Source organism: Populus trichocarpa, chromosome 1 (genome assembly GCF_000002775.5).
Source record: "Populus trichocarpa isolate Nisqually-1 chromosome 1, P.trichocarpa_v4.1, whole genome shotgun sequence".
Classification (NCBI taxonomy): Eukaryota; Viridiplantae; Streptophyta; class Magnoliopsida; order Malpighiales; family Salicaceae; genus Populus; species Populus trichocarpa.
In genome coordinates, this window is record NC_037285.2 from 33,626,266 (window position 1) to 33,698,354 (window position 72,089).

The following is a 72,089-nucleotide window of genomic DNA, read 5'->3' on the forward strand; positions in this document are numbered from 1 at the left end:
CTCTCGGGATGTAATTGCAAATTTTTATCTTTTATTACATACGAGGGAGCAGGGAAATGATCTTTAACGGCAAGAATGAACTCGAAGGAGCAAAAGGGCATGCATGCTAAATTTATAGAAATGATACTCTCACTGCATGCAACTTGGCACTTTCCTTTCATGTAAGATACCAACCCCGCTGGACATTATTGTGAACGCTTCCTGATATGGCTATTTTCTGAGTCTGCTTTCTGCTTCACCAGGTTTTGTTGAGTCATCGATCCTCTTTAGCTAAATATGGCGGCAATCATCATGAATGTTTTAAACACAGATCGGCATGTATTCCCGTCAGCCAAGGAAAAGGGTTAGGTTCTGCCTAGTCAATTTTCATGGAATTTCTCAAGGCTGTTATTCGGACATACAATAACGATATAAAAGAGATCAACATTAGGGATGGTTATTGAAATAATAAATAAGACACCGAGTGCTGAAGATGATGTCTTGTGTGCCAATGCATAAAAGAAAGTAGTTGAATTCATGTTTTGACAACAAGGAATGGTGTCTAATGCTTTCTCAATTACATTGAGCTTAAATTGTCTCCGACTTGCATTACAAATAAATTCTCAACTTCATTTGATTGCAACCTGAAAATGAGAGCGAAATGACAGACAAATACAGCAACGTAGATGCTTCACATGGAATGTTTAAAGATGAAACTTTTAATGACAGCTCTTTGAATAAAAAATTTACTTCAAATGACGATCCAAAGGAAGTATCTCTGGTTTTTCATTTGACACAATTGAATTTACCAGTGAGCTAATTCTGCTGGGCTTATCGTGTAGGGATTTCTTGAATCTCTGAGTAAAAGAAAGATGCTGCAGAGTTTGATGAGACTAGGGCTAAATGGGTGGGAGGTCCTGCTGAGTGTTAAATCAAATAGCTCGTGGCATCCGGGGTCAATCTCTTGGAAAAAACACATGTACATACTATCACTGAACAGTAGAGTTACCAAGCAAATAGACAAGACAGTAATTGCAGAAATTGAAATAGGAGCAGAAAGAGACCATAGAGAAGAACAGATGTGGAAAGAGAATCGATTGCCAACCACAGGAATGACTGAGAGGACGAAGTCAATAATAAATACTACGCTGCCTTAAATATCAGTCTCAGATTTGAAATTTCAAAACACAAAAAAACTTCTAGCCCACTCGGTACGCAAGCCTCAATAACATTAAAATGAGAGACAATATGTACAAAAACATCTACTTCATGTGACGCATTTCACTATATGGTTAATGCACTTCTCTCCCACCAAGTCTTTTAAATTCTAAAATTCATATTTTCATCCTATAAAATTGTTGTCAGGTTCCTTTCCAGTAAAATTGGTGATTTGAACACCATTTACACCTAGGAAAGCTACAATTCTCCGCAAACAGCAAACTGTTGCGTTAGGGACTCATCTTGCTATGTTTGCAGTAATTCTTCACGCTAGAAAACTACAGTAAAAGATTATCAAAACTATAGGTGAAAAAGGCACAGATTAAAATAATTATGAACAGCAGGGACTTCTAGATTATCTACTGCATACACAGTAATGGTCATAAATTCCTTAGATAACAGATATACTAAAACCAGGTGAAGGATGTAGATAACCTTCACAATATGAGGAACGGTCCAGTACCACAAGAAATAACAGGAGATTGTGATAAATAAGCTGAAAGCAGAACACTGATCACAAAGAGATGATTTTCACAAATTAAACTAATTCATATGCAGGTTCAACCATTGTAGAAGGTAACAGATGTACACATTTCATCTGTCCATCCTCAAGTGCTGACACTTATTTAACTATATGAAACTTTCTGATGACAGTCTAAAATCCAAGTTTATTAACATGGAGAAAACTGCTTCAAACTTTGCCAATGCTTAAATACATGACACTATCAAGGAGTGTTGACACCATACATAAATAAACCTCAACCAGAACTCAGCGAACTCTATGCCTACATGAACTAAAAACACGAGCTCCTAGAAGCATAACGGTGTGAAATCTTGAAACTTGAGAAACCAATATTCACTAGAATTTATATCATGAAAACGAAGCCTGCAAAATCATAGTTTCAAGGCATCGATAAGGTGGCACACACAGCTTTCGTAACTCTGTCTACATTAAAATCTTCTGATTTCTGAGATGTTCTCTTACCCGGAAAAGGATGGCTTACATGGGTTAGAGGTGTTGGAAAATGAAGGGTTAATTAACAGATGAAGTGAGGACTTCCTTCATTGCATCGTTGCAAGAATCGTGGCCAAATTGGCCATCCTATTAAAGGGTGGTTGTTCATACTGACAGTTTGACTGTGACAGTGATAACAACTTGCTAGAATTTCTAAACTTACAGTCAGAGCTATAAATTTGAGTTATAGTGAACAGATAAAAAAAGGGTCAAAACAGCGTAAGAGGATCGGATTCTTTTTACAAACGTAACCAGATGTTGATCACAAATTTAGGTGATTCCCTATGCTTGAAGAAGATAGTTAAAATAGGATCCCGAAATGCATCAACTTCAGAGAATTTCAATACTTATTGGGACTACTATAGTCTCAGGTGTACAGCACAGAAAATAAGAAAAAACTGGTGTGCCATGATCAGATACACACAATTAATGTAATCTCCTGGTAATGAAGAAGATTATTAAAACAGAATGCTGGGATGGAAATTTCAAGAAACAAAGAGAGACATAAATGGCTCTTTAGGAACAAATTTCTAGCTAGAAAAAGCAGAAAGCTTTTGTATAATTAAGATGATGACTAGATATTATTTCATACAGACACAAAACAGCAAGTCAAATGCATGTAGCAGACAGCCAAATGTGAAAAATTAATAGCTTCACCTCTGCAAAGCATGATACAAAGTGAAATCAGACAAAAGTATGACTATGAAACTCTATGTTTCATATCACAAACAAACTGATCAAATTCAACCACTTCATCCAGACCTACAGAAGAACAAAATAATTAAAGATGCCTTACACTATAATCAACACACCTCTGAATCAAATAAGAAGTTAAGCCCAAAACCAAGCTATTTGGCTGTGCACAATCCCATCTGCACATTCCACATCAAAGCAAAATCATTAAAATGGGTCAATAACCACCTCAATAATTTACACCAAAAAGAAAATCTAATATCAATCAAGAGAAAAACGCACCTGTATATGAAAACCTGAGTGAGGCAGTGGAGAAGAAGTGAATGGCAAACCAAATCCAGTCCCTATTGAATTCTCCCAAAGTATCTCTCTTTTTTTTTGCTCGCATTTTTTTTTTCTGTTTATCAATTATACAACACAAAAAACCATTAACGAAAATCACTCAGCCTCTCTTTCAACATCAACAAAATGCCTATTTCCTTCAACTACTAATCACTGGCCTGATCCTTGTGAATCATCTTTAGAAGGATTTTGTTGCTGATGCTGCTGCTGGTGCACTCTAGCATGCCCCATCTGCTGATAAATCTGATTCAAAGCTTGTGGACTCAAAACCCCAATATGCCCGTCCTGTGACAACCCAAGTTCCAATCCTGGTAACTGCTGGGTACCCCCACCTAAAATTGAAGTAAAACTCATAGGCCCCATGTTGTTACCCGGCAAGTCAAACCCTGGAAACCCGAGTTTTTGCAAATAACTAGAACCACCAGCAGCAGCAGCTTCAGTCCCTATATTTGTTGTTGATGGACCAGTGGAATTAGATGATGACTGGAACCCATAACCTCCAACTGGGGGCCATAATCCTGCAGTAGTAACATGATGGGGTCTCCCTAAATTGCCACCTAACATTGCCCAACTGGCCCTACTACTACTGGACCCACCTAAATCATCAATCTTTTGATGCAAACCAGCAGAAAGAGAAGCTCCTTGTTGTGAAATTGCACCGCCAGCAGCTGCTAAAGCTGATGCAGGTATAGTACCAGTCCCAGTTGCTGCAATTATAGATGGTTCAGCTTGTTGTAGAAGCCACTGTATTGTCTCTCCATCAGATTTGTGACCCAATTCTCTTGTCAATTGAAAGATTCTCGCTGCACAAAGAGCTGGCATCCTTATCCTTCTACCTCTACCTTCAACTTTTGTGTGTCTGTCTTTGTTTGAGCTTCTCTTTGGTGCTAACTGTTTCTTTTGCTCTTCTTTGTCAGCTACTACAATCTGAAAGTCTTTGATTTCTGCTGGTTTGTTGTCTCCCATGTTGGGTTGTTGTTGGTTTTGGCTATGGAGTTGTTGTGGTTGTTGAAGATGAGGTTGTGGAGGAGGATGAGGAGGAGAAGGGTGGGTGTGGGTCAAGAAAGTGGGTAACTCATGTGGGTTTTTTGAGTTAGAGCCCTTGGGATCCATGAACAGGAAAGATAGAAAGTGGACGAAGAGATGCAAAATAAGCTTTAAAAAAAAAAAGGAGGAGGAAGATGGGTCCTCTACTCCTCTTTGATTGAAGAAGATGACCTGAAAAGTCCTAAACTTTCATGAGTTTCACTGTTTTTGGCAACAAAGACACAGACAAAAACACACAACTCAATCCCTATAATACTTATATAATGTTTTTTTTAAAAATAAAATAAAATCCTAATAATGTATGTGCTTTCTCTCATGGTCAAAACTCTTTTTTTTTTTTTTTTAACTCCTGTCCTCTGGGCTCTGAGTTTACTTATCTTCTTACCAACATGTAATTGTCTACTCTCTCTTCTTCTTTTTTTTACCTTCCCTGTCTCTCTGTAAGATACAAAACATGGGTGCATGTGTTTACTTTTCTTGCCTCTTTTTTGACTGTAGTGGTCAGTGGGGGGTTGTGTTTTGACTAAGATCTTAGGTATGATGACAACTTGAACAGCCATTCCAATTTCACGATTAGAGACAAACAACAACACATGCAAGAAATACAACATCCATTTGCATATTCCATGGATGGATTCTCCATTTCTTTCTTGCTCTCTCTTTTCCTGTTTATTATTTCTCTTGCATGCTATAATGGTAACAGCAACACATATGATGCCAATTGCCATGGCATCTCTTGTAAGGAACTCAAGTGCTCATGTGGGTTCTTGAGGTGTCAACACTTGGTTGCCCGTGAAAGGCTTGGTGGGGTTGCTTCGAACTCACTCTATAGGCCCATCCTTTGGACAGAGTCTACATAAAGGGAACAAAATTAAAACTTGCTATTAACTCTTTGAGGTTCCATGAAATGATTGCTTTCAGCGCCCAAGATGCTTGTAATTGCAAGTTCAGGGCTTTCAGTAATGCTATTGTATCAAAGTGATAGCTTGCTAAAACTGTGGTATCAGCTGCAACCTGGACCAGAGGGGGGGCTGGTGGTGGTGGTGGTGTATGTATGTTTGCAGGTAAGACATAAAAAAGGAGGGGAGGTTTTCAATTTGATTTGTTTTATGTTTGTCTGGAGATAGTATCCTTGTGGGTCCGTAGCAAAGAGTTTCTGACATGGCGCACTTTGGCCATCAACAAGATCTTAATTCTCAGCATGAGTTTGTCATGTATGTGTCCCCTTCCCTTGAGATTCATTCACAAACCCCGCATATTTCCAGCCTTAAATTATTACTCATCTTCTTCGTAAAAGTTGCCAAATTACTTTACAGGATTGTCTTATTATTAATTTATCAATAAAATTATTTATAAAAAAAAAACAAGCCTTCACCAAATAAAACTTTAAATTTCATTTCTTTCATTTCCAAGTCCCAAACAATTCAAAGTCAATACACAAAACTTTAAAACTATTATCTTATTTGTTTTTGGATATTTTTAAAAAAATTAAAAAAATTTATTTTTTAATTTTAAATTAACTTTTTTATGTTTTGAGGTTGTTTTAACGTTTTAATATTAAAAATAATTTCTTTTTAAAAAATTAATATTAATTCTAATACAATTCCAAATAAATTATAGTTTGAAAGCAACCTTCATATTAGATATATCTCCAAGTCATTCTTCAGACCGTAGACGTCGCTATAACTTCATCAATGTTAATTACCTATCAAATGACAATTATAATAATTATTTTTTTTCCTACAATAAGAGTACTGTTGTGCAAAGACATATAACTTTGTTAAGTCTAACACTTCACAACCAACAACCACAACGTTATTTATTTCACTTTTAGATCCCGAACAATTTGATTCGGAGTCAATGTACAAGCACTTGGAATTATTTCTTCAAGTTGTTCTCCTCTTTTAATCCATGGCCTTCATAGTAGCTTTACCAGTTTTAAAACACATGTTCAGGAACACTATTAGATATATTTCAAGAATTATAGCTTGGAATATATAGTTTTCATCATATTTTCAAAAAATAAATAAATGAGTTTTCTTAATCCGATAATAAAATATAATTCGGATCAACTTGAACATGGATGGAGATTAAGTTTTTTTCTCCAATAATTTTAAAAACATATTAATTGGTGATTTTAAAGTTTGGGTTTAATAAATTAAGAAATTAATCCAATTTCTTAAAATCTAAGTGGTAATTTTCTGTACAAGAATGAGCCAAGAGCTCCTAAGTTTCCTGAGAGGGAAGGCACAAGATGCTTTCCCTTTTCATGTCAAGGGAAATTAATTACATCACTAACGTACACTTGATAATACGAGCGGGTGCCTAAAACCAGCGAAAGAAATGACAGGGAGTTCCTTGATTTTCTCCTATGACAAAGATGCCTAATTTCTCAAGGGCAAACCCAATGTTCAGAGGAGAACGATGATCGATGGGGCTGGCCACACTTGTGTGAATATATACTGCATGTGATTTATACGATTAATTAGCTTGGTAAATGTTTTTGGCCACCAAAAGTATACTCGTATAAGGAAGTCCTCCCTGCCTGGAAAGATAGAACATTAGAACGTACCTACCCAAATGCTAGTCCAATATTATAGGCAGTAGGCTGTTGTTGATTCTTACAAGAAACGTCACCTGCCTGAGGTGGGAAAATGGAAGAGTTTCACCAGTGGTGACAAATTGCCTTTTCACCCATGGCAAGCAAAATAGTTTGTTGTCACAGGCATGACAATATGACTCCACTGTTTTTTCTCTTCCTCAATGATTGAGTGTAATTTTAGAGTTTACTGACTTTAAGTGATTTTTTAGCAATCCATGTGATGTTGTAGGTAATGCATGGATGCTTATTTAATCGGGATACAAGAGAGACAGGTACAGTTATCTCTCTATTTCTTTTGTTTTTAAAAATTATTTTATAGATGAATTAAAATAATTATGATTCCCTTATTAGTGCTATATAACAAGGAAATAATTAATTAAATTATGATGTGAATAATTAAGATAAGTTTTTACACGGCAAGATAAAAACTCTTAATTTACAGCTTCTAACTTGAGATTTGTATATATAATTCAGGGATTAATTTGTCAAATTTCGATAGACCATTTCTTCTTCTAATTAATTTGGTTGGAGGCAGATGGATTGTGCTTGTCCAATATCTACTTTCTTTACATCCTGCAGCCTGCAATTCAGCATTTAAGTAAGCATATCAGGATTCTCAACTCCCAAATTTGATGCAGCAACTACTCCACAATGTTCAACCAACCTCTATAAATGATATTGTGGATCAAGAGATCTTCCTCCATTTTCCTTTTGATATTGCTGAAAGAAGGACACCAGCATTATTATTTAAAAAAAAAACATTGAAAGATGTTAATTTCTCTAAAATCTTTTGCATCGGAGATCTCCTAAAAGACCACTTTTTAAAAAAAAATGTTCTTGACAAATACTGCTAATCAAATAATTAGAGAAAGAAGCCTGTGTTTATGTTCAGATGAATCTCAGGATAGGCTGATATGGCAAGTGATGAGAGTTTAGAGATCAATGAGTCCTCGAGAAACAAAATTGAGTGTTTTGATCATCAGTAATCACTTGATGATCAGTACATTTAAAGGATTTCTTTTGTAGAACCCTGCAAGCTTGATTTTTACTTATTTTTAAATTCTTTGTTTATTTTATTTTATATGTTTCAGCTTTCTATACAAATCCATCAAATTAAGTTAAAGTTAATCACATCATGTGAAGCCTTCTATCTATGACATGTATAGAATTTGTTTAATGGTAGATCCAATAAGATGTACTGCTAGCTAGCTTTTAATTAACTGGTAATTAAGATCAACACGTTGGTGATGAGCTGTATGTGTTTTGATTTTTGATCAAACCATATTGTCTTACAGGAGATAGAAGGAATGGTTGAGGAAGAAGAAGGGCTAATTTCCTTTGTGCAGCTCAAAATCCTCTAAGTAAACAAATAATGATAAAGGGAAAATCAAGATAAATCCATTATAACTGTGAAAGGTACATATGTAAGAATATTGTAGTCTAGCTGATCTCATAAGAATGAAATAGTGATTAGGGTAATTAATAGGTCCAAAGTAGCTTTTATTTTCAAAATCTTAAAGTTGTAGGGTGCTATGATTATTGATTCCCCTTTTACTATTACAGAACCAGATCAAGATTTTTAAGGAAGGAGATGGAAGTGATTCTTACAAGTCATATAATTAATCAGCGAGAATCACTCCCCATGATAAGGACACCAAAATTCCATACTATACATCTTAAGATCAAACGAGAGCTGAAGTAATCTAGTCCTTTGACTTGTATTCCATGAAGATCCCATGTAGTTCTTGGTCACCATAGTGGGTGTCCTTGAAATAAATTTTCTTTTAATATCTTCCACTTTTCTTGTATCATTCTCTCCCACTTGATCTCCAAGCAAGCTTTAGGGTTTTTGTATGATTCACACAAGGGGTGAGAGGATGGCTTTTTCTTCTCCTTCTTCTTCTTTTTAATTTTTCTTTAAGTTTACAACTTTGCTTTGATGTGGAGAAGACCAATACCTTTGTTGAGTGATGATAATTATGGCGGGAGTGGCTAAGTGTGTGTTGGTGATTGCATTGCTAGTCATATGTGCCTCCCATCATGGAGACAAAGGAGGACCCCCTTTGAAAGCAAATCTGTTGAAATATCATGCTCAATACCACATGAATTCAACGCTTGAATGGGAAAAAGATCTTTCTTTATATCAGTTTTTCAAGACTTGCTCCCTACTATAAGAGATAAGTTTGGATCAATATGTATGTTTGTCTAAGTCATTTACGCTTCCAACTCCCATCTTTTTCAATCAACACAGTGAGTTCTAGTCATTTCGAATCAATCCACTGAGCTGGCGGAGCAATTACTTGATCCTTAAAATGTATTATTTTCTTGTGGAGAACTTCTTGAAGCAATGGCCTATGAGAATATTTCTGGTTCAGTTTTAATCCGATAAAATTTGTAAAAGCTGAACACATTACATGGACGAGTATCAAAGAGAGAAAGAAAAACGCAGAGGCACGCATGTATATTTTTTCATCCAAGACGGATATATCTTCCCATTTATCTAGGAGGGGCGATTACTATGTCTGTTGACCAAACCATTGAAGCTGTACGTACATGATATAAATGCCCTTCTCTCGAGTGTCGTGTAACTCGTAACTCAGTCATTTATTTTAATCCGTACAGTACAGCTTTGTCCTAATAATATCAATAGAGCCTTGACCTCTCAGCTTTCTGTGAAGTCTGAGCAGTGAGCTCAGGTAATTTAAGCAATATCATGCACAGTTCAAAAATCGAAACCGTTGATTAGACGGAAGGAGCCGACATCATTAGGGAAAATGGGACAAGAAGCAGTGGACAGAATTTAGTTGGAGGGATGCATTTATTCTGGCACAAAAAGTCGTAAACTCATAATTCATTGGCTTTGATCATCTTTCATATCTTACAATTTTCAATACGATACATTTGCTTATGATCATGTTTGCTTCGAGGTATACTTGACTTGCAGGTCCAAGCAAACCACTTGAATTGACATCAATATGCCTTCTTTTCTTCTTTTCTTGTGATAATATAATTAGAATTCGTTTTTATATTTTACAAGTGTATTTTTTATAAAAAAAAATTATTTGTTTTGCTTTAATTTTTTTTGTGTTTTTAGATTGTTTTAATATATTAATATTAAAAATAAAATTTAAAAAATAAAATAATATTATTTAAATGCATTTTCTAACAAAAAAAAACATTTTAAAAAATAATTAATATCATAATACCGTTCTTAATCATGCTAGCAAGTAGATTAGATTCATGTGTATTATCATTTAGAATTCAAATCCTTAATTAATGATATTTTGACAAGTTGGAAAGATAATATTTTATAAGATAAAAATTATTAGATATCCCTTAATTTTTTAATTATTAGATATCCCTTTACTTTTTTAGTTATAAGATGAAAAATATTTTTATTTCTCTTTTACATGGTTTTACGGTCTTTATAACAACCCTTCTAGTAAACATATACAAGTTGCTACTTAATCCTCGGCGGTGGAGGTAGGATTAGCAGTTAAAAATGACAAAATTAAAAATGCTATTTTGATAAATATTTGATGATATTTCAAAATTAAATATATTTCAGAATGAGTATTTTTTAGTATTTGGATAAAGAGTGATCACGTGTTCATGTTAATGTTCTATTTTTTAGAGTTCAAGAAGTTAATGGTTAGTGATAGAAGATTAGACACTAACAAAATAATCTTTTATGGGATTTTAGGAGTCTCTGATGATAAAAATCAGTAATTTTTAATAAGAAATTACAATAAATAAGAGAATGAACTTTAGATTCTTAAGAAAGAGGAATGTTTGTTCTTAGTCATGTATAATAAATGCAATGTAAAAATAAAAGTATAAATAGATAATAATAAGAAGAAAAATATGTATCTTCTTACCAAGATTATTCAGGGGGTATTTATAACTCTTGAATATTATTTTTTTTCACTAGAAAGGGTGGAGTGTCATTTCCTCCTAAAAGCATTAATGATAGAGAAAATATCTCCTACATAATATTAATGTTGATAGGAATATCTCTTACACGATATTAATATTGATAGGAATATCTCTTACACGATATTAATGTGATAGGCTTTTAAGAGATCTTTATATATTATCCATTACATCAACATTAATGTTAATGAAAAAATGGTCGGTCTTTGGAAACCTTTACACACCTAGAGGCGTGAGGGAATGAGTATCATTGACCTTAGCATTTTTAGGTTAAGGGTCATAAAAATAATCAAACAAAGTCTTGTGGTCTAATATAGGGCCTAAAAAAATCATCAGGTCTTTATCCATTTAGGCTTGTCATGATGTTAAACCCAATAATGTTGGGTCTGACAACTCGTCAGACCATATGTATTTGGGTTCAGTGCGTAGTTAAACCCAATAATATTAGGTTTGACAGTTCGTCAGACCTACATACACTCAAGGTCAGTGTGTAGTTGAATCCAATAATATTGAGTATGAAAGCAAGCTAGGCCCATCTAATCTGGGCTTGGTATTATGCCAAATCGAGATATATTGAGCTATCACTCTACCTTTGCTTCTTTTAAACATGGACTTGAAAAAAATATAACACACACACACTGATCTATCCATCAGTATTATTATTTTACTTTATAATGTAATGTTAGATTAAAAAAGAAATGAACGGTAAAATGAAAAATAATATATTTAAATGATAATTGAATTATAATTATTGAAATTAAAGTACTCTTTAGTAGATATGTCATGGAGTGATGGATCAAAAAGCATGAGAGGCAAATTTCTAGGAAGAAAAGGGAGCAAATTCAAAATTCTAAAACTATTAAGGACTAATATGAATTTTAAGAAAATGTAAAGGGGAAATTGTCCCATTCTCATGTATGTAATTCCGTCCTTGTTGAACCCTCCATCTAACTCAGTTAAGCGAGTCCCATAGTTTAACTAAATTGCCATTAGTTGACTCAAAGAGTATCTAGATCATGCCATATTGTCTATGATTTATAATAAATAAAAATAAAAATACATTAAATTAAATTATTATAAATTAATGAAAAATAATTTGGTTAATGATAAAAATAAAATAAATTTTAAATAATGAAAAGAAAAAAAGAAGAAGATTGGAATCTCATATCCTAATCCTAGAAAAAACAATTCTTTGAATTTTTTATTAAAAAACAGAATTATTTTTTTCCCAAGATTGGTAGGTAATCTTCAATTTTAAGAAAATATCATTTTTTTTATTTAATATTTACAACTAACCAAATTATTTTAATTTAGTTTTTATTAAATTTAAGAATTTAATGTATTTTTATTCATTATAGATTGAACAAGTGGGATGGTTTAGATTCTTTATCTGAAACAACCGACGATAATTAATTAAACTGATGAGAGCTTGTTTAATGGGATCGATCGGATTGAGGAATCAACAAGTACAAGCCTATGCAGTAAAAGGATTGAAATAAATCAAAATCATATAGAGGGATGAATGTGAAAAAGGATTAAAAGTAAAAGGTTCTGGTGATTAATTTTTGAAAAGAAAAATGGAGCTTTTGCCGAAGGTAGGTTAAATGCTGGGTCCACGTTAGCTGGGGTGGGAGCTGGAATTACCCTAGTTTTGCTTTGAGCAAGAGGCAGGGCTGTGGGACAAAGACACCCCATGCAATGCATTAATTTGTCATTTTCACTGCAAAGGGCTGCACCAGCGATCTTACCATGGAAAGTTTTCGAGTGAAAAGCTGAGAGAGTAACATGAAAAAACTTACACAGCACAAAATATATGTGATGTCCTTGTCTACCTTATATACCTTACATTATTGTGATATTCCTCGACGAAATGGACCGACTGTAGGGATTAGGAGGAATGAAAATGGGAAGAAAAGGTCGCTCCACCGCATTGAATAGGAGCCACATCCACCAGTCGCTGAGCTCCAATAAAGCCAGAATCTCTAACTGAAATGGCTCCTTTTGATGATAAGATGGACCTCACCATTATCCTTGTGTCACATCTACCGCACCCATGAGTTATCCCTTTCTGTTGGCTCTGTGCATCGATGAATTTGCTCGAAAATAAAATTGTTTTTTCCCTTTATTCTGTGTTTGCCATGTATTATTGACTCCATCCTTGTTTACTTCCCTGCTTTTTGTTGGATTTTCACGGCCAATAAAAGAAAACAACTGAAAATGCTGGGGAGATTAACTAGACTAGATTAGGTTAATTTCAGGGCAAAAGTGGTGCAATAATTTAGAGATAACAGAGAAATGATTGGTTTAGAATCACCCATGTATCGAGCGATTTTTATGGATAGATTCCATTAGATTTGGAGGCTGATAAGCCCACCATAAGAGGTCGCAATCCTCGCCATGTGCTTGACGTGCATACGTTTTTAGTGTGATGTCTTGAGAATTAGATTTCTCTTTCACTCTGAGAATCTATTTTGTGTAACAGTTCAAAAGCACTGAATTCTCAATCAGTGCAAAAAACAAGAATGGCTGTACTTTTCATCCATCTTCTTCTTGCCACATGTCTCTGTTCAGTACGTCTTGCAAGAAACCCAACCCTCCTCCATCCCTAACCCACCTAAACTGATCCTGTTTTTCCCCCCTCTGGTTCTCTCTGGAAAAAAGATGCACGAGTTTTTTTAAGCATGGAAAAGCTCGCCTAGGGCTAGGATATTCATTCTGGTGAAGGAAATGATAATTAATTATATAAAAGTACACAAGGAGAGAGAAGAGCGACGTGTTTGGTGTCGAAAGGAGGGGATGGATCCAGAAAGGATATAAAAGCCATGAATTTTAAGAAATAAAAAAGAAATATGATCCCCATATAAGCGAAAAGCACTTCTAAATCCATTGATACGAGTAAATTTATTTCTAAATAATTTGGAGGTGGATTCTTATAACTTGAAGACAGGGAAAGGGTATTCCATCAACATCCATTATCCAAGTTCTATCTGTCTCGTGACAACAATGTCAACTTAAGAGACTATAAGACGAGCGAGTTTCTTTGAATATTTTTTCCCTTCCTCCAAAGGACCTCAGCAGTACTCATGATATCAGCAAAAGCTGGATGTATTTCTGTAAATCGAAGGGATGATCGGTGCAAGCAATCAATCTTTTTTAAAAATAAAAAGAAAAAAGAAAAGTAAATTAAAGAAAAGAGAGCAGATAGAGTGTATCATTATTGTGCTCAATGATGTCTCATGGGGTAATAAAGTATTCAAAACAAGTAGCCTTCTTGAGTATTCAGATATGCTTTACCAAAAGCAGCAAAAAATATTTAAAGGCATAAAACAAGTGTTTGGTTGGCAATTACCAAACTTGAAAGAAAACATCCAATGTTGACGGCTACAATTGTTCCGCTGATTAGACGAAGAAAACCCAGAGGCTGCTGCTAGCAAGCATCAATCTCGACAAGTGGCTCAGTCATTTTCGGAAACTTGTTTTTAAGCATGTGGTGATGGCAGCATCTTTTCTTTTCACTTGGACTTTTCATTGCCAGTTCACAGCTCTCGCTAGCTTTTTGTCCCGCCCTTCGCGGTAGGGCGGATTTTCTTTCTTTCTTTCTTTCAACTTTGAAAAGAAAATTATTAGGATGTTAAAAATTTAATGTACGATGATGGTTGGAGTGTCTTTGAAATACTTAGATTAGATGCTGATATATTTTATAATATATTTTTAAAAAAAATATTAAAACAACCGTATATTTGATCATTACAGCCACCAATGATTAATTAATCTATGAAACTTGTATATGAGGTATGAGATCGTGATAAATATATGTAATTAATATTAAAATAAATTAAAAAACTCAATTATAATGAGTCAAATAACAAAGGCTGAAAATAAAAAAAAAATTAATTTAAGAAAACAAATGACCTAAAAAAGCTTATATTATTGGCTGGTGCAATATTGTGGGCCAAACTAAATTTTTCTGAATATAAGGAATAAATTCAAGGTGATACTAGGATTTATAAAGAAATAAAAGAAATTCTCGACTCGAGTTATTGAGTTAACTGGGTTTAATAAATTCGGTTAATTTAATAACATATAAAAGACAACCCTAATTTAATAACATTAAAAACCAAGCAAACCCCAGCAAATCTTCTAAACCCAGATTTATCTTTCAAAATCATAACCCGTGAAATCTCATACTGGGGCCCAATCAAGAAGCCTAATTCCCAACTAATTTAATATTAAAGGATAAAATCAAGAAAAAAACACAATCTAAAAAACTTGTCAAAGCAACAAAAAAAAAGCAATATAAAGAATGAGGATCAAACCCGATAAAAAAAAATGGAGGATGAAATCACAAAAAAAATCAATTTTATATATCTTCTCAGATAAAAAAAATAACAATAAAAAGATCAGGGACCAAATCTAAGAGATGAAAAAATTGGAGGGTGAAATTGCAAATAAATTCTAATTTGAAATAATTGTTTCAAATAAAAAAAATTGCAATTAAAAGAATATAGACTAAATTTAAAGAGAAAATAAATTAAAGGGTTGTTGTGAATTTTTTAAGGGGCGTCACGCAAATCTTAGTGGAGAAAAGAAGTGAAGGGAAAAAAAAACCAAACCAGTGCTAAACTGGATGGAATCACAATACACGTGCCGTCTAGAAAGGAAAAGGATGCCAAGACAAATCAAATAATACGGTGAAGAACGGTTTTGACCATCGAAGAAAAGATGACAGAGCGGCTGACTTTTGCGTTACACTTGTCGAGAACTTTTTTGTTTTATTTCATTTATTATACTATCACATTGCCTCTAGGATCAAATAATTATTATCTAAAAAACCTTTAAGCAATTACATAAAAACCCCTTAAGCCAAGCTAGAGAATTTTGATTCTAATGGGAATTGGGTCATTATATTCTTCTTTAAAAAGTAAAAATCAAAATATGTCTTTAAGCCATTGTATTTTTTTTCTTCCAAGGGTATTCAATTAATTTTATTGTGTAAGAAAATTATAAAAAGACCAGGATAACCTTTAATAATTCTATAATGACAAACGAACTACGTGAAAAAACTATTTAATCCCAAAGGTCAGTTAAAACCATTTTTTTAAGGACAAAAACATAATTCCACTATTATAATCCTAAATCAAACCTTTGCTACTGCACTTCTACCACACCTTTTAGTTTTCTTTTTTTATTCCCTCGAAGAGTATATAAAGCCAACCCCAAAACTGGTCACAAACATGTTAACTTGCGGGGGAGGAAAGATGCTCGACCCCTGCAACATTTGTTATTGTTCAAAGACTAATTTGTTGCCGAAAAAATTATTTAGTCCTTGAGAAAACAGGGAATTTAATCAGAACCTTGTTTTCATCCATTTTTTAAGTGAGGCAAACACATCTCACATGAAAATCAGATTTTTCATCATTTATTTTTTTATTTTTTTATCTCAAGCCATGCCCGATTACTTGAACCATCAAATATAACATACAGATTTACAGAATGAAATAAAGTATTTCAGTTCAAAGAAGGTATAGCTACAATACATACAACACAGGCAGAGGTTTCCCTGCTCACCCACTCAAAGAAGGCCCAAAGTACATGCAGATGGGCGGGTTGATCCTAAAAATAGCGAGAATTGCTGATGGTATTGTCCAAATCCCGTCACCGCATATCAAACCAGAAGCGACTGCCCCAGAATAATCCTCAGCGTCCTTCCTATTTATTCGCTCCCATACAAACAATATCACTGTCCCAACAAACATGTCAATTGCAAAGTAAGCTCCGATGTAAAATGGGACTGCCATGGCCATTGGAATAGGAATGAACTGCGAGATCTTCTTGGGAGTCACATCCCTTAGAAGGTTGATAACTAGAGCAGCTACAAAGAATCCGCAACATAATGCCAGGCAATGTTCGGGTAACTCTGAGAAGCCCTCAATACCTAAGATAGCCATTTCCCTGAATATCACGGCATATGGAGCTTTGTAAGGACCATCGGGGTCTCCGATATCAAAAGCACTCCAAAACAACCAGAAAGTCAGTGGAGCAATGACACAACCCATGGCTGTTCCTACCAACTGGCTCACAAACATAGACTTGGCTGATGATAGAGTGAGGTAACCAGTCTTGAAATCCTGCATTAGATCAGCGGCGGTGGAGACAATGGACATCATCACCCCAGAAGCTGCTAGCCCAGCTACAACTCCTCCATCGGAACCAACCAGTGAAGCAATGATAAAAAGACCGATCTTTCCATAGGTTGATGTCAAGTTCCAGTCTGTCAGTCCAGTTCCATAGGAGTTGCAGAAGGCAAGAGCAGGGGCAATAATGTATGAACAGAGAACCAAATACCACTTCAGTGGTGGAAAGATGACTGGAATCACTGCTGTTGATATTGCAGCCAGACCGACATATCCAGCAGCCACCAACCAGGTGGGTATCCTATCTTTCAGAAATACCTCATCTCTTTTTCTTTGCTCCAGTAGCAATTTGGAAGTCTCACTATCTGCCAAGTGGCACATAAAAACAATTATTCCCGAACACAAAACAACTATATTCAAACAAGAACGAGGGCATGCAACTAAAAGTTAACATGTTGAAGATGATACTAACTATACGCAACTGTTGATGAAGGAAAATGCCGACGATGCATAAATATTATCATTTGAAAATGGCAGTCTCAGTAATTGCTACATGAAATAAGTGTGTGATGAAGATTAAGCTTTAGTAGGGCCAGAGAAATAAAAAGCATCGCTGATAGATTTAGATACGAAAGTACTGTTCAATGCAGGTAAAATCAGATGTCTCAAAATCATTTTGTAACAGAACTCAGGAAACAATATAAGAATCCAATAAGTTATTGTTTATTAGGTAACATTTAGGGACAGATCTTGTTTTGTTTTGGTCACATAGGGACCAATCTTTTAGTCTGCCTGCGGTTCCCAAAAATCAACAGCACATGTTTCTCAACAAGTATATCGATCAAAATAATTGAACATTGTTAAATACAGCATCACTATTTAACAAAATATCAATGCAATGACACAGAGAGTAATTATAATTCATCTCTTGAACTTAATAACCTCAGGATATGCTTGTGCTACAAAAAAATCATGCATGATGTTCAGCACAGACACAAAACTTGAAGGATGTTAATGACAATAATTGGTGCAGAAGACAAGAGATTCTTCCGGAAGGAGAAACTACACTCCTACAACTCGAGCAGTTTCTTGAACTAGCCAATTTTTCTCAAAACAAATTTGGGAGAAAAAGAATTGTTCAGATAGCAGTTCAACATTATGTTAATAGTTCGAACATGAGCACACTTGATAAATGCCAGACACATTTGAGAAACATGGCAGATGAGACAAGATCTTTCAGTTTTTTAATTTTTACCAAGGGGCCACGACCAGCCTACCACTAAGCCAAAGGCCTATTGGTAACAAGATCACGTGATTACATTTCACAAATGGAGACTGTATGAATTATTACCTTGAACCTCACTGACAATTGGAAGGTTCTGCATGGTGCTTTTGTTGCACATTTCCTTGATAGTTATGATAATTATCTTGATCAAATTATAAAGACCATCCCCAAGGATAAGGGCAATTGCTATGAAAACCTGCAAACAGTGTGAAAGGAAACTCATTCAGACAACATCCCCAAGGCACAGCCATGCAAGCAAAATTCAATAACAGACTATTCATCAACAAGCCCAATACTAGTGATGAACAGTGGATGGACCAGGTCTATGTGAGGACTGAGGAGCCACAATGGGGGAAGGACTGAAGAGTGAATATACAATACAAGGTGGAGTCACAGTCATTGTCATTAATTGGACCAAGTCCAATAATTTCAGCATGCTAAATAAATACTCGTGAAAGTTGAAGTTTATAAACTTCAGGAACTTGTATGTTGCTCCGGCAGTAGTACTAATCCATATATAGCATGCAAAAAATTAATGTGGTGGCTTACATCCTCTTAAGGCAAAACCTCAAGATGCCAAGCCATGCAAAGTCAAAACCCTTTTACAGTTAAGTCATTTTGTTGAAACTTGTGGATGTGTTTCAGAATAAAAATGGTTATTCTCCATACCTTGTATCCATAAAGACCCTTAAAATCATTGCTACTGAGGTCAGCTGGATACCAAGCCCCAGCATGTTGGGAAATGAAGGGCCAGAGGAAACCCCATGAGATGATGGCCCCAAGAAGAACTGAGCAGTTGACTATGTGAGGACAAATAAGGCCACATCCAACATAAGTTGGACTGAAATCAAAGAAAAACCTGCATAAAGAGAGTCGTGTGAGAAACAAGTAACATCACTGATAAACCATTGATACAGGAATGCCGAACTTCAATTTTATATCCAGGGAAAAGGAAGAAGAAGAAGAAAATAGTATGTGTAGGCCCTCTCTCAGAGTTCCTCAACAAAGAAACCCAACCAAAATGTAATTCACTGTCCAAACAACATGCATGTCATTAAAAGCTTACGTGCTCTTGAATAGCGTCAAACCAAGGCTGGGAAAATTATCAAACCCACATGAATCCCCAATACCACTGAAGAACCACTTAAAGCAGCTCCAAACCAAACTTATGCTTAAATACTTTCCAAGACAACTGACTTGCTTCCTGTTAAAAATCATTAAAAATAAATATAAATTAGGAAACTCACTTTTTGTCAATTCAGCTATTCTGACTACCAAACCACTCAACAAACTGTAGCAGCCAAAAAAGGAAAAAAAAAAACATAAACTTTAGAGAGAAAAAATCATGATTATTAGATTTACTTAGTATGCGGCAGTACCACTCATGTTCTTTGATAATCCTACAGACAAACAAATCTCGTTCTTTATACATTTTCTCCAGAATTGTTTAAAATTTCTTCACTGATTTTGATATTTTCTAATAACATCTTCCAGCAACTTTAAATCAAGAGACACCATATAAGACCTACAAAATAATGACGAACTTGACACATCCAGCACTCACCCAGCAAGTTCTGCTCCTGTGTTTGTGTGAAAGCTATTTATCAACATTGCTGTGGCTGTACCACTGGGATATGTAAGCTTATAATCCATGACCATAACCTATCATTTCATCACAAAATATAACGAGAATATGAGAATCAATTAGACTTATAATCATGGTTCCCACTAACACGCCACAAGAGTAATAGTATGCGTGGAACAGTTCGAGCACAAGTAAGCCTTTTTCAGATTTTATGCGGTCATAACCACCAAAATCTGTTGCAAATGTCAAGAAACTACTCAATATGTATCCAAGAATAGATGCAAGTAGCCGTTTAATTGAAACAACATCGAACAAAAACAAACGGATACAAGATGATTCTCAGTAACATATCGCCATTTTAACATACTAGCAGCAGCATATTCTTTAAAAATCTCAAAAAGAATGATGTTTAAAGCTACCTTACGAAGCGGAGCAAGACTAAAAAGCCCGAGGAAACTAACAACAAACAAAAATCCAATCATCCACCCCAATCCCGGATTCTTAACATCTTCGGCTCGGTTCCCAGGGTAATCTGTACCGATCAATTTATATGTTTTCTCGTCCAAAGCAATCAAATACGAACCGAATCCTCCTGTCACCATTAAAATCAAGTACAGTTTAAAAAAAATGTAATTCTAACAAAATTAACTATCCTAATCTCCTCTTTCCTCTTCAAAGAATGGATTAACAAACTAATAATCAATTATCAATAAATTACAACAATAAAATTAATTAGCTAACCTGATCTAAAATTATTAACAAAAATGAAATAATTATCAACCTCTATGTACACTAATAATTGTATCTATATATCAAAGTAACGGCGGTTACCGCTAAAGGCGAGGCCATAGCAAGCGACGACGCAAGTTTGGATAACGGTATTCTCCTGTTTGGTAAAAGGAGAAACAGAAAAACCTAACCTGGATAACAATCCAGTCCATGATTTAACAAAGAAGAAACCAAGCAAACCAGCTGCTACATTCAACGACGGGATAATCCCCACCGTTAAATTCAGCTTGTGAGTGATGATACAAAATAGTACTCCTAATACAGCGCTCACTACTAGCCCTCTGATCGTGATCTGATCCTTCCATTCTGGAATGATTTCAGTAGAGTCAACGGTGTTTATTGTGTCCTTGGAGTCGACTAGTAACGGCTCTGTTATTTCGGTTCCCATGATTTGGATTCGTTGGGTTTCTTAGATCAAAATGGGGGATTTAGGGATTTTAAAGGGTTTTTTTTTTTTTTTTTTGTTGAAGCTTTACGTGATTAGATTGGGTGTAGCGTGTAGGTGATGAGGTGGTAGAGTCAGAAGAAAGAGGATAAGGTGTATAAAATTATCAATGATATTTTTAATTCCTGTACTATGTTAGTTCTATCATATTAAGCCTTCAACTATTAATTATTTGCAATTAAGCTCCTTATTTCTTAAACTTATTTTAATGCATTTGTCTATTAAGTTTTAATTCAAGTCCATATGACTTGAGTACAAACTTCTAAGAAATTACAGAGAGAATTGTTCATCTTCAAAAAAGTATAATGTATTATTGTTTTTGTAATATTTATTAAAGGTTATTTTAATTATCTTGGATATTTTAGTGATTTATCATTTATCTTGTAACTTATAAAACCTTATATATATTGCATGTTATCATGATTTTTTTTTCTATAATTTTTTTAACAGGAGATTGGAATTATATAATCTCATGATTTCTTACATTTAAATCTAAATTAAGTGTACTAGAGAAAATAAAATATTTTACTCCTTAGGACTAATTAATAATGAATCACAATGTGAGAGTTTAAAATTAAGCATTTATTTAGTACATGATAATTAATAGTAAAATTGGCTGGAATTTGATAAAAGGATATACTTGTCAAAAACTTAAAGTTAAGGACTTGGTTGCATATTCTGATAGTGCAGGGGCTAATGTGACAGAATAGTACAATACAATGACTATTAACAGTATTAAATCGGAGACAAAGGAAAGAGTTGAAAGTTCGTTGCAAGATTTGGCCAGTGAAAATCAACATAACCTATCTGGAGTGGGAAAAGTATTGTATAATAGGCATGGATTATAATTTTGAAATTATATTTTCATCCCTTAAAAAACCCATTTGCACTGGACTATTGGGGTAGATTTGTATTTTTATAGAATTTATTTGTCCTTTTATAATTCTTGAGGGGGTATTTCTATCCTTTTATGAACTTTTTATACAGTAAATTTATTTTAGTATCCTTAAAAGCGAATTTCCATTTAACTATGACTATATCATTCTTGAAATGAAAATTCTCAAAGCATCTTTCTAGGGGTGAATTCGTTATTTCTAGTTGGTTTTTTTAGCAATAATTATTTGTTCATGGGTTGATATTGTCTTTTGATACATAAAAATAAAAATAAAAAAATAAAATTAACAGAATTTATTTCGCGTGGGAAAAGCATTGTATAGTAGGCATGATTCACTGTGGATTATAATAGTAGAATTATATTTTCGCCCCTAAGAAAACCATTTGAATTGGCCTGCACGGGTAGGTTTGTATTTTCACATGGTTCACAGTTTCCCGACAGAATTCCAACGTGCTGGTAATTATTGCATTTCTGACTAACTGTTTACTATAATACCGACAGAATTACAGACAAAATTAAAAAATCTGGAAGGGTTTTGTGAAATTTTTAGTGTGAATCAAAAATTTCAAAGAGACTTTATAAATAAAATCACCAATAAAATATTTAAAAATAATAATATTTAATTACCTGTCAGTAATTGCATTCATAAAACCTAATATAAAAGCACAACACACCTTTATTTTTTTTCTCTCAGCTTAAAATCATATAGTTTTCTTTGTGATTCTCTCCTCATTAATTTGCCTTTCTATTCCATCTCTCAAACATCAAGGCTAAAAATCAAGCTTTTTTCCTCTTAACACAATCAAATGTGTTTTTTAGGTAGAATTTTTAAAGTATTTTCTTTTTATTTTTCTTCTTTTCTAAGGTTTTTAACAATATATTTTTGTTTTTTTTTTATCACACCTATTTCAACTCCGAAATTAAGCACGTCATTAAGGTAAGAATTTTTCATTCATTGTTCATTATTTGTTTTTGTATTATTTTTTCTTTTTTTTTCTCTATTTTTGTTCAATTATTTGTTTTTTATAATTTTATGAAGTAATAGTTGTGTTGAATTTTAGTTGTTATTGCAATAATTTTTCATTATTTTGTGTTATTTCCTTTTTTAATTTTGTTGTTAATATTTAATTAAACGTGCAGGATTAGTTTTAATTATTATATTGTATGTATTCCATTTAAAATAAATTCTTGTCAATTTAGGATAAAAAATATTATCACGTAGAAAATGAGAATTTTATACGAAATTGAATTATTCAAAATTGTTGGTAGAAATATAATAAAATCAACTGGTTTGTGGCATATATGTTATCTATTTGCAGGATTAAAAATTTTAGGTAGGCTACCGTACATGGGAGGTGCTGCCGAATTTTTATTAAAAAAAATGAAATTGTTAAATTTTTTTGTCAATTTATATAGATGCCTAAAAGAAAATCAATTGCTCGTTGTGAGTGCAGGATCCCTGCTAGTTCTTCTAGTAGTGATAATGACAACCACTAGTCCTTAGGTGTCGACCAAAAAGAGGCTCCTGAAGCACATGCATCGACTCACGACGCTGCCTCTTCAAGTGCGATGTTGCAACGTAGAGAGGGGATCCCTTCACAGTGGGATCCATTCACCCGCAAATACGAGGCGTAGTGAAAGGACGACTTTTCAATGTAACTTTGTTTTGCTTTGAATTGGTTTATGTTTAACAATTTATTATTTCATTAAATTTATCCAATTTTAGATTCACAAACATTAAAGTTACCCAAATAATAACATCGGCATTTTAATTGTCGATGAAAATTCTATTGTTTCAATGGAATCAGGTTTTCAAACATCCTGAATGGAAACCGCAGGTTGATGGATGGTTTTTAAGATTTAAGGTTAGTATTAACTTAAAATTTTACTATTTATTATGTTAATTCGTTTACTTTATTGAAATTACTGAAATTTTTATTTTTATAATTTTTTTACTGCAAGGCTAAATTTGAGTGGGATAAGGCAAATGATAATGTTGCGAAGAGGGTTTGGGAGAATCACGCTACAATTAGGTAACATCAAAATCAGGATAATTTTTCTATTCCAAATATTATAATTTCATTTGTCATTTACTCATAGATAATTTGTTTGTACCATATAAGTTGCGTGATTTTTTTTGTATGAGGCGCAAAAAAAATCTAAAAAATATGCTAAAGAAAGTGCTCTACAAGGCTGGAATGACGTGGCAATTTGGAAGGATTTCAGGCAGTTATACAACCCGAAGACTATATGGGTGAAATACATTCAGCACGTTACATCCGAGCGTTTCACATGACGATCACAATCCAATGCGGGAAACCAAAGCCAGTAAATTCATGATTTTGTTACCATGCACACCGGCGACTCCGTTCAATTCATTTCCCATGCAAAAACAGATGGCAAAATTTATTTGAATTACATCTATTTTTTTAATTTGTTGTTATTTATAAATATATTTAACTAACAACATTTTTATCTTGCAAGCTATGACTCTTGGACGTGAGTCAAGCCCAATGAAGCTTTTGTGGAAACACACGTGTGGAGTGATGACCGCTAAAAAGGGGTGCAACAGTTCATCGACAATCAAGCTCAACACTTTGTTTTACGTTGGTTTTCAACCATTGTTTTTCTTAAGTTATTATTTATTTGAATTTGATGGTTTTATTTTTTATTTTCAGGAGATATATAACAGCCGATTGAATGAGAGATACGAGGATAATCCTTCGACCCATCCAGATTTCAATTTGGATTTGTAGTTGGAGGCAGGATTATCTGGTGGACCCGATAGAAATCGAGTGTATGGACTCTCTAACACTACGACCGAGAACTTGTGGATGACTCGTAGTGTTTCAACCGTTGAATGCTCGCAATCGGTCTCGAGCACTCAATCTCTAGAGTTCGCGGCCTTGTTAGATCGAGGAGTGCAATGACGTACGACTTATCTCAATGAAAAATATGAACGACTCTCTGTGGATTATGAAGAGCTCCGCTGAATGGTCATGGATATGAGATCACAGATGGGTGGTACATGTGTACCCTCTTATGGCCCCACGGTCCCGAGGATGACCAACATCTTCCTCCTCCTCTTGTGTCACTTTTATTCTAGTTTCATTATATTTGAACGTATAAATTTGTAATAAATATTTGATTGTTATATTAAGATAATTGATTTTTAAATACTTGAATTTTATATAAATTTAATTTTTTAATTATTTTCTATTTCTGTCCAATAATTTTTTTAAAATTATTACTGACAGGGTTACTGACAGAATAATTTTGTTGGTATATTCTAGAGAGTTGGAAAAGATTTACAACAAATGCCCCTACAACTGTTAAATCACCTACGGAATTATTCTATCGGTATATTCCAGAGAGCTGGAAAAGAATTACTGCAAATGTCACTGCAACTCATCGATAGAATTACCCACAATTATCTTGTCGACACCTAAGGACTTGTGGTTGTCATTATCACTCCTAGAAGAACTAGCAGGGATCCTGCACTCACAACGAGCAATTGATTTTCTTTTAGGCATTTACATAAATTGACAAATAAAAAATTAACAATTTCATTTTTTAGGCATCATTTTCCAAGGAAGGCGTACGTGCATACCAAGAGGTTGAAGCTTAGACTAAGAAGCCCCATGAGAGGGAAACTTCACGTGATTTCAAGGGTGAGTAAAACAATTAAAAAACTGATTAAATTGAAAAAAATAATTAAAAAAATCGAATCGTGAAAAAAAACCGATTAAAATTTTGAAAAAATCGACTGGTTCGGTTCGGTTTTATAAACCTAAAACAAAAAAAACCGAACTGAACCGAAACCGAAAAAACAGAAAAAAACCGAGCCAAACCGGAAAAAACTGAGTCAAACTAAAAACCAAGCCAAATCGGTTTGAACCGATTTTTGTCCTAAAAAACCGAACCGAACCGAAACCGGTCGGTTTGAACCGGTTTCGGTTTTTTTTTATTTTAAAAATTTTAGTTTAGTTATTTTTTTTTATAAAATTAAAACGAATAAAAAATGATCACCACTATATAAATCCCATGTGATGGCCACGTGTGCCACCTCTGGCCTGGTGGCGTTGGCCATCCTTGTAAATTTAAATGCAAGTGTCTTCTATTTCCAGCTTCTAGCAAAGATAAAGTAGCAGAAAGAGACTTAATTGACAGAGAGAGAAGTATCTCAGTTTTGTCCACCGATTAATGAAAAAAATTATAAGAAAACAACCTGAGCAAATGTTGTCTTCCACGTTTGTACGTACCTCATTAGCATCTTCTACGTGAAGGATAGATTCTTATGACTTCTTCAAGTTCTTCAACTCTTTATGAGAGCTAACAAAGGGCTAGGTCTAAAGCCAGTACTGATTAGCCTTCAAAATTCCCAGGTCCAGATCATCATCGAAAACCCCTACTTGTTCTTTTCACTCATGCTAATCAGTACAAATCTCTGAAGGTGGGAATGGGGACCAAAAATTATTTAGCTGCAGTCTCTTCTGCAGTAGAAGGGGTCCTCTCATGATATGATTATAAATACATATAAATAAATCAATACATGTTTAAGGATTTGAAAGCGTGTGCCAATGAGAAGGCATAAACCATCAAGATTGCACGTGGGATTCACATGGTCGCAATCTAATGGCTTCATCCATGCATGGATTCTCTCTCTCTATTTCTTCGATATTTCACTCACATCACCCCACTTGCTGTGCCGACTCGCAAGCTTGAAGGGTTTTGTGTTTGTTTTGGTTTTTGCGACTTGAGAGTAGAGTAGAATATAGGAGTTTGTCTAGGGATGAGGGTCCTCCAAAAGTGGCAAGCTCCTACGTTTTGTAGTTTCTCGTTGGGTAGCTAAAATAGGATCCCTCGAGCCCTACCTCACCCCCTACTTGCCCCCCCCCCCCCCCCCTTTTTTTTTATTTATGTAAATGGGCAAAGCATATCTCGCCTTTGATTATTATATGTTTTGATGGATGGTTAATTTGCAATAATGCAGTTTTTATATACAAATACGCGGCTGCCTTTATATATATATATCCTTTCCTTTGTGCATTAGATATCCCATAGCACCCGACCACCATGAATTTTGTTAACGTTATCAAAATATCATGCCACTACCTAGTTACGCACGTGTTCTAATAAAATATATAATATATTTAAAAAGACAATAGTTATTACTTTTCAAAATAATTCATTTAAAAATACTACAATTTTTTTTAAAAAATTTCAATTTTGACATAATAATATAAAAACACTAAAAAATTAAATTTTAATAAAAACAAGTTGAAAACACTCCATAAATAGAAGTATTCCCTTAAAGTGAGGTTGGTCGATTCACAAAGATGTGACAAAATATACTTTGTTAGCAACATCAAGGAACCATTTTAACCTAAAGCTTAAGCTGTTAGGTAAAGTCCAAGATATAATTTGCACAGATCCACGTTACTTTGTGCTTAATTTTTATCAAATAAATGATGATAGTGAGATTCGAACTCGTGACCGCTTGGTCATTAAAGCTCTGATACCATATCAAGAAACCATCTTAACCTAAAAGTTTAAACTGTTAGATAAAATCCAAAATATATTTTATATTATTTTTTAATAAACCAAACAGAGAAATCTAGGGTATAGTTTTGATCATGCGTGTGCATCAAACGGGCAAAAATAGTAGACAACACCGACATATCATGTGTCATGATCGTTATTGATCGTGACGCTCCATTAGGAACAACATCGATCTAAATTTATAGCATTTGTCACCGTGCCGGGCTTCTTATGTTAGAATTGCAACTATTATAATCAACAGAAACAAATGAAAAATTTAGACATATTGTAAGAAAAACAGTGCATTTTGTTTACACTTTTTTCACTCTCGTCAACATCTTTCACTGTCAAATCCACTGATGGAATTAGGGCATCCAGGATTGAAGACTGTTGCGTGGCATTTGTCAGCAAGCTTACAACAGCTTCCTCGCTTTTATGATTGTGGGACACGCTAACAAATTGACGCCACCAACCCTGACTAGATGGGCATCTTCTCATTTAACGGTGTGCAATCGAGGCATTTGAGAAGCCAAATGCCAATCACTGAAAGTATTGAAATCATGCCCGAATCATGCTGGCGGTTCCAGTTCAACTACAGTGACAAACCGGTATGGAACGGCAAAGAAAACTCCCAATTTGTCGAAAGAGAAGGTCAGAGTCAAAAATGGAATGCCATTAGATAAGAAGGTAAGAACTTGCTCCTGTCCTGGGTCTCCTTTTACAGAAACTGCGCATCCATGACTTTTAGTCAGAAAAAATATATCACATCAAGGGAACCACAGTAGGATTGCCGTATAGCTAGAATCTTAAATTTACAAAAGGAGGTGTGAGTGTTGCAGAGAAGGATATACAGTGCACGTTTGGAACTGCGTTTTAAAAAAAAAATTAAATTTTTTTTTATTTTAAATTAATATATTTCTAATATTTTCAAATTATTTAAATATACTGATTTCAAAAATAATTTTTAAAAAATAAAAAAAATATTATTAACATACTTTTCTAAGTAAAAAATACTTTAAAAAATAACCACAACCACACTCCTAAACAAGCGATAATGACAACGTTGATATCGATAACAATGGTAATGGTAGCCTCCATAGAGCATAAATGAATAGAAAAAAGCTGGTTCTCAAGATTTAATGGGTGTTTAAAATTGTAGCACTAAATATTTTTAAAAATGTTTTTTTTAAAATAATATATTAAAATAATTTTTTTTCAATTTTTTTTTTATTTTTTACATCAACACTTTAAAATTATAAAAAAAAACAATTTTTTTTTTTAAAAAGCATATAAAAGCAAAACTACCGCAATATTAAGCATGAATGGCCCGGCATAAACTTTTCACTCCCGGAAAAGATATTTCGTATGTCAACCACAGTAGAACTGGTCTGCTAGATGAGTATATTTCAGTTAAGAAGTATCTTACCAGAAGCAATGACTAGCCAAAAAGCTTAAATAATTCAGAGTCCCTTTGGGGTCCATGGCAAGTATATATTTATAATGATTTCCACTCACAATAGTTTTCGTTGGTCCTGCTAGAAATGCCACCATCCTTTAGGCCGAGCACCTTGAAAAATAAATGCAAACATGCAATAACATGAAATGAAATATTAGTATGTAATGGGATTTGATTATGTTAGTGTGTACTCGCTGTAAGTGTCCTTTAGCAAATGATGCACTATTATTTTTTGCATAATATACATAATGCATGCATTTGAAAGAACTATATAAAATGTTTCCATCAATGTCTTATGTCCATGCATTCATTTACCCGTACAACCACATCAAGCATGCATAGCAAATGTTGCACCCCCCAACTTGCAGGTCTCCCAACTCTCCCTGATTCTTTTGCTTGATTTGATCTTGACAAAGAACAGCCAACCAAAACCTTGTATCTATCTAAATGTTTCTCTCTATCCGCATCCATCAGAACCTCCTAGCACCCACTACTTCCAACTAATTAAACAACCATGTTCAAAAGATCCCCATCCCTTTCTTTTTGCTAATCCAAATCTCTTCTTTAATGCTTTGTTCCCCTTGCATATCTAAATATATTCCTACATCTTGCCCCCCTGTGACAATTGAAGCAAAACTAACATTGAATCCCACAGAAGAAGTTCAAGATGAGGGTATGTGCACACTTCCTGAATTTTGAATAGCACACGTATTAATGATTTCAACTCTATCTTTGCATTTCATTGTTGCAGGTACTAGATTGGATGCACCACCGATCCAAAAAATCTAATGTCGAACCATTCAAGGATTTTTTGACAGGTATTCAAACAACCCTTGTTCATTTTCTTCTAAAAAGACCATTAGGTGTGCATCAGACATAGGATATGATCACATAAATAGGCCAAACTCACAAAAGTAATTTAATCTAACACACTCAGCGTCTAGCACCAATCTTAGTAGCTGATTCTCACTTCAAGAAAATGATAAAAAACAGTGGTCCAACCCAAAGATTGATGGTCTCACAAAGATGGTCAATCATGTCAGAAACATCTCAACTTAGAAGATTTTTCACCAATGGATGAGACCACCAATCTTCTTAGGTCTCAGGAACGGCTGATCTCTGTCTGCAATAAAGCTAGACACAACCGTCAATCATCTAGGGTGCTCATGGAAAAAGAAAAGGGTGGAGCCTCAGTGCAGGTATTTCCGGACATCCCACCTCTTAGATTTTCCACCACTGGCCAAGGCCTTTTATGGCCACTCGGCAAATGGATCTCTCTCCCAAGGGATAAGGTTCAAAGTGGGCATATTGGCATAAATATTGCAGCCACTTCGTGATACAAATAACAAGTAGTATTGCTAGGTTGTTACATAAACCAATGACCCTTCAAACCACTATCCTCACAAATCTGAAGATTGTTCAGTCACTAGTTGGCCCATGCAAAATGTGATAAAAGGGATAAGTAATATGCCCTGCTTAAAAACTCACATAAAGTATCCTTTTTCTTTTTCCATGTTTCAGGGAGCTATTGTACTTGCCTTTCCGCACAGTCACCCATTGATGACCATGTTTCCTACACTGGGCCAAGTTTTAACTCCAGATATGGACCCAGGCTCTTAAAACAGCCAAATGAGGAATGTGAGAATACTTTCTCTGAAAATGAAGGAGTGGATGAGAATAATGGAGATGAAACATCTATCATCAGCTCTGATCTTTTTCATGGCTTTCTCACTATTGGAACCCTTGGCTCAGAACCAATTACCAGTGAGCCTGCAACACCAACATTTCCCATGTCTTCGGAGAGCATAACAGAGGAAAACATAGAGGTGACAGAAAATGAATTGAAGATCATGAACAATGAGTTAGAAAAGTTTCTAGAGGCTGAAGCTGAAGAAGAAGGTTGCAATGAATCGTTAGCAAGGAGCAGTTATGTTAGCACTATTACACTCAGTGGCATGCAAATGGAAGCAACTGATGCTGAAGATTATGGAAAGACAGTGGCATGTCCACTCCAAGGATATCTATTTGGGTCATCAGTTGAACTGCCAGAAACAAGAGTTGGAGTAAAGAAGGAAAAGGTATCACTTGGAGAGATGTTTCGTATGACAAAAGTTACAGATGAAATTCCTTCGGAAAAAGAAGTGAAAGGGGAGATGCAAGCCAAGAAAGCACATAAATCTGCCAAATACCTCATCAAGAAGATACTCGGAATGTTTTGCACTACGTCAGGAAATCCTACCCCTTCTACTAGTGACGAAGCCTCAAATTCTGTTTCTACCAAGAAAACACTTAATAAGGTGTGTCTTCCTCCACTATTTTCTATAAGAAATGATTAGGGAAAAGACTGATGATTCTATCCATAAACACACAATCCATATCACTGCATTACAATTACCTCTGGCCAAATAAGTTGAATACTAATTTCATTTTAAAGTGTACTACCATGACATTCGGGATAACAGTAGCCAATCACAAAAATCTTAAGTTGCAAACACCTTATTCTTTTCCTGTTAACAAAACAGATCTGTAGGAAATATCATCTTATAACTTGGATAGAACTTACAGTATAAACTAGCCATATTGTAAGTGTTTTTGAACTTCATTCCACACCATCCGATAACCTAGCATCCGACAAGATCACCCCTTATGACTCAAACTTGGATTCTTGTCAAAAGACTTCGATTATACCTACGTACCTCAAGTTTTTAGATCAAGCTAAGCCATATTGATGACCAACCACTATATTTTCCAGAAAGGTTTCCATTAGACAATACTGGTCAATATCAAAAATATTGGTCACAAAGCATCATATGGAACTCCAGAGGAGTAGGAACCTAACAATACCACTCTAAATAGGTTCAGTGATAGAACTTCCACTGAAATCTTAATTTTTCTCAGTTTTTGGCATGCAGGTCCTAAAAGTGTTCCATAGAAAAGTTCATCCTGAAAACCCATTAGCTGAAAGAGAGTTTACGAAGTCCCATAAAGACAAGACAATGAATACTCTGAATGATGGTGGCTATAATGCAGAATTGACGAACCAGGTTAAAGAGAAAAGAAAGTTTCTTCCTGGATACAAGTCAAGGGAAGGGGTCCAATGCCATAAGAACAGCTTGAAACTGCCCCAACATGATCATATTTGCAGTAATTCAAGTGCAAATGGGGAATACTGGATTAAAACAGATGCGGACTGTAAGTACTAACACATCTTGACCTTTCAAAAACATAGAACATTTAGATTTTGGTTTACTTCAAGTATAGATTGCTGACCATGGCACCATCAATCATTTGTTACAATATGCATAGATGAATAAAATGTCTGACATTTGTAATTCCTTATATGCACATGCACGAAAAAACACCAATTTACAAGCAAAAAAGAGGTTTCAGAAACACAACTGCATTAATGGGATCAAGATATGCTAAAAGCAACAATTATGAAAAAGTCATACTATTATAAACAGAATCATATTAAGAATATCTTAATATGGGAAGTCAAACATTCAATAGCGTATTTTCCATGTACACTGCCACATTGATAGTATTTTTTTTCTCGCTTGAAGAGCTATTTTGACCTCATTGTGACCATCAAGGTGAATTATTAAAATGATTAAGCATATTGATGCACACATCTAACCCTTTTCTAATATTGGTAATGTAGATTTGGTGCTGGAGCTGTAGCAGAGGAGCTCAAGCACACTTACAATGTGTTGTTTGATTGCATCATCTAAGTTTCTAAGTATTTGTGAGTGATTTAAGTGACCATGAACCCAAGGAGATGGAAACAGTAAAAGGTATCCATCTCATCTGTCTGTATAATAATAAAGTTGTGAGCACTGAATGTCATGTAATCATCTTAATTAGTAAACATGATTGATATGTTTGCATGTTCCATTGCAATTATTTAATTATTTTTCACTTCACAAACAAGTAAATATTCATAAAAACTAGTTTCTTCGAACATGAGAAACATAGGAGTATTATGGAAGGAGCTAGTGTTGGGCATTTGATCCCAAATTAAGATTCAGCTGCAAAGAAGGAAAAAAGGAAGTTATTGATATAGCCAAAGGTTTCAAAGTCTTGGTGATTTATAACTGAAACAAAAAAATCAGGCTGATAAAAGAGAACAAAACTTGTACTACCAAGTCAGAATTGTTAACTAAAAGGATAGAAAGGGGAAAGGAGATAGATAGCTGAAACTAAAACAAAAGCCCTCATTTGCTAAGTTTTACAACTCTCACTTAAGTACCACCACCTACTTACTTGGACCTATAATTTCATTAGGCAGTCAACGCTGGTAATGATATTCTAAGCGACTCGCCATTATGGCCAGTTGTGCTCTCTTATACTCCAAATGATAGTAAATGACGATGCTCCCCTCAAACCACTACAATAACTACAATGTCACCCTCCTATGCACTATGTTAAACATATGTGATAGTCTATGGAATGGTAGCATTGAAATGTACTTTAATGTTTGCTAAGGGAGTAAATTGAAATCAAAGTTTGGAGCAAACTTGCAATTAGTCCCTTTTTTTTACATAAAGTGAGCTGGTAGTGTATTAGTAAAACCAAGGCCATGCACCCTATTTACATTAAAAGGCTCCTCAAATCACCCCTTTCCCGTTTAATTTTTATGGTGCCAAGCACCTCAAATTTGTGCTGGAAACGTAACATCTAAGTTCCCATAATTCACCTACCAAAATTCATCTAAGAAAAATCATTAAACTATCTAGTTAGAATCAAATAGGACAGCGAGCAGATGGTTTGAAATGGGTGCATCAAATTCCAAACTGTTGGAAGTAGTGTTAGCAGCACCTAAGGCACACCTAAAGCGCAAGGCACTAAGCTGTGACAGGAAGGGATTTTAAGGGCCAAAGCCAAGCAATTTTAATCAAGCACACATTAGGCGAGAGAAGTGCACGCCTAGGGACTTACAAAGAAGCACAAAAAAGCATGCCTAATTAGAGTTCTTGTCTGTTAGTTTTCTAGCTTGTGTAGTTTGAATTATTAAAAACTGTTTTACTACCCATGTGACTTCTACTTATTTACTTGCAGGGCAAACTTTCACTGATTGTACACGTGACAATCCACAAACTATTTTATGTGAAATTTATTCATTAAAAAAGCTAAACTAATTATGAAAGAAACACAAAGGACAATAAGGAGAGCTATGGTTTATTTGGCCAAAAGAATGTGACTTTTATACAAATAATTTTTTGTTCTTTCAAATTATTATACTATTGTTTTTATCACTTTCTTTTACTATTCGGTCAAATCACTCACTCTCTCTTAGTTCATGACGGTCATATTATATTGACATAATTGATGCTAAGAAGGAAAAAAGAATATTGCTCTCTCTCTCTCTCTCTTCTATTCTTATAGAATCAAAGTTTAAAAGTTAATTCATTTTCTAATTAATCTATTATCAAGATTAGAAACAAACACCAGATGTATTAATATTTTTCTTATTTTTTCAAAAAAAATAACAATTTTCTATATGCTATTAAATGTATATACATATTATAGTAAGTATGCACCTTATTTTGCCTAGATGAGCGCTCGTGCCTTGCACCTAGGCTCCAAGAACCCTTTGTGCCTAAGTGCACCTAACACTTTAAGAACACTGGCTGGAGGTTGACTACATGTCTGGTAACTGTGCCAATTAGTAAGCAATAAGTACTATCAAGGATCCGATTCTCTAAAAAAAAGAAATCACTATCAAGGATTTGGATTTTAGTGGCAAGACATGTTCCTGATATAATTTGTAAGCAATTCCAGCTTTTGGCATAAAAGTACAGAACTAGAACCCACTAGGTCAAACCTCATAGCAAGTAGGCAATAGTCCACTCTAAGGTTACACTGAAAGGAGCTCTTCCATCAGAAATCCACCCATTTCCATCCTCCAGGGATGATCAACTATAGTAGCTAATTCTCTGGAAGAGAAACCCGAAGCTCTATAAGTAAGAGTAGCACCATATACATATAGTGAAAAGAGAAACAATATAAGAGAATACACATTGTGCATCCTAAGATAGGTGAAGGTTCAATAAACTAGTTTGCAGAACCTGTAAATTAAATTAATATTGGATTTGGGAAATCAAGCTTAACTACAGAGCAATAAGAAGAGCTTGCTTGGTTGAGTCCTCTAAGTCTTCTAATGAGATTACCGATGTCTTTGTTTATGAACAACAGGAACTAAAAATACAGTTATTGTAACCCATGCAACTTCTACAATAACATTCATATGCTTCTAAGAAGATTACTTATTTATGAAAACAGGAACTTAAAATACAGTTATTTGAACAGCTAAAATATGATGGCACATAAATGGCATTAGTACAAACCGTACCAAAAAGAAAAACAGCAGATAAAGGAGGGCAATTCAGAAGAAAAGATCCAAAAGGAAAAACTCAAGACAACTATAAACAAACTTACTTGAGATCATGACTGACAACAAGGATGGTCAATTTTTTCTCCAAGCGCTTCAAAAGCTTTATGACATCTGCCCTTGCCTTCCAATCTGATCTCCAAAGCATCATTAATAATAATTAAAACAAACTCACTGCAGCAGAAAAGAATTAACAAATGGAGAAGCTAGGAGGATGTACTGAAAGCTTACCATGGACTTACTCGAGTGTGAAACACTCATCACTTCAAATATCAAGAAATGTTTTTAATAACTGATAAACATGAGGCTAAGCATTGAATTTTAGAATTTTGAGTGCAAATGAGCTGGAATCGAATTTGAAGTTAAATGATCTAAATGAAAACAGTTGGAGTACCCTAACCAGTCTTGCTTTCAGGGGGGAGGCCAAAGGTCCAAATTATTGAAAAGGAGAGGAATGGTGAGGGGAACCCCTGATGTATAGTTTGGTATTACTGATGATAAGAAAGGAAATAAGAGAACATTCAAATCCATAACTCATCATCAATTAGCCGATGTCAAGGCAACAAGCCCAGAGCGGGCCTCCCTTGACTCTTTATCTCTAAAAGTATTCATGCATTTAAAAAGTTGGAGGACACTGCACGGCACTACAGGGATTAGGGGTTCTTAATTATTGATTAACTTCAAAAAAATCATAGTAATCATCAGCTGGGGGTCTAAACAAGAGGGAAGACAAGGAATGGTCTAGGAACTAAAAAGTACTGAGTATGACTCACAGCTAGGCCAACAAGAGGCTCATCCAAAACCAGCATATCAGGGACTTTAAACTGAATATTAAATCGATAACACTCATCACTCGAAGCATGCTACAAGTATAAAGGTTATACAAGTACCTAATCTGTAACTTTAGAATGGAGCATCTCAAGAATTGTAGACTAACATAAAGGTTATTACCAGTTGAATAGCCAAGGCAAGCCGACGTTTATATTCAACACTTAGAGAGTAAGGATCTTTACACAACGAGATCCCATTCAATCCAACCTATAGTTATCAGTTAAATTATAAGTACGGCAATGAAATGTAATATAAAAACGACCGAAAAAAGAAAAAGATAAAACATGCTTAATTTTCTCCCCCTTTTTTTTCTTTTTCTTTTTAAAAATAGTACCCAATTTACAGCTCTTTGCAGATTCAAAGCAAGACCTCCCTTAATCAAATACGCTTTCGCCTGGGCCACCAAAATGTAAGTTCAGCAACAATAGTGTCAGCCACAAAGTAGCTAGCTTGTAGCAAAACAACATTCTTCATCGAAGTTCAACTCTTTATAATAAACCTAAAGCAATATATAGAAACCACATAGCATTTTCTTCCTGCCTTCCTATATTTTTTAATATAAAGATGATGGCAACCCATAATATCACTTCGTTTATTAAGAAATTACTAGACGATCAAAAATTAAAAGCAACAAAAATGCATAAACAGAATCAGAACAGTTAATTGATTGATTGATTAAAAAAAATTAATTACGTTTTCTCTGGAAGTGAAAAGGTAACTTTATTTAAAAGATTAAGCTTAGTTCCTGGAGGTCTATAGCTAACATCCTTAACCTACAATTAACACATGATGATAATTATAACAATTAACTATTAAACAAAAGAGACAGAAAATTACTAACTTCAAAGGAACAGTAACCGCTGAAGTTTTTACGATTTTGTGGAATTGAAATGAAATTGAGATTGGCGGTGGCGGTGGCGGTGGCGGTGGCGGTGGAGGTGGTAATCGAAGGCGTTTGCGATTAAGAGAGGACTGGATTGTCGATAAAGTGGAAGTCGCCATCTCAGAGGCGGGAGTTTCATATACAGTGACTCGACTGGGTATAGCTTTGTAATGGATGAAACGTACTGTCGTTTTGTGTCCTAGCCAGCGTCGCTTTATCCTTAGGACCTTTGGTAGATGGTAAGATTTATTTAATTAAATTCCTAATTAACCTGCACTTTCTTTTTTTCTTATGGTATAATTTATAGGGTTTGCTATGATTGCTTTGCCTTAAGTATAGCAAATAACTATATTATTGACCGTGTTATGCTAAAAAATCAATCAGTTTATAGGGTTTGCTATGATGAAATTTATAAAAATTCTAATTAAAAAAAACACAAAAAATAAGTCAAGTCAACCCAGGTTAACTTTTTAAGTACTATTACCGAGTCATGAGGTTAAGATAACCTAATAAAAACAAACAAAAACCAATCATGAAGCCTAATTCTCAATTAAACACAATAGTAAATGATAAAAATAAAAAAAAATTAAATAAATAAAAGTAAAATAACTAAGTCAATTAGGTTAACTTGCTAAATCTGTGACTCGATTCATGAGAAGTGAACAACCAAATAAAAAGCCAATGTGTTTTTTGTATTCATTGATTTTCATATTTCAATTATGAAGTTGTCGGTTAAGTTATTACAATTTCATTTTTTGTTATACAATGATTTGTTCATTTACATGTTAAGTGCTTTATAAACCTGGTAATTTGTTCATTTATATATAAAATGCTTCAAGAACCTGATATTAAATGTAATAATTATCATGCAAAAATAGATTGGACGAGAAAGTCCTCATGATTTGATATTCTGCTTGCCACTGTTATGAGAGATAGATTTTTTAATTTTTGTTGATTTGGACGTGATTGTTTTAATGTGTTGTTGTTGTCTATTACATTGTATTTTAATTAACTTGTTTATGACATGGAAAAAAATTGAATGTACAAAATACTTACCATTTTTTAATTTTTATTGTAATGTTGAGACTTATGTTGTATTGTCTTATATCGATGTCTATTATAGTTGGAATTTTAGGTAAGAATAATAGGTATAAATGTTTGGTAGGAATTGAGCCAACTACTTCACATTTTCAATATCAATGTTCACGTGCAATGACAATTGTTGCTTATATAATTCACACTTGCAGTAAAAGCTCACGCGTCACTTTCAATAGCTTTTGTATACATTATTACTTTCACTATTTCGAGGCATTCCATTTGAGCATTTCGAATTACATGTATTTAAAAGGGTGACCTGTGTAGTAACTCAATTCTGAATTATTCTCTAAAATTTATTTATTTTTAAATAAAAATCAAAAAAATAAAATAAAAGTTGGCAATGTCAAAAAAGCAGGTTAGGGAGAATTTCAAAAAATACATAAAAAAAAACAAGCTGCAATTTTGAAAGAAATTTAAGGCCTAATTGTACCCTATTATGCCTAAAAAAAAAAAAATAGAAATTCAAAGTCAAATTAAATGATTATTGGATGAATTTGCATAAAAATTAAGTCCAATGACATAATTAAATTTTTAATAGGCCAATTTGATTTAATCATGAGCCAAATTAAATTTTAATTATGTTTAAGAATTAATTTAGGTCCAATTAAAGAATATAATTAATTGAAAGGACTTAATTATAATTTAAATGGGTCAAATTAATTTTATTAGGGGCTTAATTTATGAAAAATTAAGTTCGAGAGCCTAATTTGGGCTTACTTAAGAAGATTGAAATTTTAAGAGATCAAATTTAATTTTTACCAAATAATTTTATTGAAATCATATGCAAAATCGCCAGAAAATTAAAGTTTTGGTGTCAATTAGGGGTCAAATTGAAAATTTTTACAGCCAAGAACCAATCTGCAAAAATCATCAAACTATAGGGGCGCAATTGATTAAAACTGGGGGGTGGAATTGAAAAAAATTGAAAGTTTAATGGTCAATTGAGGGTCAAATTGAAACAATCCGAGACCAAGGACTAGAGTAAAAAAGGCGCCTAAATACGAGGACAAAATTGATGTTTTTCAGGGGCTAAATTGCACTAAATCAAAAATTTAGCGTCAATTAACGGTGCAATTGAACAAATTTAAAAGATAGAGGACTCAATTGTACTTTGGCTAAAATCCTTAATTCAAGGCTAAACAACGCTGTTTTGCATGAATGAGAGAGAGAGAGAGAGAGAGAGACCAGACGATGCATCGTCTAGTCACTGTTTATTATTGATTTTTAGCCAAAAAGTTGTCTAGGTGGCTATTTTTAAAGGTGCATTTAATACTTCATTTCTCCACCAAAATTGCACGTAAATGGTCACCTGACATTGCTAAACAACCCTATGTGGTCCGTTCAAGCTGATTGACACTATAGAGGTCGCGATGACGACCTAAAGTGGCCACCTCAAGCAGCCTTGAACTGTTAGATTTGACAATTCATGGTGCCTACTTTGAACCAACGGTTGGGATCCTTCCCAACCAAATCAAGGGCCAAAATGTTTTTCCCAATATAGACAAGATTGCCCTCTTCCACCCCCTATAATTAGGGGTGGATTCCATGGCCTGAGTATGAAGAAAATCGGGTCCAACTCTCCCCCTCTCTCGACTATGGCCTTTGAACACCACCATTCCCACCACCATCTTGTTCATCACCATCTTTACCATGAGCACACGCCTGAACACCTCACATGATGATTGCACCATCTATACTTCTCTTCCCTGCAGGTTTCTCTCTTTCTCTTCTTCTTCCCGCCTCCAACTCTGCCGGGCGCCACCATCTCTTCCACCATCCTCAGCCAGACAAGTGACAACAGCCACAACCCTTGAGCCAGGTAAGCCCCTTATTCCTCTTCTTCTTTCTTCACCCTCTGTTCACAAGCGCAAATAGTAGACGTGAATTATAATTCACATCTTATTGTTCACGCATGAACAGTAGGCGTGAATTATAATTCATGACCACTGTTCATGTAGTGGATGTTGGGTCAGGCCAATTCTGGCCCAACCTAAATAGCTGGGTCAAGTTTGACCCAAAAGGAGAAAATAAAAAAGATCTATTGAGTCAAGATTGGCCCAATCTTCAATAGTCAAGTTGGCCCAATACTTTTGAGTTGAGTTCGGCCTAATTAGGTGGGTTGGGCCCATCCCATAATTTGTATAATATGTTAATATAATTATATATTATTTTAAAAAAAATCCTTTCAAAAAATTTATGATTTTCTCAAATGTTTTCCCACCAATTTTGTATAATATCGAGCTATATATTTACACTGTAAGATACAAACCCGGTATTAAAATACTCGACTTTCTCTGAAATATTTCTAAAAATTTTTTAAAAAAAATCTCAAAACTTTTAAATTAATTTCTCTTTCAAAAAAACAAAACAAAAAAAAATATTTTGTTTCCATGCATACGGCCAAATCCTAAAATTTTCCAATCATATTTTCTTAAAAAAACAAAAATTGCATCTTTCTAATGTTTTTAAAATGCAAAATGGATATTGTAACCAGTTTATGATTATCCATTAGGATTTGACTAAAATGTCAAAAACCCTTTTGCCAATCATTTTTTTTTTATTAGGATTGATTGTATACTTTAATATCTGTGGGTTATAAAATACACGATAGAGTACACCCTCAAATATTAAAGATACAAGGTGTAAAACAAATGCAATGCTAAAATTTGAACTTTAGAATAGAGATTTGCCTTAAACTTTAGAAAAGACTAACGAATAGAAATCCGACCTAGAAAAAAAATCAAACAACAATGCAGCTTACCTTAGATAAGGTGCAATGAAGGTGATGCGTATCCTTCTTGCACAACTAGTCCCTTACCCAGACTCTCGCATACCATTGGTTTCTAGTGACCATAATACTAGGTGGCGACTCCTGAACCTTAATCATAATTTTATGATTAAACCGAAACCTTTTTCCTTCCCAACAACACACAACACCTCCTCAGGAGGCACGATAAAAAGCTCATCATCGCCCCTCGACATCGCGGCGCACCCCGTGACAAGTTGTATTTTTATATTTATGTCTTTTATATAGCCATGGCCTAATTTGAAGCATATTTTTTCATCCTTATTGCATCCCAATGAAATTGCCAAGTAAATATTCCTTTCTCATATTACTACATTGATGTTGAATGGAGGATGAAATGGGTTGTGATATAATGTTCTGTCCTTGTTTACAATACAATTGACATAAAAATGCAAGACGTCCAATTGCATACGAAATAAATGTATGATTGGAATAACAACGTAACACGTCTAATTGCATACTAACATTTTTAAAATTTTGGTATAATTATTTAATATACTATTGTTAAATTAAAAGTCATTTAATTTTATTATAGTACTTCTTTAATTTATTGACATGTGTACAAAAAGGTTGTAATAACTTAATATTTATAACAAATATTAAGTGTTAATTGAAGTAAAATATATCATTTACTTTGTAGATATGGACGTGGATTGATTTAATGGTTTTTTTATGAGGTTATGAAAATATCATGAATAATTTTGTTCAATATGTTTCATATGGTTGTTGTGGTAGAAATAGTGGTAGTGATTTGAGTTATAGTAGCGGTGCTGGTGATGATAGCAATACAAATGATGATGATGACGACGACGACAATGAATTTGATGATGATGAGGAAGGAGATTTGTTTTGGCTGAAAGAGTTTTATCGTCATAAACTAATGTTGTGCACAACTAGAGCACTTGATATGTTTTATAATAATTATATTTATAGAGAACCATGCATAGTTTCTTACAACACGAGAATGCGATGGTTGAATGAAATTCTAAATGAGCATTGGATATGTTGTGTTAATAAATTTAGGATGGATGCATCCATGTTTCAGAATTTATGCTTTGATTTAGAAATGTAATATGGATTAAAACCATCAAGGAGGATGAGTGTTATTGAGAAGGTCAACATGATTCTTTATACATTAGCACTCGATGCTTCAAATAGAAAAGTTGAAGAGAGATTTCAACATTCTAGTGAAATCATGAGTAGATATTCCAATGAAGTTCTCAAGTCTATATGCTCGCTAGCAGTTGAAATAATCAAACCAATTGATCCATAATTTTCAACAACACAACACCAAGAGAAATCACAATGAATCTAAGATATATGCCACATTTCAATATAACATTAATGTTGGTTAATGATTTAATAATTATGTAAGCTACATAACAAAAAATTTATTTCGACTACGTTTGAAATGATTGTTTTCTTACTTAATTTTTTTTATGTAAAATTGTATTGTAGCTATCGATAGAACACATGTGCATGCTTGTTTATCATAAGAAAATCAAATATCATTTATTGACAGAAGAGGTGTACAAAAGCATAATGTAATGGCAACATGTAACTTTGACATGGAATTTACATTTGTTTGTGCTAGATGAAAAGTAGCACAAATGATACAAAAACATTTTTTGAGGCCATCATTAATCCTAATATCAAATTTCCAAAGCCATTGGAAGGTATTTATGATTGAACAATGTAAATGTTAATAAATTTCATTACAAATTTTTTGTGTTGCGTGATTGAGATTAATTTACAGAAAAAACTTATTATTGTAGGGAAGTATTAAGTTGTTAACTCTAGTTATCCAAATGATTATGGATTTCTGGGCCCATATAGAGGTGAAAGATATCATCCTCTAGAATTTCATTATTAAAGGCATCCACAAAGTCAGGAGGAGTTATTCAATTGGGTTCATTCTTTAATACGATGTGTAATATAGTGAACTTTTGTGGTGTGGAAAAAAAGATGGAGAATTTTGTAGAACATACTAGTATTCTTATAAAATTCACAAGTTTAGATTGTTTTCGTATCAACGGCTCTATATAATTCTATAAGAAGGAGGTCTGAACAAGATATGACATTTACTGAGTTTGATTATCATCCAAATTTTATTTCTTAGGATATTTTTAGTGATGTGGTTCCACGTTCACAAACATATGGAGGAAACAAGCCTTCACAGATGGATTATGTTCATGGTACGATTGCATCAAGTTTGATGGGACAATAATAGAAGTTTTATATTATCAGTTGTTGCTCTTACAATGTATTCAATGTTCAATTTTATATATGGAATAAATTTATGTCCTCTTTAGTCATTTTATGTGTAACAACAATTTTAACCAAATACCTAATGACATCCTTTTGGTTAAACAACAATTTCAACCATGGTTTTAACCAAACACAAATTTCATCTTTACTAGCCACAACTAAAAGTGATTTTTCCAAAATTAGTTTTCTCAAACCACAAACATAAAAGCTACGACAATATTAAACAAACTCTTAGTTAGTTGCGTGTGTATAGGCATTATAGAGGTCATAGGTTGGAGTCAGCTAGGGTGAGTTAGAACAAGGAAGATTGTCGAATAAATAAGAACATCGATTGAGTCTGTGAAATCCTTGACAAAAATAGCATTGGCACTTCTCAACACTCCTTGAAAAGTTGAGTAGCCGGGGGCAACACAGTGGATCGTGAAAAGGAAAAACAAGCAGTATTCAGATTAGCTAGGAGGCATTGAAAGATGATTAATTGATGAATCAGTGAACTGAGGACAATGTGATTCAAAGAAAAATAATCAATAAACGAGCACATTCAGATCATACTAGGGGCAATATTGTTCAAAGACAATCATGATCCAAGTGAACTCTAGAAGCAATTGAGAATAAAGATGTGCCTGAAAGACATCTTCATATCGACATTTGGGTTTACTCTCTGAAACATGGCAATGACTCCTGGAAGATGTTATTACATAGCTGCTTTTGAATGAATATCAGAAGGATGCACACCACCAAGACTGACGGTGAAACAAAGATGTACCTGAAGGACATTTACATATCGTCATCCTTTAAAACATGGCTATCGACCGATGAGGATACATGAATGAATGTAATTAAATGACGAGAAGATACACACCACCAAGACTAACTGTGGAACAATGCTGCACTTGAAGGATAATTTCATATTGTCATCCTTTGAAACATGGTTGTCGACACATGTTATCACACAACTGCATTGAATGAATGCCGGAAAGGCGCCCACCACAATGACTGATTGTGAGGCAATTTGTTCTGAAGCCCAAAGGCGCACTTCACCGCCTGAGTATGTGTAACAGCCTCAAAAGTTAAATCAATTTATCCGTTTAACTTCCACATAAAGATATGGGTGATAAAAGCAACATCATTGATGAGGCCGAGACATTTCTTTTTACAATCTGATTAGATGAACTAAGGAGAATCTATTGAGAAGAACATTGAGCATACAACCATGAGCCTTTTACTACAAGCTGTGAGATGCATGTCTAGATGATTGGATAGTTTCCAAGAAAACTGATGATAACAAATACTTGAAGAGTATTGTTTCAAGCATATACTTGAAGAGTATTGTTTCAACTAGGGGCAAGTTCATGACTAATTGGCAATCTAGGATGAGGTCGACAATAGAAAACCTCTTGATGAGTGTTGGCTCAATACGCATGATCAATGAAAGAACAATTCTTAGGAGAATCCAGAAGATGAATGATTGGTTAAGCTCATTCATGATGAATCAAGCAACACCACACTTGAGGGCAGGGTCAAGCTTGATAAACAACAAGAGCAATAATCGTCGTCGATAGCCCAAGATGGGCACTGCACTTACATCTGAGTGGAAGGCTAGCACACGAATGAACCAGCACATTGAAAGAATAAAGAAAGCTTTGAATAGCAAACAAAGGCAACCTGTGATGATGGAACATCGAAGAGGAGGAGGAGGGGACCTATATTTCAAATCAGGTAAGGATGCATACATGTCATCTAACCTCAAAGCATTGCACATATTTTTGATTTGTTCTAGGAAAAATCCTCAATGAAGTTCAGCAAGATTGTGGATAAAGAAAGAATCATTGAGTTAATGAATAATAAAGAATCATGGTTCTGATCTTGGAACAGGAAGAAGATGAGATAAGCCCTACAATTAGGAAAAGCTCAAAGAAAAGAGAAGATTAACCCTGCCATCAGGAAAAGTCTTCAGGCCAACCCTGTAATCAGGAAGTACTGAATTTTCAAACCCCGCAATCAGGAATTATTAGGTCAACCCTGTAATCAAGAAGCCCTAAATTTTCAAACCTCGTGATCGGGAGTTACCAAGAAAACCTTGCCACTAGGAATCCTTGCAATCAATAAGAAAAGTGAGAAGAACCCTACTATTATGAATTTCTTAAAGAGAAAAAAAAAAGTTCAAGCGTTGTCATCAGGAAGAACAAGAAAAGCATGCCCTCAAAGAAATGAGAAGAACAACCTTGTCATTAGGAAGAGTCTGCAGGTTAACCCCGCAATCAGGAATTATTAGGTCAATCCTGCAATTACAAAGTACCAAGTTTTCCAACTCTATCATCAGGAAAATCGAGTTAATTTCAACCACCAGGAAGGACAGATATCAACCTTGCAATCAGGAAAAACCGAGGTCAATCTTGTAAAATCACAAAAAAAAAGAGAAGGCATCAAGTGAAAAGCTTGATCAAACTTTATCATAAAAAAGAAAAATGAGAAGAACCATACCATTAGAAAATTCTAAAAAAGAAGAAATAAGCAAGTTCAAACCCTGCCAACAGGAATAACACATAGGAATTTGGTTCTGGTTAAAGGGGATTGGCGAAAGGAATCTTAGTTTAGCCCAACCACACAGAATTTTGGTTTTGGTTAAAGGGGATTGGCGAAGGGAATCTCAGTTTAGCCCAACCACACACAGAATTTTGGTTCTGGTTAAAGGGGATTAGCGAAAAGAATCTCATTTTAGCGCAACCACACATAATTTTGGTTCTGGTTAAAGGGGATTCGCGAGAGGAATCTCAGTTTAGCCCAACCACATAGAATTTTGGTTTTGGTTAAAGGGGATTGGTGAAAGGGATCTCAGTTTAGCCCAACCACACACAGGATTTTTTTTGTTCTGGTTAAAGGGGATTGGCGAAAGAAATCTCAGTTTAGCCAACTACATAGAATTTTGGTTCTAGTTAAAGGGGATTGGCGAAAGGAATCTCAGTTTATCCCCACCACACAGGAATTTGGTTCTGGTTAAAATGGATTGCCGAAAGGAATCTCAGCTTAGCCCAACCACACAAAATTTTGGTTCTAATTATAGGGGATTGGCGAAAGAAATCTCAGTTTAGCCCAACCACACACATAATTTTGGTTCTGGTTAAAGGGGATTGGCGAAAGGAATCTCAATTTAGCCCAACCACACATAAAATTTTGGTTCTGGTTAAAGAGGATTGGCAAAAGAAATCTTAGTTTAACCCAACCACACACGAATTTGGTTCTGGTTAAAGGGGATTGGTGAAAGGAATCTCTCTTTAGCCCAACCACACACAAGATTTTTTGGTTCTGGTTAAAGGGGATTGGCGAAAGGAATCTCAGTTTAGCCCAACCACATAAAATTTTGGTTCTGGTTAAAGAAGATTGGGAAAAAGAATCTCAGTTTAGCCAAACCACACAAGAATTTGGTTCTGGTTAAAGGGGATCGACGAAAGGGATCTCAGTTTAACCCAACCACACATTGCATTTTAGCTTTGAAATAAAGGAATCGTCGAATGGGGTTTCTGGTCAACCAAGATTTGAGAAGATCAGTGTCGAAAATATAGTTATATTTATCTTTACAAAACTTACTACATAAAGTCTTTGCTCCGTAAGTATTGTAAACATGGGGCATCTATTGTAACCTATTTTTGGGTCCCCGCATAAAAAAGAAGAGAATACAAAAAAATAAAAATATAGTCAGAAGAAATCCCAAAAAATAGGTAGTGAGAAGAGGATGCCAAAGCGCCCAGAAAATGACTTAAAATTGCTTAAAAATGTTTTAAAAAATCAAAGATTGAAATTTGACAATATTTTGTTGACTGATGAGAGCCCTGTTAACAAAGAAAATTCAATTTGAGGAAGAAAAATCCAAAATCAGATGTTTATGAACTCAATTATATTTTATTGAAGGTTTAATTAAAGTTATAGAGGGTTTGATTGCAAGAAAAATTGATTTTGAAGTCAATTTGGGTTTTAATTTGAGGAAATTAAAGTTCCGGGGTCAAATTATAATTTTTTAGAGTTCATTTGGTCAAATCAGGGGCTTAATTGCATAAATATTGAAGTTTGATTGCTAATTAGGGACTTAATTGAAGAAATCCAAATCCAAGGACCAAACTGAAAGGCACATAAATAGAGGGGCTGTAATTAAACCGAATAAGGGGCCAAATTGAAAAAATTAGAAATTTATTGATCAATTGAGGGTCAAATTGCATAAATTAGAGGCCATGGACTAAAGTGAAAACGGCGGCTAACTTCGGGGTCGAGGATTGAATATGGTAGGGGTGCAATTAAATTGATTTTTAAAATAAAATTTGCAATGTAGGACTTGATTGAACAAATTACAAATTGAAGACTGATTTGGACTTTGACGCGATTTTGCCGTCATTTCCTTTTAAATGAAACAACGTGTTTTATCTAAAACTACGCTGTTTCATCCACTGTTCATTTAAAAAAAAAAGCCTGAAACGGTGTTGTTTTGAACGGCACTATGGGTCTTCTTCTTCCCCTGGACGCGCGAGGCAGGGGAAGAAGAAGCAGCAACCTTCCCCTGCTTTTCTCCTCTCCCTCTTTCTCCGAAAGACCCAAAAAAACGCCGACCAACAACCCCTACTTGCCTAAACTCTAACTCGTGGCCTCCCTCGAGGCGGTGAAAAAAAAAACACAGAGGGGACGTACCCCTTGGGCAGTCCTGGGGCGGCTGTATAATGGCCGCCCTGGCCAACCTACCCCTGTGCCATGACTGGACAGGGGTAATAGACCTCTTTCCCCCATGTATTTGCCTATAAATATAGGGGAAGAGAGAGCAAGAAAAGGGAGAGAGAGTTGGTAGGGTAGCATTAGAAAAGGAAAAAAAAAAACAGAGGAAGAAGAGAAGGAAAACAAAGAAAAAAAAACAAAAAAAAAAACAAAAAAAAACAAAGAGGAATAGAGAGAAAGAAGAGAGGAGCAGAATAGGGACCGTGAGGATAGAACCGAGAGAGGAAAAAGAAAGGAAAACAGAGAGAAGGAAAACAGAGAAAAAAAAGGTAAGAAACGATGAGAACCGTCATCGCTGGCACCTCCACCGCACCAACAACTGCGTTCTGCCACCGCCACAGCCGCCATCAGCACCGTGAGCCACTGCAAGTCAGCCTTCTTCCCCTTCCCTTTCTTCTTCTTCTTCTTCGGGTCTCGCCACTGTTCACGTTGCAGGTGAACAGTGGAGAGATCCACTATTTAATAGGCTGGCAGCGCCGACCCAACCCAAAAATGGTTGGGCCGGGTCCGGCCCTATTCTAAAAAAAAATTCTTTTGACAGAAATTGTGATTTTTCCGTGTATTTTTCTACTAATTTTTGCTTAGTATTTTGTTTGTTTTTTTTTACCAAAAAGATACAAATCCGGTATTAAAATACCTGATTTTCTTCAAAAAGAAAAAAAACATAAAAAACATAAAAAATATTGTTTTGTTTTCATGCATATGGCCAAGTCTCTCAAGGCTAAAAAATTTCATATCGTATTTTCATATAACAAAGAAAAATCCAAAAAATGTTTTAGCATGCATTTTGACTTTAATAAGCAGTTTATTAAAGTCACGAGAATTTGACCAATATTTCAAAAATTTCAAAAAAATATCTTGTTTTGTTTTAGTATTAGGGATTATGAATTTATACGTAAAACGTATTCCCGATATTAAAAAGATATTTCTTTTGACGACATAGAATGGTTAGGTTTTTACCCGATAAGATAAAGATCTCCTTACAGAGAAGGACTTTTCTTAAATCGTAGACAAACCGACAATTAGAAACCACAACAAGACCTTAGATTTTATCAGACAACAATACAATGCAACTTACCTTAGGTAGGGTGTAGTTGGGGTGGTCATACCTTACCTTTACGCCACCAGTCTCCGTACCTGATCTCTGAGAACAGTTAGGGTTCCTAGTGACCAAATACTAGGTGGCAACTCCCATTTCATTTTCCAGTGATAAAAGACAAGAATTCCTTGTCTGCCCATATTTGTCAGATAGACACGATATACCTTGACGGTGAACGATTCGCCACGACGCCGCACATGATTGACAATTATGATATAAGTTAACCAGGTATAGTAAATGAAATGAAAAACATAAACAAGAGATTAATGAAAAGATAACATGAAATAAAACTGAATATTACAAAAATACAAAGAAAGAAAGCAAGAACAAGGTCTTGATCTGAAAACTAAGATGCCTAAATATATGGCAAATGCCTCCTTTTATAGGCTAAAATTCAAAACTATTGATTTGATGACTAACTATTAAGTTGGTGGCCAACCATTGACTAGGTGGCTAGCTATTGACTTGTTGGTTGGACAAAGCGTCATTACTAACATCAGAATTTGAATCGATAGTATTCATGAAAGTTTTGGGCATTTGTATCCAATTTCCAACCAAAAAAGAATGAGCTCATTTGGACTTCTAGAACTCGAGGTATGGGTTGAACGTCATACAATGTCTGGGCTGCAGGACAGATTCAGACTTCTCTTTTATTGCTAAGATTTGAACTTGAAAACGGTATTTTTAAATCTTTAACTCTTCATGAATGTTTTATGCATATGTATTAGCTTTCCATCAAGATAAACCAAACTTAAATCCAAGGTCTAAAGCTCCAATTATGACCCAATAACCGAATGGTGTTCCAGTTTGAATTAAACCAACCCAACTATAATTTCTTCTTTAAGCTTATCCCTCTCTTTGTCTTCTCATTTTCAATAGTTAACCACATCAATCAATCATTTGAATTGTGAGATATACCTGCATTTAAAATGAGCATTTACCATAAATTAAAGATATCTTGTATTATAAGACTTGTTATTATAAAGACATGCTTAAGTTAGGAAATTTAATGATACTTTAAATGCAATATGATTGTCATAACCCAATTCTGGGTTATTCCTCAAAAATTCTTTTTTTTTTTCAAAATAAAAATCAAAAAAATAAAATAAAGGCTGGCAACGTGGAGAAAGCAAGCCGGGAAATCAAGCTGCAATTTTTGGAGGAGATTCAAGGATAATTGTACCCCATGATGCCCAAAAATAGAGAAAAAAATGCAAATTCAAGGTCAAATTAAATGATTATTGGACTAATTTGCATGAAAATTAAGTCCAAGGACATAATTAAATTTTTAATAGGCCAATTTGATTTAATTATGGGCCAAATTAAATTTTAATTATGTTTAAGAATTAATTTGGTCCAATTGAAGGATTTAATTAAGTGCAAGGACTTAATTATACTTTAAATTGGTCAAATTAATTTTATTTGAGGCTTAATTGGTGAAAAATTAAGTTTGAGAGCCTAATTTGGGCTTAATTGAGAATATTAGAATTTTAAGAGACCAAATTTAATTTTTACCAAGTTAATTAGCAAAATCAGGGGTAAAATTGCAAGAAAATTAAAGTTTTGGGGTCAATTAGAGGTTCAATTGAAAGCAATTTAAAGAGGGAGGACTGAAATGAACTTTGGTACTGTTCATCTTCTTCTTTAAATCTCTGAAATAACTGCTCAGGTTACCTACTTTGAAGGTGCATTTAATGCAACTAACGTCTAACAAATTTAACTAAACATGCACGAAAATGATCCTATGCAGTTCCTATACAGCTCCATGTCAATAGTTCAGTGTGAATGACAATTAATCGGCGCCGGCGTCGGCCTAAACATGCCAACTCAGGCAGCTTTTTCTGCAGATTTGACAGTGCACCATGCCTACTCAACGAATGGGATCCTTCCCAACAGAATCAACGGCTGAAATTTTACCCCGGTGTAGATGAGATTACCCTCTTCCACCGCCTATAAATAGAGGCTCCATTGGTGACCTAAAGGAGGAGAAAATCGAGTCCAAAGTCATCCAAAAAACCATCTTTTCCGGTTTCTGCACAGTCCTCTCTCTTCTTTCTCTCTCCACCGTGGCCTTTAGCCACCACCACCCTCATCACCGGTCCTCCCACCATTAGCTCCACCACAGGAAACCAACACAACCACCAACCGACCACCAAGAGCCACCGTCGGTTTCTCTCTCCTCTCTGCAGCCCCTTCCGTTTTCTTCTTCTTCTTCTTTTGCTTCCTCTGCCACCGGCCACCATCTCTGCCACAGCCCCAGCCACCGTCCTAACTCAGCCCCTCTTCGTCTCCATTACCAGCGGTCACCTTAACTCCTCACCAGTGGCAAAGCATACACCGTCGATCCCTCTCTCTCTCCTGCAGATTTTCTTCTCCTTCTTTCTTCTTGCTCTGCCACCTGCAACCAGTTCCAACCGCCGGTCTCACCACCGCACGACATCCTCCATGGTCAGACCACCACCGCGCCCGGTAGCCTTCTCCTCCGCCCATCTCCAACTTCTGCAACCATTTGGTTGCATGCAGAACGTGAACAGTAACTGTTCATGTTCTGCAACATAACTTTTTGTAATGTATTAATATAATAATATATTATATGTTATTATTATATTTTAAAAAAAAAACAAAAAAAATCAAAAATACTTTGAAAAAATTTGTGATTTTTCTGGCATATTTTTCTACCAATTTTGCATAATATTGGGTTGTATATTTACACTGTGAAATACAAATCCGGTATTACAATACCCGGTTTTCTACGAAATATTTCAAAAAAAATTAAAAAATATAAATTTTTCAAAACATTTTCAAAAAGGAAAAAAATATTTTGTTGCATATGGCCAAATCCTAAAAACTTTCAAGCATATTTTCCAAAAAAAACAAAAATTGCATCTTTTTCATGAATAAAAAATCCAAAAATGGATATCGTAATCAGTTTATGATTATCCATTAGGATTTGGCCAACATGTCAAAAATCTTTTTCCAATTTTTTTTAGGATCCAGATATAGACTTTAATATTTGTGAGGTGTAAAATTACACGATAAAGTACACCCTCATGTATTAAAGATACAAGGTGGAAAAATGCGATGCTAAAATTTAGACTTTAGAACGGTTAGGATTTAACCCAATAAAGTAGAGACTTTCTCATGAAGAAAGATTTGTCTTGAACCTTAGAAAAGACCAACGAATAGAAATCCGACTTAGAAAAACAATCAAACAACAATGCAGCTTACCTTAGGTAGGGTGCACTGACGGTGATGCGTCTTCCCCTTGTACAACCAGTCCCTTACTCAGACTCTCGCAGACCATAGGTTTCTAGTGACCATAATACTAGGTGACGACTCTTGAACATTAATCATAATTTTATGATTAAATCCAAAACCCTTCCCAACACACAACACCTCACAACAGGAGGCACGACAGAGAGCCTCCACCGTCACCAGACGTCGTCGCGCCCCCCGCGACAATGATGATATAAAACCTTAATAAAAATACACTTTTAAGTGCTGATCACCCCCCCCAACTAGCTTATTACTGGTCTCTAGTAATTAAAGTGTTAAAATAGAAAAACAATTTACAAGATCCAAAAATAAGGCATTCATCATTTACTTCCATTGATCTATTCAAATAAACAAACTCTTATTAGATTTATATGTTTGCTTCATACCTCTTAATCAAGATATTAATAAACCTTTTTTTGTGCTAAATATATCAAAACATAGTTATGGGGCTTTTCTTGGAAAAAAAAACAAAATCTATTCCAATGTTTTTCTAAGATTATCTTCTTTAGGTCGAGATATATATACTTATTATTATTATTATTATTAGCAATAGTAGTATTTTAACTTAAAACACAATGTTTTCTTAACCCATGTAACGAGCTTTAGGCTAATGACTCCTAGACCAGTTGGTCTTAGGGCATTAGGTGTTAAGACACCCCTACGAGCTTAGTAACTTGGGTTGTGATTAGTACTTAAAAGTACATTTTTATCAAGGTTTTATATCATCATTTTGCACTTGAAGTATCAATAACTCTTTAACTAGAGTATGTTTATAATAACATGTCTAATAATATAAGATACCTTTAATTTATGGTAAATGTTCATCTTAAATGCAGGCCTATCATATAAATCAAAGGATTGATTGATGAGTTTAACTACTGAAATTGAGAAGACAAAGAGAGAGCTAAGCTTAGAAAAGAGATGCTGGTTGAATTCAAATTGGAACACCATTCGATTATTGGATCATAACTGGAGTTGTAGAACTTGGATTTTGGTCTGGTTTATATGGATAAAAAGCTAAGACATAGGCCTAAAACTTTCATGAGGAATCTAAGATTTAAAAGGACCGTTTTCAAGTTCAAATTATAGCAACAACAAAGAAGTCAGAATCTATCCTGCAGCCCAGACACTGTTCAGTGTTCAGCCCATATCTCGATTTCTAAAAGTGCAAATGACCTCATTCTTATTTTGTTGGAAAGATGAGACAATTTCTCAGAACTTTCATGAAGACTATCTGTTCAAATTATGATGTTAGCAATGATGTTTTCTGCAGATAAGAAGATAAGGATTGTTACCAAGTCAAGAGGTGGCCACCCACTCAACAATTAGTCATCAAATTAATAGTTCTGAATTTTGGCCTATAAAAGAAGGCATTTGCCATGCATTTAGGCATCTTGGTTTTCAAATCAAGATCATATTCTTGCTTTCTTTCTTTGTATTTTTGTAATGTTTAAGTTTTGTTTTCATTAATCTCTTGTTTATGCTTTTCATCATAACTATGTTCTTATCTAGTTTATTTATGTTTCTTATCTTCACAATGTTTAGCTAAGTTTGTTATGTCAAGGTGAAAAGGTTTCACTAATGGTGTTAAAATAGGTATAATATAAACTCAACATGGACTTTAATGTTTGATACTAACATGTTTTGTATTTGTTATCTTATTCACTCTTAATACTTTGCTTATTAAATGGTTAATCTAGATTTATGTTGTATAACCCTTGGTACAATAAATGCTTGACCCTTTCATAGCCTACTGTATGGTTTAACCGACACTTGTGCTATGAAAGGAACTTGATTTGTTGTTAACATAAATTAACATCATGAATACTTGACAACATTTACAAGTATTAGCATTATTCGAATAAGATAACTAATGTAATCATGTTAACAATTTATAATCCAATTGGAACCTTTTTTGTGTGTGGTTTCCAGTTGAGTAATAAAAATAGTTTATACTTTACTTATTGGAAATACTATTAGTGGATCCTCTAACCTTGACAATTATTTAATCCTTGTTTAATTCTTACATCAATACCCCCCATAAAATTCTCATAAACTCTTTGTTTTATTAAATATATATATTATTTTTAATTTATATAGTTCACCTCCATGTGGTTCGACCCCGGTCTTGCCGGGTTATTTATTACTTTGACACTCCTGCACTTGGGATAAGACATCAATCTTTTGATGGTGTCAGGTTGCATATACTAAAATGTAGATAGTGCAATGTTTGATTCCCTTAAGCTTTCTCCTCAACTTATATAACAAGCTTTGAGCCAATAGCTCCCAAGTCAGTTGACTTTAGGGTATTAGGTGTTAAGACACCGATTAAGGTTCACTATTTTTTTCAAGATTTGTTTGATCTCTCTATTAGCAAGTTCTACTTATCCACTTGTCTAAGGGTGATAAGGGGTGGCAACTTTGTGTGTGATTTCATATTTTTTTCATTAAAGACTGAAATGGTTTATTACAGAAATATGTTCCACCATCACTTATCATGGCTCAAGGGATTCCAAATCGACTCAAAATATTTTCTTTCAAAAACTTGATCATTGTTTTGTGATCATGTTTTGACTTGGAATTGCATTTATCCATTTTGCAACATAATCTACTGCGACTAATATGCATAAAAAAATCAAATGATGGAGGAAATGGACCTATGAAATCTATACCCCAACAAACAAAGATTTCAATAACAAGAATAGGATTTAAAGACATCATGTGACGTTTTGAAATAGATCTTAACTTTAGATAATTTTCACAAGTTTTTGAAAATACATATTTGTCCTTGAACATGGTGGTCCAATATAATCCACATTGTAAGATTTTTGCAGTTGTCTTTTTTTACGAGAAATAACCCTCACATGCCTCAAAATAACAAAATTTAATGACCCTACTCACCCCATTATTAGGGATGCATCTTTAAAATATTTAATCAGGATAATATTTAAATAAGTAAGGGTCATCCCAATGAAAGTTCTTCACTTCGCTCAAAAACTTTCTTTTGTCTTGGGTACTCCAATGAGCTGGTAAATGCCATATTGCAAGAAAATTGACAATATTAGCAAATCAAGGTATTGTAGCAACCCATTATTGAGAATGCATCTTCAAAATATTTGATCAAGATAATATTTAAATAAGTAAGGGTCATCCCAATGAAAGTTTTTCACTTCGCTCAAAAACTTTTTTTTGTCTGGGTACTCCAATGAGCTGGTAAATACCATATTGCAAGAAAATTGGCAATATTAGCAAACCAAGGTATTGTAGCAATAGAAAGTAAAGATTCATCAGGAAAGTAATCATTGATTGATTTGATGTTATATGTGGAATCTATTATCAATCTTGACAAATGATCCACGACAACATTTTCGGTGTCTTTCTTGTCCTTAATTGCGATATCGAATTCTTTAAGTAACAAAATTCATCGTACCAATCTAGCCTTAGAATCATTCTTAGAAAGAAGATATTTTAATGCTGCATGATCACTAAAAACAACAACAGGTGAGCCAACAAGATAAGATCTAAATTTTTCACATGCAAATACTACTACAAGTAATTCTTTTTCAGTTGTAGTGTAATTCATTTTAGCACTATTTAAAGTTTTACTTGCATAGTAAATCACATAAGGTTTCTTATCTTTTTTTTGTCTTAAGACAACACCCATGACATAATCATTAGCGTCACATATTATTTCAAAAGGTAATGACCAATGAGGAGGTTGAATGACAGGAGTAGAAGTAAGTAAGTTTTTAAGTTTTAAAAAAAGCTTCTTTGCAATATTCGGTCCATTTAAAAACATTATCCTTTGTTAGAAGGTTACACAATGGTTTAGTTATTACACTAAAATCTTTGATGAACCTTCTGTATAAACTAGCATGTCCTAAGAATGATCTAACATCTTTAATAGATTTTGGTGTTGGTAAGTTGGCAATTAACTCGATTTTAAACTTGTCAACCTCAATTCCTGTTGATGAAACAATGTCACCAAGTACAATGTTGTTTGTTACTATAAAATGATATTTTTCCCAATTCAGCACAAGATTCTTTTCTTCACACTTGCCCAAAACCTTTTCCACGTTAATTAAACAATCATCAAGTGAATTGCCAAAAACAGAAAAATCATCCATAAAAGTTTCAAGAAAACGTTTAACCATATCACTAAATATACTAAGTATGTATCTTTGAAACGTGGCTGGTGCATTACATAATCCAAAATGCATCCTTCGATATGTAAAAGTACCAAATGGACATGTGAAAGTAGTTTTCTCTTGATCTTCAAATGAATTTTTAATTTGGTTGTAACCTGAATAGCCATCTAGGAAACAATAAAATTCATGACTTGTAACTCTTTCTAGAATTTAATCCATGAAAGGTAAAGGAAAATGATCTTTTCTAGTCATTGAATTAAGTTTCCTATAGTCAATGCACATGCGCCAACCAATAATAGTCCTAATTATAATTAACTCATTTTTCTCAATTGTTATTACAATGACTCTAGACTTTTTAGGTACAACTTGGGTAGGGCTTACCTATATGCTGTCAGAAATAGGATAAATGATTCTATTATCTAGAAGCTTAATGACTTCATTCCTCACTACTTCTTTCATATTAGGATTAAGCCTTCGTTGCATTTCTCTAAAGGGTTTAGCATTTTCCTTCAAATAAATCATGTGTGTGCAAATCAAAGGACTAATTCATTTTATGTCAGCTATGGTCCATCCTAATGTATTTTTATGCATTTTTAGAATTTGTAATAACTTACCTTCTTGATGTGCATTAAGTTTGGAAGAGATTATTACCAGAAAAGTTTCATTTTCTCCCAAAAATTAGTACTTGAGATCAGATGGTAACGACTTTAAATCAGGTTTTGGTAGTTGAACACTTGAAAGTATGGACTCAATTGATCGTGGTGGTAATTCCTTAATTTTTGATCTCCAACTACTTACCTTTGATTTTTCCTGAAAATAAATCATTTGCAAATCTTTAGATTCATTATACTCAGTTTTACTGGAAGTAGTTTCAAATCGATCATAAAATAATTTTTCAATAAAGTATACTTCCTATAAATCATTATCATCTCCAAGTTGCTTGCAAATGTTAAAAACATTCATTTCCAATGTCATGTTTCCAAAAGATAACTTCATCAGTCCATTCCTATAATTAATCAATGCATTAGAAGTTGCAAGAAATGGACGTCCTAAAATAACTAGAATTGAGTTACATACTGCAACAGATTATGTATCCAAGACAATAAAATCCACGGGATAAATGAATTTATCAACTTGTACTAACACATATTTAACTATTCCTCTAGGCACTTTTACAGATCTATCAGCAAGTAAAAGAGTTACAAAAGTTGGTTTTAACTCACCTAGATTGAGACTTCGAAAAACCGAATATGAAAATAAATTCACACTAGCTTCAAGATCAAGTAAAGCCTTTTCAATCTGTGTTCTCCAATAAAGCATAAAATTATAGGACAACCAAGGTCTTTATATTTCAAAGTATTATTGTTTTGAAGAATGACACTTACTTATTCGGCTAAAAAGCTTTCTTTTTCACATTCAGTTTTCTCTTCACGGTGCACAAGTCTTTCAAAATTTTAGCATAAGAAGGTACCTATTTAATAGCATCCAATAAAGGTATATTGATCCTTACCTGTTTGAAAGTTTCAAAGATTTCAGAATTATGATTGACTTTCATTTGTTTGGTCATGACATTAGGAAATGAAAATGTTGATGGGGAATCGGTCTTTTCTTTGCAATGTTCATGTTCAACCTCTTCCTTACCCTCGAAGATTGACTCATCATCTTTCTTACAAGGTTTAAGAATAGGTTTTTCAATAACGTTACCACTATAGAGAGTAATGATTGATTTGACTTGATCCATGTGTTGGCTTTCAGAGTTACTTGCACTTGAATTGTATTGCCCTTTGGGATTTTACTGTGATTGAGATGGAAACTTACCTTTCTCCTGAAAAACTAAGAGCAGATGTGAATTTTGCAAGAGTATCTTTCAAATCTGCCATAGTTTGAGCATTTTGAGTGTTGATTGTCTCTTGCTTTCTAATGAATGCATGCAATGTTTTCTCAAGATTTCTTCTATGAGAGGGAACACAAGGAGGTGCATATCTATGAGAATTTTGAAAATTATGGTGTGCTTGAAAATGGTGGCTGTAAAGTTTATGCATTATTGTTACTACTCTTCCAACTGAAATTTGGATGATTTTTCTAACCAGGGTTATACATTTGTGAATATGGATTATGATTTAGTCTTTGAAAACTGTTTAAAGCATTGGCTTGTTCTTGGAGACATTTCTTGAAAGAAGGCAAAGTTGGACAATCATTGGTTGGGTGTTTATTTTCACATATTTGACACACAATTTCTTGAATAAATTTTAATTGACTATTCCTTTTCAATTCTAGTGCCTCAACTTTTCTAGCTAAATATGCAAATTTGGCTTAGAGGTCATGATATTTCCTAAAGTTGTACATGCATCCATTAGATGTATGAGGCAGAGTTTTATCCGGTGCCTCACAAGTGCCTACAATGTCCTAATTTTGAGCATTTTTAACTAACAAGTCTATGTACTTCATTACTTCATCAGAGTCTTTATCTTCAAAAGTTTCATTGCACATCAATTCCATCATTTGCCAATCTTAGGTGTTAACCCTTCATAAAGTGTGAAATTAATCTTCGTGTTTCAAAACCAAGATAAGAACATGTATGAAGCAAGTCTCTATACCTATCCCAACAGTAGTAAAATGTTTCTCCTGGTTTTTAAGTGAAAGTGGTAATTTTTCTTTTGAAAGAGTTTGTTCTATGAGAAGGAAACAACTTCTTCAAAAACTATTGTTGCATTTCATCCCAAGCACGAATGGATCCTGACCTAAGATTTTACAGCTATGTTTTAGCTTTATCTTTTAAAGAAAAAAGGAAAAAGCTTTAATCTGATGGTATTCATGCTATAATTTGAGTCATTATAAGTGTTGCAAACTTCTTCAAATTCTCTCAAATGCAAGTATGGTTTTTCTACATCTAAGTCATGATTAGTAGGTAAAAGTTGAATAATACCTAATTTAAAATTGAAATAAGATGCATCAGGAGGGAAAACTATACATGATGGTACACTTGTTCTTGTTGGATTCATATGGTCTCTAAGTGTTCTAACACGGTTATTCTCATTATAAAGTGATTGATTATCCTCTTTGGCCATTTTTTTTTAATAAGATGAAAATTTCTTACAAAGTCTATCATTTAATGTGCATGATCAAACTCTCATGCAAGTGTAGAAAGAGGAGAGAAAAAAAGAAAAAGAAGAGACAAAAATTAGATAAAATAAAAGTGAAAAGAAATTTTTTTATAATTTATACAGTAATTTACCTCTCCGGTAATGATGTCAAAAACTTGACATGATCAAATGATTGTTGTCTTCTCCCAAGTGCAGAAGTGTCAAAGTAATAAATATCCTAGCAAGAGTGAGGTCAACTATATAAACCACAGCTAATAAAGTAAACAGAGTTGAAGAGAATTTTGAGATGTGATATTAATGTAAAGATTAAACAAGGATAGAACAATTATCAAGGTTAGAAGATCCACTAATTGTACTTTGAATAAGTATAGTTCAAACTCTTTTTATTACCCAACTGGAAACCACACACAAAGAAGGTTCCAGTCGAATGATTTATCATTAATGGCTCATTATAAATTATTAACATGATCATATTAATTATCTTATTTGAGTAACGTCAATATTTGTAAATGTTGTTAAGTATTCATGGTGCTAACTTATGTCAACAACAAATCAAGTTCTTTTCATAGCACATATGTCGGTTATCTATACAGTAGGCTATGAAAGGATCAAGTATTTGTTGTACCAAGGGTTGTACAATACAAATCTAGATTAACCATTTAACAAGGAAGGTATTAAGAATGAGTAAGATAATAATTATAAAACATGTTAATAGCAAACTTTCTTGAATATAAACATTAAAGTCCATGTTGAGTTTATACTATACTTATTTTAACACCATTAGTGTAACCTTTTCACCTTGGTAAAATAAACTTAGCTAAACATAATGAAGAAGAGAAACATAAATAAACAAGATAAGAACATAATTATGATAGAAGTTAACTAGGTATAGTAAAAGAATGAAAAGCATAAATAAGAGATTAATGAAAATATAACATGAAATAAAACTTGAACATTACAAAAATATAAAGAAAGAAAGCAAGAGCAAGGTCATGATCTGAAAATCAAGATGTCTAAATGTATGGTAAATGCCTCCTTTTATACGCTAAAATTCAAAACTAATGATTTGATGACTAACTATTAAATTTGTGGCCAACCATTGACTTGGTGACTAGCTATTAACTTGTTGGCTGGACAAAACATTATTTCTAACATCATAATTTGAATAGATAGTCTTCATGAACGTTGCGGGTATTTGTCTCAGCTTTCCAACAAAAAAATTAATGAGCTTATTTGAACTTCTGGAACTCGAGATATGGGCTAAACACCGAACAGTGTCTGGGCTGCAGGACAAATTCAGACTTGTCTTTTGTTACTAAGATTTGAACTTGAAAACGGCAGTTTTGAATTTAAACTCTTTATGAATGTTTTAGGTCTATGTCTTAACTTTTCATCAAGATAAACCAAACTTAAATCTAAGGTCTACAACTCCATTTATCATCTAATAACTGAATGGTGTTCCAGTTTGAATTGAACCAGCCTAACTAGAATTTCTTCTCTAAGCTTAGCCCTCTCTTTGTCTTCTCAGTTTTAATAGTTAAACACATCAATCAATCCTTTGAATTATGAGATATACCTGCATTTAAAATGAGCATTTACCATAAATTAAAGATATCTTATTTTATCAGACTTGTTATTATAAAACATGCTTAAGTTGGGAATTTAATAATACTTTAAGTGCAATATGATGATATAAAACCTTAATGAAAATGTATTTTTAAGTACTGATCACCTAATCCTATTAGGATATTACAAAACTGAAAAAAAAATCTTCATTCAATCTTAATCCTATTAAGAAAATTAATTATATAATTAATTCAATTCAGGTTTCAATGTTAAAATATAAAATCAAGATTTTATACATGAAGGGGAAGAATCGTAATTCTATCTCACATACCAAATCTTAATAAGGATTAAATTGCAAGGGTAAATTTGTAAATTAAATCCCAAAAACCCTATTGTAATAAGTTATAAGGTGTAAGGGGTAGAATTACAATTCTAAAACCCTAAATAAAGCTCTAAGGGTAGGATCAGAATTCTACCCCTTATCTCTTATTTCTCCTTGGAGATGGTGTGGTAATGGGTAGACTACCCACCACTGGAGCAGCCCAAGCAGCGCCTATGGCGTACTTGGTGTTGCGCTCATGATAGTACCTATGATAATTTTTTTATGAGGATTCTAACCAGATCTGGAAAAATTCGGCTAGATCTTATCAGAAAAGTAACTTAAAAACTTTTTTTTGAAAAAATTCAGGAGAGAAAAATTAATTTTAGGGAAGATTATTTTGCACATAAAATTAACTCATAATTAATATCAATAACAATTAAAACATGCAATCAACAAACCTAATTGTTTAACGATGCTCCGTTAGCATTGTTGGTTTTTCCAAAACACATATATATACAGTGAAAACTGTAAATTTAAAATTTTTTGGAAGTCTTAAGAATCAAGTTAGATAAAGCTAGAGTTGTTGAAAGTTTATACAAAAATTACCTCAAGATTAGATTTTTTTTTTTCAACTTTGAATAATTGCTTAAAGGCTAGGTTGTCTCAAACCCTAAGTTGTCCAAGTGTTCGACCTTTAATGGTAATTCACACAAACCACCAATGAGATGTTCTTAACTTACATAGCTATTCTCTTTATTAAAGAGTATAGAAAATAAAAGGCTTAACATTTTATTTATAGAAAAACCTGAAAAAAAACCCTATAAATGGTAAAATATCAATTTATCCCCTGAATAATATCACATATATTATTACAGGATAATTTTATAAATTTATTCAATCAAGTCCCTACTTGGTTTTTCTAGGTCTAAAATTATAATTCCCCGTATAAATTACACTTTAGTCCTAAATTTCTAAAACTTATTTACAATTAATTAAGTCACACTTGATTAATCATCCATTTAAATTTTTGACCAATGGTTCTTGTTGTGTGACCTATTAGGTTTCCTAATAAGTTGATCCAAATATAAATAACAATCCTAAATAAAATAGGATTAAATAAATTTAACAAACTAATTTATTATCAATTGTTGCAACAATTTATTGATTTATATTTGAAAATCAAGTACAATATCAAGCAACCTGTCATGATCCCCATGAATATTATGAAAGTCATAAGTGATTTGACTTAACATTTCAGTGACTAGTTTCTGAGTGTAATTATTATCTCTTCATCAACAATGTTTTGATTTAGATATTATAACATGTAGTATGTCTATTATGTCAAATCATATTTTTTTCTCAGTACCATAGTCATTGATCGCTTGAATAAGATTTGAAATTATTTTCAAATCTCATTCCACCTGTGTAAGGATTTACAATCAATACTATTTGAGAACATATGAAATTTTTTTCCTAATTCACCTAGGGTGATAACTCTTTTAATTTCTCAAAAACCTTCATATAGTTCGTATTGTACCTAATATTTGTTTATTTTTTACCCTTGATTAGGATAACGTGTAGCAAGATCAAAGTATAACATTCATTATATAAGATAACTTAGTGATCTCAAGCATGATGATTACTTACACAATTGTCACATGAGTCTTTCCATAGACATAAGTGATCTCTCTATATGAAATTTTCATTCAGGTCAGTTGAGTGTACATGTCATTTGACAAGCACTTACATATTAGTTTTAGGTATCCCTTATAAATCAGCTTATAAAAACACCTATTTCCTTTCATAACAGAAAGAACATAATATGTATCAATGTAATTAATGTTCAGTTTTAATAGAGCATTGACCAAAAACATTTAGAAGCAATACTTTGATGCAATATGAATCTCGTAATTATAACAATTTTATAATTTTTTTACAAAATATTTTTATCCCAACAACTTTTTTTTTACTCTAGATGTATTAATCAAATATTAAATCCATTAATCAAATATTTGATGAATAATAAATATAAATAAATCTTAATTAATAATTAAATATGTTTATATGAACAAAGTTAATACCACTTGTAACCAGCGATTGATTGATTAGAGTACAAATATCGTAACATACCTAGCATATGCAACAATGTCTAACAAGGGTAGCTACCGAATGAAAGGAGTATCATTTTGAGCAATGCAACTTGTATAAACCAGCCAAGCAATCCCTCGGCAAACATCCAATTAAGAGCTTCTAGGCTAAACCTGGAATAAAAAACAAAACTTGAGAGCTTGGAGGAAAGAAATTAATTTCTAAAGTAGATGTAAAAAAGAATGCTGGTATTCGATACTGTAATCCAATCCCAGAGATTGTTTGGTTGGTTATGCTTGGAAGGGACAATATAGGGTTGACAGAGAAGCTATTCATACATGCATCCAACGCAGAAAAATAATAAGCCTGCTACCAGCATATGTAGGCTTTCAGGCTAAGCTGGGTTGATCGGAGAATATAATCCACTTACTTTTCATCCCAGCAACAAGCCAGAAAGAATAACAGAGGTATCTGATGTACAAGTCCGGTGCATTTATAGGAAGGCATTTCTAAATGGGGTTGGCCGGAGGTCTTGGCACCTCCGGCTGAGTCAATCAAGCATTGATTACTAACGGATGCATAAATTCTAAACTTTTTCAAAACCCAATGGAATCCATCCATTAGGTCATTTGAATAAAATAGAAATGATGAGGTTTCAAGCTTAACAGGAAACAACCGATCACACTTAATTCAGTTTCCATGTAATTGAGACCGACGAAGTTTCCATGTAATTCTAAAATCAAGATTCCTTCTCCTCCATCTGTTGCATATGCTCATAGTATAATCGCCATATGGTGGAATCAAGTCCAGAATCTAAAGATAATGACAGTTTCGAACCATGCCAACTACCAAGCTTTGTCCTCTAATGGAAAGGGAAAACCAAATTGTTCGTCATATCAATTATCAAATCCAACACCAACTCTACTTGCGTCTTTATCTAGAAAAGAAGAAAAAAAAAACAGTCAAGGGTAATTCATAGTTTTGCCATTTTACATTTATGGATGTTCCATTTATATTCTTATTGTTAATTTAAAGTTTTTTGTATTATTCTCATGAGAATTTCTATGGTTTTTAGATTTTAATTACATATACTTATAGTATATGAGAGAGATAACATAAATAGGAGAGAAAAATATGAAATGAAAAAAATAGAAGAAATTAATTTTTTTTAATAGGAAAGAGAACTATCATCATTTTTTTTTTGGAACAAATATAATTTTTTTTTATTAACGTACGTGAGTGTTCAGACCAACTTGCGTGCACCTCGACTAATCTCACGGGCCCTGAAGTTAACGACCATGTAAGGCTTCCGTGGCTCTGAGATTTGTGAGACTCGAACTGGTGACCTTTAGGGAGCAAACCCAGGGTCTGACTAATTGAGTTACTCGATTAATCCCACGAGCCTTGAAATTAATTTTTTTTTTCTATCCGTGTTTATCTTTTTCTATTGAAAGTGTCCGAGTCCGAAAGTTACACTTTTTAAAAGGGTTTTATTTTTTCAACTTATTTACTTCTCTCTAATTTTCTTTCTTCTTCAAGATCCTCATACTAAATTATAAATTAAAAAAGGATAGGGTTATAAAATTTAAATTATAAAGGGATAAGTGGAACATTGATGAATGTATAAAAGCAAGAATGAAGTTTGAACAAATGTCCACCAATGGAGTTTGGTTCTTTCTTCCAAAAAAAAAAAAAAGGTCATTATTATATCATTTTAAGCATTGTCGTTCTTCAGCATGAAAGTTCAGGATATACTCTTCCTATTCAGCTAAATTATTTTAAAGATAATATTTGTTTTTTATTTTAAAAGTGTTTTTAAAAATATTTAAATTTTTTTTACTTTAAATTAATATGTTTTTAATATTTTTAAATCATTTTAATGTGCTAATATCAAAAATAATTATTAAAAAATAAAAAAATATTTTTAATATATTATTTTAATAAAAAATACTTTAAAAAATAACTGTAATCACATTTTCAAATTAACACTCTTTCATAACCTTTGGATTGAGATTTTTTCATATTCTTAAAAATATAATAATTATGTTAATTCAATTTAAATAACTATTTTAATATAATGATGACCGGTTGTATTTCTAAAAAAATATAAAAAAAGAGGAGAAAATCAAAATCCTTACCATCCTTGACTCTCGTGTTTGATTACAAATAGCATTTTGTCTAGCAGTGATTTAACTTGCACCTGCCAGCTGGAAAGCAAGAAGATTTAAATAGATTCAGACTTCGAACATAGCCCAATATAATCATATAAGACTATAAGGATTGCAGAGAAGTCTTGAAAAGACTCATAGGGTTTGCGATGTGGCTGGAGATCTTTGACTTTTGGATGTCCTATATTATGACTTTTAATTGATTGAATGTTTATTTTTAAGTTTTGAAAATATTTTAAAAAATTAATTTTTTATTTTTTTAAAATTAATATTTTTAAATATTTTTAAATTATTTTGATGTATTGGTATCAAATATAATTTTTTAAAAATAAAAAAATATATTATTTTAATACATTTCAAAACGAAAAACATTTGAAAAGAAATTACAACCACGGCTTGAAATTTAATTTCAAATATCTCCTCGATGTGACTTTAAAATTTTAGTAAATTTTAAATTTTTATTTTTCAAATTAATTTATTTTGATATCTAATATTAAAAATAAATTTTAAAAATAATTAAATATTATTTTAATATATTTATCTACAATTTAAAAAAAAATCTCTATTGTGCTTTCAAATAATCCCTATATATGTTCATGCTATTAATTTCAAAATATGATCGTAACTTGTAATAATTTCTGCCTTATCGATCCAAGAAGAGGATACAACCCATCAAATCTTGCCTTTTTTATTGGATAATAAAAAATATATTTGAAAAAAAAACGTATTGCTTTACAATTAATTATAAGTTTTAGGGTATAGTTTAATCGTTATTTTAAAATAAAATATACGAATATAACCTCTTTTTCCTATTTTAAATCAATAAAAGTTTACTTCGGTAACATATCTATGTTTTTATTTTTTAATCAAAAATATTATTTTTATATCCGTGCCTTTTATTCCAAAAAAGTAGCTAAAAACAATTTAAAATATGACAAGATTAGATAGAGAGTTTCAATGACCTTTCTCCTTCTCATCAGACTTGCCCTCGCCACACATATTAAAAGAGAGGGAATTCCGCAACGGAAATCTGTGGGGAAAAACACGGACAAGTCGTGAAGTCGGACAATTTAAATATTCTTGATATAAATATGTTAAAATAATTTTAAAAAATAAAAAAATTTAATTAGTTTTAAAATATAAAAATATACAAGGTTGGTGGGGGTGGGGGGGGGGGACTATCGCTGGAAAGAGAAGAGTTGTTGGGAGTAGAAAACTATCTGGAGAGGTAAATTCTGTTTCTAGTCTTTGAATCTTGAGCCGAGTCATTGTCTGATTATTAATTATTAATACCAAACCTTCTTGTAGGATGCTGCCCTGATATTTCTTTTCAAGGAATGTCACTATATTATATTATATTATATTATATTGTATTGTATTATAGTACGTTATTTCTGTTTTTCTTTGAGTGCCCCAACAAACGCAATTATGAGTATTTAAAAAGGTAGAAAAATTTCACTACTAGTTTATTGGGATTCCACTTCAAGAAATCACCATGAAATTCCACTAAGTGGGCCCAATTGCTTACCACCTATTGATTTGTGTCCACGTTGTATAGCATTTCATAAAAAAAATAGCATCATTTTTTTTTTAAAGTAATTTTTTCAAAAACATGTAAGAGTATTGATGAAAAATTCAATTTAGATAAAAAGATTTTCTTAGGAATTCAAAGAAAACTACCTCTATAATTGATGGATTTTTTTTTTGGTTTACCCATGATATTAAAAGAAGCTAGAAAGAGTTGTGCTTTTACTGTAGCACAAAACTTTGTTAATCCTTTTATAAGTCGCAATGAATTGAAGTGGTGATGTTTTTTTAAAAAAATTAATTTGGTTTTTAAACTTTTATTTTAAACAATTAAATCTTTTTGATATCAAATTAGCACCCAATTGCATATTTTTTTTAAAAAATGGTTGAATTTAAGACAAAGGACAGAAGATAAAAATACAAGTAACATGGGTGGCAGCTTCGCAGTTTGTTTGGAAAGTAAATTTTAGTCCCTTAATTTTTTTTTCTATTAGGATACTAGTCTCTTTAATTTTAGAAAATTATATTTTAATATAAAACTTTATTGTCGTTATTTTTCATGGAAAGAGAGAGAGGAGTCATCGGATTCCAATGAAGAGAGAGAAAGCTCTTAATTGGTGACGATTTCAACCACCAAACAAGTTAAAATTGGTGTTAAAGGGTTCTGCTAGGTGAGAAAAATTCTATTGTTGTTATGTTAAACCTCAATGTAGCCTAAAAATCATATTTAAGTCAAGATTGAAATATTTTTTCCAGTTTAATTTTGTGGTTTAGATTGTTTTTTAGGTTTGTTAGGTTGACATGTTGGTTTCTTGGTATTCTATGGGTGTTTGTAGGGTGTTTTGTGGTTGAAAAACGAGTTTTTCAAGTAAAAAACTCCTAGGCTTGATTTTTTAGGCATCATAGTGGCGCCTGAATCTAGACTGGCATACGACTTGTCATATACAACAAAGGATGACATGTCATTTACCTATTTTTGTCGTTCACCCCTTTTAATAAAAGAAAAAACAGTAGGCCCAGACACATGGGTCTGGGCTTCAAAATCCACGTGCCTGAACTTTTTTTTTAATATTTTTAATGTTTTTAGTTAATGCCCCTCATACGTCATTTTTTTAGATTTTTTAAATAATAATTATTTTTTAATTATATCCGGTGTCTTTAATTTTTCACAAGATTAATATAATTTATTTGTATTTTTTTATATATATTTCACATAGATTAAATTTATTTTTTTAAATTAAAAACTTTTATTTTTATGATATTTTTAATGTCTACAACCTTAGATAATATTGTTTTCCTTTCCTTTTATTTAATAAATTTTATGTGTCTGTCAATTTTTATTAAAAAATTATTTTAATAAATAAATTTATTATACACAGTTTGCTAAATGACTCGTGTTGGGCTTTTAAATATCTTGATTTAAATTTGTCTCTTAATTTTTTCATTTTTATTTTTATTTATCATCAATTTTTTTATCCAATTATCTCGATCTTATGATTTAGGAAGCATGATAGACACGTAATTTGGACATATCTCGTGTCCAAGTCATGGGACTTCACGTGTTAATCCAACTTCACCTAGGGTAATATTTGTTTTTTTTTAATTTTTTTTGTTGTTGTTTATTTTTTATTTTATTATCAAATTAATCTAAATTTAATTTAATTACCAAATTTATTTTATTAACAAATTAATCAAAAATATAATTGCCTCTTAATTTATTTTTTGAGGTTAAAAAAACATGATTTGGCACGCGGGCTCCGCACAGGATACCGATTTAGTAATTACTAGAAAAAGAAAAAAAGGGTAAAAAACAATCGTTTTCCAGAGCTCCACGACTCTACGACAAACGGAGGTTTTGGTCAACAATTTGAAAAATCCCAACAGTGGAAAACAAACCTAGCTCCACGATTTAACGAATCTCAACTTTTCAGTTGAATTTATTTTTCAAAATGTTTTTTTAATTTTTTTAATTTCATTTTTTAATTATTTTTTTATAATTTTAATATCTTGATTTTAAAAATAAAAAAATATTTAATAAAAAACATCGTATTACCAAACACGGAAAAATTAATTAATCACGTCGCACGTTCTTCACAATTTTCACAACTTGGATTTCCTAGCATTCTTAATACCGCCAAACTAGCGGTTGTTGAGGCGGTGCCATGTCACGTGACACTCATCCATTGCACGTGCAAATAGGACACCTTTATTTCTTTCACTGTACTGCAAAAGACACTACAGTTTCTGTTTCTATTTCTATTTATTTGACAACAGATTTTTTCCCCTTTTTTTCTAATTAAAAAAAGAAATGAAAAATAAAATAAAATAAATCTATACAATTTTAGTAATTTTTTTCTTATCTTAACCACCTCCATTTTTTCTGTGTAAACAGTGACAGACACTGCAATTGCAAAATTTTGCTCGAGCACAGCAGCACAGATATATAAATATTAATAAGAAGTCTAAAACGCGTAGGTTTTTTTTACTGTAGCAGCAGGTTTTTTTTTTTTTTTTTTTTTTTTGTTTTTTGCTTTTTTTTTAACATGTTTTTTTATGGTTTTTTTTACACAAAATTGATTTCTTCTTCTTTTTTTTGTTTTGTTTTTTTTCTTAATTTTTTGTTTCAAAATTATCTTTGCTAAATTTTTTTAAATATTGAGCTGGTTGAAAATTTAATTATGTAATTTTCTTCTTTAAAACATTATGGATTACTATAATATTCTCATACATTTTTTTCTTTTTTTTAATGATTTCTTTATTCTTTTTTTTTTCAAAATGGTTTTTGTAGATTTTATTTTTTTTATATTAAGTTGGTTGAGAATTTAGCTTTGTAGTTTTTTTTTTAAAAAAATTCCCCAATATATTTTTTTAAAAAATTATCTTTATCGAATTTATTTCTTCAATATTGAGCTGGCTGATAATCTAGCTTTGTAGTTTTTTTTTTCCAAAATTGTCATTTTTTACATATTTTATTATTATTATTTTTTGTCTTTTTCTTTAAAACACTGTAGCTTTCCCCAGGTTTTTTTTTTTCGCTTTTGTTTCCTTTTTTGTACATTTTTTTTTCATTTCTTTTATCCAAAATTGACTTTTTCGTTTTTTTAAGATAGCCTTTGTCGGTTTTTTTTATATATTAAGCTGGTTGAGAGATTAGCTTTGTAGTTTTTTTTTAAAAAAAAACACTATGGATTACTACAGTGTTTCCCTTACATGATTTTTGTTTGGCTACAGTGTTTTCCCCACATGTTTTTTTCAAAAAATTATCTTTGTTAAATTTATTTTTTTCAATATTGAGTTGGTTGAAAATTTAGCTTTAGCTTTAGCTTTCCCCACTTTTTTTTTCATTTTTTGAAATTTTCCCCACGTTTTTTCATTATAATTATAATTATTATTATTATTATATTGTATTATATTATATAATTGTTTTTTCCTTTTGTTTTTTCTTTTTGATTTTTTTATGAATTTTTTTTTTGATTTAGTTTGTTAATGTTAATTTTTTTTATTTAGTTATCAGATTTTCATGATACGAATCTCGGGTTTGATGGGTTAACCTGATTTGACGAGTTATTTTTTTCATTTAGTTTAGTTTGTTAAAGTTAATTTTCTTTCTATTTAATTATCAGACTTTCATACTTTCATGACACGTATCCTAGGCTTGACGGGTTAACTTGGTTTGATGGGTTAACCCGGTTAATTCTAGGTAAACCCGTCATTTTTTTTTCTATTTAGTTATCAAACTTTCATAACGCAAATCCCAGGTTTTACGGAATAACATGGTTTAAAAGGTTGACCCAATTAATTCAATTTTTTTTCCTTTTCTTCATTAGTTTTTTCCTTCCTGTTAATTTTTGTTATTTGTTTTTTTTAATTAATCTATTTAATTATCACACTTTTATGACACGACCTTATAGCCAGACCCACATCCAGTATTCTTGGGTCCGGTGTTACAGCCAGACTCACTTAAACTTGGGTCATACAAGTTTAATTTTATTATTAATATTATAAATATTACTCTTAGGTCAGGCGTTGTAGCCAAACCCAAGATTCTTGGATATAACTTTGCAGAAAAACCCAATATTTTTTAATTTTTATTTTTTTTAATAATTTTTATACAAAAAAAAAAAGACCCGCGGCATCGCGCGGGTATCAAAGCTAGTATAAATGACAACTCGTGGCCGAAAGATATCTGAGGTCCAAAGCACATAACATTCATTTGACGAGACGTCTTTCTTTTTTCTTACCTTCATTCAATTAGTTTTTTTTTGTCAGGTACCGTCTGTGATAGATAATTCATTTCTTCTTTTTTTACGTGAATTGTGTATGTTTAGGTTCATGAATTTGTTCTTTGTCTTTGTTATTGACAGGGTTTGAATTGAAATTTGAAGTTGGAAAATTGGAGAATGGGGAGTGGCGTGAAGAAAGTGTTGCTTACTTCAAATGGAGATGAGATTTCGCAGAATATCGCGTTTCATTTGGTTAAACAAGGATGCAGGTTGAGTTTCTGTTCTTCTTTTTTTAATTGAATTTCTTAGTATCAAATTTTTTTCTGGGAGCGAAGCTAGACAAGGAAAACGAAAGGAAATGCCACCAAATTATAGTTTCAGTCTTTCAAAGGAAATGACAGAAAATGGATTTTTTCTTTCCTTGTTTTTTACTGGTTTTGAAATGAAAGGTTTTTTTTTTTTTTTTTTTTTTTTTTTTTTTTTTTTTTTTAATACAAATGAGATTTTTTTTTAAAAAAAAAATTCTACAAGTTTCTTTGGGTTTTTGGTTGGCCAAGGATGTAGTTTAAGGTTC

At 33.1% G+C, this 72,089-nt stretch overlaps 4 protein-coding genes and 1 long non-coding RNA gene across 7 annotated transcripts in view; 2 read left to right on the plus strand and 3 right to left on the minus strand.

Annotated features, from left to right (window-relative positions):
* Window positions 1-2,739: 2,739 nt before the first annotated feature.
* Window positions 2,740-4,536, minus strand: LOC7495798 (transcription factor TCP20). Its single transcript, XM_002298604.4, has 2 exons — window positions 3,188-4,536; window positions 2,740-3,084 (listed from the first exon to the last, which is right to left on the minus strand). Exon 1 carries the CDS (start codon window positions 4,358-4,360, stop codon window positions 3,398-3,400), a length of 963 nt encoding a protein of 320 aa, XP_002298640.1. The 5' UTR covers window positions 4,361-4,536; the 3' UTR covers window positions 2,740-3,084; window positions 3,188-3,397.
* An 11,748-nt stretch (window positions 4,537-16,284) lies between these two features.
* LOC7495797 (probable metal-nicotianamine transporter YSL6) lies at window positions 16,285-21,130 on the minus strand. Its single transcript, XM_002298603.4, has 7 exons — window positions 20,665-21,130; window positions 20,253-20,425; window positions 19,813-19,910; window positions 19,315-19,452; window positions 18,918-19,107; window positions 18,315-18,444; window positions 16,285-17,328 (listed from the first exon to the last, which is right to left on the minus strand). Exons 1-7 carry the CDS (start codon window positions 21,008-21,010, stop codon window positions 16,394-16,396), a joined length of 2,010 nt encoding a protein of 669 aa, XP_002298639.1. The 5' UTR covers window positions 21,011-21,130; the 3' UTR covers window positions 16,285-16,393.
* A 6,497-nt stretch (window positions 21,131-27,627) lies between these two features.
* Window positions 27,628-37,345, minus strand: LOC7456248 (uncharacterized). Of its 3 annotated transcripts, none has more exons than XR_002978320.2 (3): window positions 35,582-37,314; window positions 35,398-35,482; window positions 27,628-29,070 (listed from the first exon to the last, which is right to left on the minus strand). It is a non-coding gene; the product is annotated as an uncharacterized LOC7456248 (long non-coding RNA). The 3 variants fall into 3 exon arrangements; XR_008060342.1 differs by adding an exon at window positions 34,774-34,895 and having other exon boundaries at window positions 35,398-37,314; XR_002978317.2 differs by having other exon boundaries at window positions 35,398-37,345.
* LOC7495796 (protein LAZY 1) lies at window positions 29,067-32,862 on the plus strand. The gene is made up of 5 exons (XM_024587200.2): window positions 29,067-29,632; window positions 29,711-29,777; window positions 30,481-31,256; window positions 31,872-32,151; window positions 32,621-32,862. Exons 1-5 carry the CDS (start codon window positions 29,627-29,629, stop codon window positions 32,638-32,640), a joined length of 1,149 nt encoding a protein of 382 aa, XP_024442968.1. The 5' UTR covers window positions 29,067-29,626; the 3' UTR covers window positions 32,641-32,862.
* Window positions 37,346-71,448: 34,103 nt separating the features above from the next.
* Window positions 71,449-72,089, plus strand: part of LOC7456247 (uncharacterized) — a 5,676-nt gene continuing 5,035 nt past the window's right edge. The window contains exons 1-2 of the mRNA XM_024593926.1: window positions 71,449-71,561; window positions 71,657-71,784. Of these exons, the coding sequence (XP_024449694.1) occupies window positions 71,693-71,784 (92 nt within the window). The 5' untranslated portion in view covers window positions 71,449-71,561; window positions 71,657-71,692. The remainder of the gene's footprint in view (window positions 71,562-71,656; window positions 71,785-72,089) is intronic.

Coding starts and splice junctions, on each gene's coding strand:
- LOC7495798 (XM_002298604.4), bottom strand. CDS start 4,360: ATGGATCCCAAGGGCTCTAACTCAAAAAACCCACATGAGTTACCCACT.
- LOC7495797 (XM_002298603.4), bottom strand. CDS start 21,010: ATGGGAACCGAAATAACAGAGCCGTTACTAGTCGACTCCAAGGACACA. Junction 19,108..19,314: donor TTGACGCTATTCAAGAGCAC/GTAAGCTTTTAA, acceptor CTCTTTATGCAG/GTTTTTCTTTGATTTCAGTC. Junction 17,329..18,314: donor AATTGTCAGTGAGGTTCAAG/GTAATAATTCAT, acceptor GCCACTTGGCAG/ATAGTGAGACTTCCAAATTG.
- LOC7495796 (XM_024587200.2), top strand. Junction 29,778..30,480: donor ATTCAAGGATTTTTTGACAG/GTATTCAAACAA, acceptor TCCATGTTTCAG/GGAGCTATTGTACTTGCCTT. Junction 31,257..31,871: donor CCAAGAAAACACTTAATAAG/GTGTGTCTTCCT, acceptor TTTGGCATGCAG/GTCCTAAAAGTGTTCCATAG.